Source organism: Lactuca saligna, chromosome 2 (assembly GCF_052625555.1).
Source record: "Lactuca saligna cultivar CGN05327 chromosome 2, ASM5262555v1, whole genome shotgun sequence".
Classification (NCBI taxonomy): Eukaryota; Viridiplantae; Streptophyta; class Magnoliopsida; order Asterales; family Asteraceae; genus Lactuca; species Lactuca saligna.
Window position 1 is genome coordinate 181,085,295 of NC_136418.1, and position 72,089 is coordinate 181,157,383.

At 36.0% G+C, this 72,089-nt stretch overlaps 4 protein-coding genes, 1 long non-coding RNA gene and 1 pseudogene across 9 annotated transcripts in view; 3 read left to right on the top strand and 3 right to left on the bottom strand.

Moving 5' to 3' along the window:
• Positions 1-10,086: 10,086 nt before the first annotated feature.
• LOC145030460 (uncharacterized) lies at positions 10,087-11,929 on the bottom strand. The gene is made up of 4 exons (XM_078978825.1): positions 11,861-11,929; positions 11,086-11,682; positions 10,540-11,006; positions 10,087-10,456 (listed from the first exon to the last, which is right to left on the bottom strand). The coding sequence occupies exons 1-4, from the start codon at positions 11,927-11,929 to the stop codon at positions 10,087-10,089; spliced, it is 1,503 nt and encodes a 500-aa protein (XP_078834951.1).
• A 2,414-nt stretch (positions 11,930-14,343) lies between these two features.
• LOC145028394 (adenine/guanine permease AZG1 pseudogene) lies at positions 14,344-16,191 on the top strand (annotated as a pseudogene).
• Positions 16,192-17,392: 1,201 nt separating this feature from the next.
• On the bottom strand, positions 17,393-18,372 carry LOC145029401 (uncharacterized). Its single transcript, XR_013676515.1, has 2 exons — positions 18,173-18,372; positions 17,393-17,692 (listed from the first exon to the last, which is right to left on the bottom strand). It is a non-coding gene; the product is annotated as an uncharacterized LOC145029401 (long non-coding RNA).
• Positions 18,373-43,013: 24,641 nt separating this feature from the next.
• Positions 43,014-43,466, top strand: LOC145030461 (uncharacterized). Its single transcript, XM_078978827.1, has 2 exons — positions 43,014-43,280; positions 43,392-43,466. The coding sequence occupies exons 1-2, from the start codon at positions 43,014-43,016 to the stop codon at positions 43,464-43,466; spliced, it is 342 nt and encodes a 113-aa protein (XP_078834953.1).
• A 22,699-nt stretch (positions 43,467-66,165) lies between these two features.
• On the top strand, positions 66,166-68,074 carry LSF2 (dual specificity protein phosphatase (DsPTP1) family protein). The gene is made up of 4 exons (XM_078977080.1): positions 66,166-66,543; positions 67,116-67,321; positions 67,441-67,611; positions 67,689-68,074. The coding sequence occupies exons 1-4, from the start codon at positions 66,249-66,251 to the stop codon at positions 67,890-67,892; spliced, it is 876 nt and encodes a 291-aa protein (XP_078833206.1). The 5' UTR covers positions 66,166-66,248; the 3' UTR covers positions 67,893-68,074.
• Positions 68,075-68,107: 33 nt separating this feature from the next.
• The window catches only part of LOC145028395 (potassium transporter 2-like), a 5,189-nt gene continuing 1,207 nt past the window's right edge, over positions 68,108-72,089 (bottom strand). For 3 of the 5 annotated variants that reach the window (XM_078977076.1, XM_078977077.1, XM_078977079.1), the window contains exons 2-10: positions 71,603-71,664; positions 71,279-71,513; positions 70,940-71,185; positions 70,794-70,847; positions 70,099-70,359; positions 69,919-69,971; positions 69,707-69,824; positions 69,364-69,618; positions 68,108-69,259 (exon numbers count right to left, since the gene is read on the bottom strand). In XM_078977076.1, the coding sequence (XP_078833202.1) occupies positions 68,175-69,259; positions 69,364-69,618; positions 69,707-69,824; positions 69,919-69,971; positions 70,099-70,359; positions 70,794-70,847; positions 70,940-71,185; positions 71,279-71,513; positions 71,603-71,641 (2,346 nt within the window). In that variant the 5' untranslated portion in view covers positions 71,642-71,664 and the 3' untranslated portion in view covers positions 68,108-68,174. The other 2 variants (XM_078977078.1, XM_078977074.1) reach the window with 2 other exon arrangements.

Below are 72,089 nucleotides of genomic sequence, written 5' to 3' on the forward strand. Positions count from 1 at the left end.
TGTCTTCTCAAAAATAGACGGTCTTAAGTAGTGGTTTGAGGAGCAAAAAGAAGTTTCTTCCTCAAAAGGGGGAAGTGAGAACACACACCATCAATCTCCTCCAATTTTAACTGCAAATCAATCTCATCAATCTCATCCTCAAGAAGTACCTCCAACCGCGAATCAAGTCAAGATTCCCACTCCTGTGCCATCTCACCATTCTCCACCACAACATCCTTTTTCTCCGCATCAAGATGATCAACATCATTCTTCCCCTCATCAAGAAACGCCGCCTCACTTCAAAAATCTGGAGCCAAGCATGTCATCTGAACACTCATATGACTCTCCCGCAACTAAACAACGGAAATCTGACTGGAAAGAAACTAAATTTGCCGAAATGATATGGAGAGATCATGGATTTTACACTATTATGGATGAAACCCTCATTCATTCCTGGGTTAATCCTACAAGGAGACTACTGGATGAAGACTATAGGCTTGTGTTGACCTATGCAGAACTTCCTTCTAATGGTTATTGTGATATCCCCATCTCACCAAATGCCAAGTTTTTCACTGTGTTTTAACCCTTCGACCACAGCCTCCCTAATGATCAAAGGCTACCTCTTGAATTCGAGTGACTAAACAAATTTCATGACAAGCATGGATTTAAATTTGAGAGTATATGATCTAGTGATAGACCCTCTGTAGTGAAGAGTTACAAGGTCGGGAAATTTACGAAAACAGACTTCATCGAGTTCACGCTAACCAGAAGGGGTATCTACTACATCCGAACCCAAGCAGACTTCCCTTGTATGAACTCGGAAGAAGTATTTATGATAACTAGGGTGTTCCAGATCAAGTCAGAGAAGCATTCAAAGATGAAAATTGCTTATGAGAAAGCGTGTGAATATCTCTCGTCTGTAGTGTGTGACTTTGCAAAAATCGATGCGGACATACATCCAGTCCTTGCTCAAAAGTTCAATCTTCTACCTCTCGATCCCGCTCCGGTCTTCACCGAAGGATACCAAGAAATATCCTTAGGAACAACAAACTTCCCTGAGCTTGGTGTCATTTTCAAATGGATTAACATCGATGTCAAGTACTTCATTCCAATCACAGTCATACATCGCTTGACCCGCAGGCAACTGGATATCACACAGACTTCAGTTCAGAGATAAAAACAACAATGTCAAGTATTTCATCACAATCACAGCCATGCATCGCTTGACCCGCAGGCAGCTGGATATCACACAGACTTCAGTTCAGAGATCAAAACATACAATAGAAGAAGTGAAGTTTGAGATCTCAAGAAGAATCAAATGGCTAGGAGAAGTCAGGAAATTATGGTGGGTGCTCATCAAATTCTTAAAGCTCGATGAATGAAGAAGTTAAAAGGTCACTTAGGGGTATATTGCTAAATAAAGAAAGTGACCCTCTGTAACTTGTCAATCCGAAGTCATCTCAGCAACCGCAATGAACTTCTTAACCACAATCAACTTCTATGATCTGCAATGTGTTCATCAGCAACAAAGACTTAGCTTTTTCTGTTTCTTAACTTATCTGATTACATGGTATTATCCAGTGTGCCTTGCATGGACACTTCATCAGAAATTTAGTCTCTGTTTATTTTCCATGTAATTTCTCGAGACTCTATAAATACTAAATAGAGTTCTCTACTTCTGAATGAAATCACTTCTTACCTCTCAATTACATCTCTATTCTCTCTAAATTCACATCTTCTCACTCTCTAACATCTTACTAAACTTACTCTCAAACATATTAATATCTAACTCTCTTTCGGAGCAAGTCCTTGTGACTTCAATCACTTTAAACTGATCGCATTTACTAACTTGTGTTTGATTGCAAACCTTGTTAAGGATCAGTTTGGTGTTTACTTGTTATATACCTTGCTTTCATTTATATTTCCTTACTTTTCTGCACTTTAATATTCTGCAACTAACTTTCTGACATCTCTAACTTATTATTATTGTTGCGCTTTATGATCCTTTGAGATTAACTTTATTCCGCAATCTATAGCTTGTTCTAACGTTTGTTCAAGTGTGTTTCTCAAGTTTTTCTCTAAACAATAACCAATCATTTCCTTTTCAAAAAAATAGTTGAACTCTTCCTCATTTGGGAACATTGTAATCCATTTCTGATTTATTCACAAGAATACTCTACAAGACGTTTTCTATAGTTTTGTCCACATCTTCTTCATTTATATTTTCAATAAAAATAACACAAATGGAAAAAAAATCATTATATGTTGATATAAGTGGCGAACACCTTGAAATCATATATTTCACATACACTGTTTATGAAAGAAGTCAGAGAACAAGGCACTGATTTCATCCCAATCGACATTTCAAAACCACTCATCAATCAAGCTTCCTTCGATTGACTCCTTCGCAAGGTCCATGATCGTGAATGGAAACTCGATCTCCATGATTTCTCTAACAATAACCCCAACATAAAAATCATCGACCCTCTCTCAGCCTCCTCTATGACAGTGAAATAAACCTAGATCCTGTAATGGGGAATCGCCATTAGATCTTGCAATGGCAAATCTCCATCATGTCCCCTGTTGTTGCTGTAATCGTGGATTCAAATAAATATTTTTTGGAGTTGATGTTTCATTGCTCTTTTTTTTATAAGGGTGGGAGAAATTAGTGTGATTTCCTTTGCTAATAAGGGTGGGATAAATTATGGTGAGATTGGATCCAAGCTTATTAGAGAAACCTCGTCGGTGAAGTAATAAACTAGTACGTATGTTTGTGAAATTCTTAAGCTTCTGATTGAAAATTGAAACTAAGTTTATAGACAATCACAAATATAAAAAACCCAGAACCTAGTATGTATGTGTGTGAAACATACACCAAAGGATGGGATACGTCGAAGATGTTCTAGGCTTTTGGGTTTGATCGCATGTTTTTGTGTCTGTATGATATATATATATATATATATATATATATATATATATATATAGAGAGAGAGAGAGAGAGAGAGAGAGAGAAAGAGAAAGAGAGAGAGAGAGAGAGAGAGAAGACAAAAAGAAAAAAAATAAGGAGAGACATAAGAGAGAGATAAAGAGTTTTACCCATATTATTATTATTACTAAAATGTTAATAAAATGTAAAAGCAAATAAATAAGCGTACAACCGTCTTTTCAAGTTTTTTTCAGAGCAAAATCACAGAAATTTCTTGATTTTGGACCTTCCATGCAAGTTAAATTTTTTTTAGACCTTATCCATAATTTTTTACAAACCATAGGGACTAATTATGCAGTTTTATCTAATCTATATGTAATATTCCTAAACTACCATTATATAATCAAGAGTTATAATTTTTTCATTCATGTAATAGTTAATGTTTTTATCCGTTGTAACCTCAATGTATCTATACTCCAATATAATATGCATAATGTCCGAATTAAAATGATCAACAACACAGTATCCTAATTGAAAAGGGAAATTCTATATGTATCCCCCACCCCTCCCCTCCCCCCCACCCCCCTAAAAAAATAAAAATTGATTTATGTATCCCCATGTGAGTGTAATAGTGCTTGTTTACCCCCATGATGTGATGATTTATGTGAGTGAAGGTGTACATATAATAACACCCATTGGAATATATGGTTTTTTCATGGTCCTCACACTTATAGAATTGATACAGATAATCTGAATCTTCACTATTTTTGATGTTGGGATAATGATTTAAAAGGATATCATATTTTTCAGTTTGTACACATTTAGTCACCAAGTTTTTTTTCCATATTTTCCTATTGAACTTGTTGAACTGTTCAAATAACATCCTTATGACATTTTATAGCAGGTTTATCCGATTTCTAACGTATTTGGCAGATCCGGCGGTACTACGGTTATCTTCTCCGGCGAGACTTCGACCAACATGAGTTTTCTGGCGATTTTAAATCCATCTTGAATTCCTTATTCGAATTTATAGATGTTGCTCTTGAAGATGACCCACCTTTTTCCCCAATCTTGAAATTTGTGACATCCCAAATTAAAAAAAAAACTTGGAGCTTAAAGAAGATGCATTAATCAAGAAACCTACTCCTAAGACCACCATCATGCATTATTTCCATCATGACAACCATATTAAACGTAAGCAACCTCTTCATCAATTCCTTCCGGAGGGTGAAACACGTACAATCGATGAGTTTTTCGAAGGAATCAGAGGTGTTTAGGGATCCCAGACCATTGAGTTTGGTGAGGGTTTCTTATGGATTTGCAGATCTGATGAAGGATTCAAGATTTACAGATTTGATGAAGGATCCACATTTACAGATCTGATAAAAATTATGTGTGAGTGTGTGGGTGTTCGATTTGCAAACTTAAGAGCTCAAACCCATAAATCAATTATTCATATTTATCTTCTTCTATTCAAACTCAAGAAAACATATCATTATTTCTCTCTCTAAAAATGATTTTTGAGTGTCTTTAAGCTGAAGCATGATATGAAGACGAACAAAGTTCATGCTCTTCATCAACTTTGGTTTTCCATTTTGTTCAAGAACATAACTTTGATTTCTAGATTTTGTCTTCATGTTCATCATCAGAGTGTTGTTCCAGATCTATTGTTCATTGCTTTCATCTTCTTTGTTCTTAGAAATCAACAAAGTACAAACAACGCAACATAATGTACAAGTTCGTCAATGCATTATCCTTTGAACGAGCTCACTTAAAATCGATTTCGTCTATGTTCATGGAAATTATTTATGGAAAGAAGATAAACATGATCGAACATCAAATTTGGGGAGAAGATGAAGATCTACAAACCTTGAAGATCATTGTGTGTGTATTCATCTGATACTTCTTCTGTTCAAACTCAAGAACATATATCATTATTTCTCTCTCTAAAAATGATTTGTGAATGTAGGGTGTTTGATCTTCAAGCTGAAGCGCGGTATGAAGACGACCGAAGTTCATGTTCTTGAGTTTATGCTCTTCATCAACTTCGATTTTCCATTTTTGTTCAAGAACACAACTTTGATTTATGGGTTTGTCTTCATGTTCTTCATCTGATTTTTCGATTTATGTTCTTGAGTTCAAGTTTGTTGTAGATTTTGGGTTGGAGATGAAGTATTGTGTGTGTTGTTGATAAAAAATAAAAAAATTCAATTATTTTAGGTTTATGGTCGAAGACTCGTCGGAGAAGACAACCGGAGTGTCGTTGGAGGTGGCAAATATGTCGGAAACCGACTTAACCTCCGATAGCAACTCATAAGGATATATTTTGAACAATTGAACAAGTTCAATGAGAAAATATGAACAAAAAAATTCAATGACTTAATGTGTACAAATCAAAAAAATATATCATAATTTTACATTATTATCCATTTTAATGTTGTTTTGTGTTGTTTCTCCACATTTTTTCTCCAGACCTTCTGTCTTGATTACATCAATTAAATTGATATATTTTTATCCTTTCTCGTTATGTACTTCTAAATTTTAGTCCTATATTTAATAAAATAAATATTAAAATAGTTGTTAGGATAACCCTACATTTAAAATATTAAAAATAAATTATTGAAATTGTTCATGTGGTTTGCTTAAAATTACATATTTTATTTTTAATTTTTTTTTTTGTAATTAGATCAAAACCACACTAAAATCGTACTAACTATAAAGATGATCTGAATGTAAATAATAATTAACACACGCATAATTTTGATCAAACTACGATGTTCTTAATAATTTACTCAAATACTAATATATTAAATAAATTAAAGTATTATTTTAATAATATAAATTTTCAACTCTTGTTAATTAATGTATATCAAATAATCATTAAATATTATCTTTTTCCATCTACAAGTTTTATTTGTTCCTTTTGTAAGAGAAATAATAATATGTTTCTCGATATATATATATATATATATATATATATATATATATATATATATATATATATATATATATATATATATATATATATATATATATATAATATGTTATAACTTTTTTATATTGTATGTATTTTATCATCATGTTTTTAATGTTTGATTGTGTTTATATATAATTGACTTCAACTTTAAATAGATAGTTATGCTATTTTATTTGGTTTTTGTTTAAAACTTTATCCTTTCTTTTTTTTTTTTGTTATATATCAATCTCTAATAAGTTATGATACTTATCATTTTTGGATATTTTTGAAATAAATAATATGCACTTGTCAATTTATGGTTTTTTCAATTTTTAAACTTAAAAAGTCATATAATCTTATATTTATATATGTAAAGTATCAACGGTAATATGTATTATAATAAATTGTAATTAATATGTTTCTTAATTTATTATTTAAAAATTTATTTTAAAAATTACTTATTATTTAAATTTTAATATTTTATTTTTTAATCAAATTGTATGATACAGTTTTACACTAAGTTATTTAGATATGATTACTTATTTATTGTTAGTTTTGGATATTTCGATTGGGAGAAATATTCATAAAAATCTTAAAATTTTAGTTTAATTTATGAAAAAGTTCCGAACTAATTTTTATTTACAGAAAAACACATAATACGGCTAAAACTTCGAAAAAACCCTTTTTGGCCGTTTTCGTAGATTTAGCCGGTATTCTGTCCTTTTTGTTAGTTTGTTCAAAATATTATGACTTCTCTGAAAATTACCGGATAACCAAAATATTATGACTTTTTTGAAAATTACTATGAAATTAATGGATATTATTATTAACAAATCATTTATAAACATAAAAAATATTTATTATTTAAACAAAGAAAATACATTTGTTGTTAATTTCTGTGAATAGAATGATCGACTATGTACTTCTTTATTGTTTGTTGGCCACTTCAAAGTCTCTATGTTCTTCCTATGTATCGTTGTGGGTGTCATAGTAAGAAGTACTCTATTAGGCGTGACCAATACAAGAGTTGATAATATTTATTAATACACAATAAATAAATGTCTATTTGCTATTAGGCATGATGCTATATGATCACATGTTATTAGAAAATATGATTACATGAACATATAGATCTTTCATTATGTTCTATAACCAAACTACCACCTAACCTCCAAACATTATCCGGTAACATCACAAAATTACACACATCTATCGAGAGTAAAAAGTAAACTTTGAATGACAATTTAAATAGATAATCACCCTTCACTTGTTTCCATATACATTATCATTGGTTCACTTTTCATATTTTATAGATGTGTGTTAGCCGATGGTTGTTAACATGTAAGGTATGAATGTTGGTTGGTAGTTAGGTTAAACAACATAAGAGGAACACCAACATTAGAGGAATGCTAACTAAGTTCATTTCACAATCGTACCCATAACAATGCATAGGAAGAACATAGAGAGTCTGATTGGTCAGGAAGCAATAGAGGAATACTTAGACCACCAATTTATTCCTAGAATTTGGCAACAAATGTATTTCCTTTTATATAATAAAAATAATTTTCATGTTTATAAATGATTTGTTAATAATAATATCCATTAAATTCATGGTAATTTTCAAAAAAGTCAAAATATTTTGGTTATTAGATAATTGGGATAACTACAGTAAAGTCCCTATATTTTGGCAAAAGTTTCAAAAAAGTCCTATTTTTTTTTTTTTTGAATGAAAAAGCCCAATAAACCGGATAAACCGGACAATTTAGTCCTTATTATCCGGTGACCCTCATATTACTGGTTAAAGAAGTCTACATGGACTGGGCATGCTTAGGTGGACTTAACGAAACTTAAATATATACATCATTCGTTCCTTTCGTGCCCTAAAATCGGACCAGGCGAAAATCGAAGCAGAAGGAGGAGCCACCAATTTCGTCTTCATCTTCTGTAGGAAGCAGAAGTTCAAATCGAAGAGTGATGAATCGACTGAGAAGCAGGTGCTATTGCGGTGATCCCGTTGGAAAATGGACTTCGTGGACTCCCTTTAACCCAGGAAGAAGGTTTATAGGTTGCCCAAATTACCAGGATGCACTTAAAGACTGCAAGTTCTTCCAATGGGTGGATCCTCCTCTACCAAATCAGTGGTATGCAAATCTCTTACTAGAATTTCACAACAATGTTAATTTGGAGAACAATGCAATTTTCGCGGACTATGGACAACAACAAGTTGAAGGGAACTTTTTTGAGGACATTGTGGAACAACCAGTGGCACAACCACCAGTGGCAAATCAACTCGTGGAAGGAGTGGCCATTCAAGTCCAGAATAGAGAAGAAGGTGGAAAATGGAAATCTTTTTTTTATTTTTATGTGTTCATGGTTTCTTTTGTTTTTGTGTTGGTGATGTTGAAGGATTTGTAGGATAGACAGAAGATGTATGGAAAATAGTGTGTTGGTGTCTTTTATGTGTTTTGATTGTGTTTTGGTGTCTTTTAGGATAGACAGAAGATGTATGGAAATCATGTTGTGTCCTTTTGTCAAGTGAAATGATTTAACAAGTTTATGTTTATGTATGAGTCGTAAGTGCTTCGAATGTAATCATGAGTGAAAAGAATGGAATGAAACAATAAATGGAATGAAACATGAATGGAATCATTAATTAACTGAATCAATAAACAATGGAATGAATATAGAATATAATCAAACATGTTTAATAAACAATGGAATGAATATAGAATATAATCAAACATGTTTAATAAACAATGGAATCAATAATGACCGGAATCAAGTATGGTTGGAATCATGCATGACCGGAATCAATTATGGCAGGAATCAAACATGGTTGTAATCAATTAACATACACAATAGAATCAAATCAATCACAACATAAACATACACAAGTTAATCAAGTTAAAGATGCATTATCCCCCATGTTTATCATAGAACATGTAATATTAACCAAAAGTTTGTACAAAACATAATCAAGGGGCCCAAAGCATATACTTTATATGGCTATAAACAAAAGGAGCTATCAATAAAAGGGGCTATCAACGGTTGCCCAATGTCAAAAAGTTTGTACATGTTCTTCACAAAAGGATGGGTTAGAAACACCCTAATCTAGACTAACTGGTTGGATGAACTCATCCCCTTCCCATGTTTGATAACCACCAATTTCTTCAATTGTATTTTTGTTATCCTCTCTGAAGTCTTCCTCTTTCTCAGTTTTGGCCTCCTACCCATGTCCTCCACAACCAGGCCCTCCTGATCCATAACTTCTTGTTCCATGCCCTCCTCATCTATGCCATTCTCATTGATTCCCTCCTAATCCAACCCGTGTGCACCCATTCCATCCTGATTCATGCCCTCTTGATCCATAACTTCTTGTTCCATGCCCTCCTCACCTATGCCATTCTCATTGATTCCCTCCTGATCCAACCCTTGTGCACCCATTCCATCCTGATTCATGCCCTCTTGATCCATAACTTCTTGTTCTATACCCATATCCTCTTCAATGATTCCCTCTGGACCCATACCATCCTGATTCATACCTTCTTATTCCATGCCCTCCTCATCCATGCCCTCCTCTTCATTCTCATTCAAAGTTTCTACAGTTAATTGGCTAGGAAATTCAAAACCCTGCAACAAGCATATCAATATAGGGTTAGGCATACTAAACACAATAAACTAAAATTCTATTGCTAAACCATACCTGTGATATATTAAGATCCACAGGTACATGTTTTAGACCCTCAAATTCATATAATTCTTCCTCATTGATTCCAAGACAATCCAAAATCTCTTGTGTAGTGTAATTCGACTGTCCCATGAAATCAATATCACACTTTACATCCATTCTTATTTCATCATCAACTTCAGGACTCTCCATATCTCTTGCCTCTTCATTATCACTCTCAACAGTTGGAGTCACCATATTTTCTTCATGAAGATTAGAAGTTCCCTCACCAAATTTTGTATTCCATCTACCTCTCTTGCCTCTTCCTCCAGATCCCCTACCACCACCTCTCTTCCCTCTTCTACCAGATCTAGTACCCCCACCTCTATCACCTCTTCTAGATCCTGTCCAGTTAGTCAAATCAGGATCTAATTTGGGTCTGCCCATTTTCTTTTTAGGTTTTGGCTCAGGTACAACCTTTGGATTTTTGCAAGAAGCTTTATTATGTCCCCTTTGAAGACAATTCTTGCATTGTACAGTTCTTCCCTTGTTAGACACTTAGGGGTACTTGTCTTCATGCTCAGATATATGTCTCCTTCTTTTGACACTGGGTCGTCCTGGCATCCTCCTAGCTGTAGGTGGTAGGGGATTGGTATAGCCAGTTTCTTCCCACAAGTTACTTCCATTGACTGGAAGTATGTTAGACTGATATGCAGCCATGTAATTACTCTTGCTGAACCAAGTGCTAAAGAATTCCTTTGGATCTTGGTTGGTGTATAATATTGCTACCTGGGCATGCACACAAGGTATCCCTGCTATATCCCACAGTCTGCAACTACAGTAATGGTGTTCCAAATCAACTCCATAACTTTGAAAGCCATTCCTAATTTCATATGAATTAACACCACTTGGCACTGCATACCAAGTCCTGCAAATATAAAAATTTATGTTATTATAAATGTAATAACAGTAAATTAAAAAGCTACATGTATATATGAAATACAAATATACCTTATATCCTCAGCAAATTCCTCCATCTTTAGAAGTGTTGCTTCACACACATCACCTTCTAATTTCTGTGCTTCCTCTCTTAAGTTGTAGAACCTTTCCATCATGTAGAGTCTTATTTCTTCAAGCATAGCTAAAAGAGGCTTCTTTCTAGCATCTACAATGACTGCATTAAAACACTCAGCTATCCCATTCTCTACAGACTCACATGCCAAACCACTGCCAAAAAATTCCCTGCACCATGTATGAGGTTCTCTAGCCATAAGATGATCATATGCACCTTCACTTAAAGTCTTGATCCAATCCATGTTTATCTTGAAATCACCTTCGGTTGTAGATTTTGCAGCTGCCCAAAACAAGTTTCTGAATTGTATCCCACTATACACTTTCCTAAAATTGGCATAAATATGCCTAGCACATTGTCTGTGCTCTACATGGGGTAGAATATCCTTTGTTGCTTCAACAAGACCCTAGGAAATGAAAAAATATATTAGTAACTGTTATTAAAAACTATAATAGATGATATAAATTAAATGAACCTGTCATTACCTTGTGTTGATCACTAATGACACATAATCCCCTGCTAGCATCCAATGAAAGATCTTCACTAACTAGTTCCAAGAACCATGTCCAATTAACCTTGTTTCCAACCTCCACAACAGCCCATGCTATAGGGTAAATTTGATTATTTGCATCTCTACCTATTGCAGTTAGTAACTCACCTTTGCATTGTCCCTTTAAAAAACAACCATCCAACCCTATAACCCTAGGACATCCTTTCTTCCACCCATCTTTGATTGCTTTAAAGCACACATAGATTCTATGAAAAGTTGTAGTCTGATCAGGGTTAATATTAACAGAAATCCTAACTGTGCTACATGGATTGGACCTCATCAGTTCATGTCCATAATTCCACACTCTTGCATAATGGTCACTCAAATTGCCATCAATTAAGGACAGTGCCCTACACCTTGATCTATAACATTTTGACCATGACACCTTGCAATGAAATTTACTTTGAATTATTGCCTGCATTTCCTTGCATTTTAACTTTGGCTTCCTTACTAGTTCTTTCACAAACTGCTTTGCTAACCAAGTTGGATTTATAAGCCTTGAACTACTAAAATTCCTAACACTCTTTTTCACCTAGAATGATTTTTCAGTACTCATCCATGAAGCACGAACCATAAATGGGCATTTTTCTGGATCACTAGCACACACAGCCACTAGTCTAACACTATCACACTTCTTGAAACGAATCTTATAGCCCTTATAGATGGAATAATTTGTTAAACATAATTTCAGTTCGTGTCTAGATTCATACCTTTCTCCAATAACCGGTTTCATCACATTCCATTTGACCTTCGATTATGGATGGAGTATATGATTTCATCTTTATCACTAGATTCATCAGTGTTTTCCTCATCATCTAGTTCTACTCAAGCATTTTCTCCTTCAACTTCCACTGGTTCGTTATCACTGTCTTCACAAAGAACATTAAGGAATTCATCTTTGCATCTTGAAACTGATTTGGTTTTTACAAAATCATCAACTTGAACATCAATTGTGTCAGGCTCAAAGACTTCATCCATCGCGAAAGGACACGAGCAGAATGGATTGATCGATTTGTCGGGAATAAAGGAGACGAGAAAAAAGGGTTTTCAAAGAAAACCTAAATTAATGAGGTCAAGGATACAGTCGATGCCATATAGTCTTCTTTAACCGGGAAAATAAGGGTCACCGGATGATAACGACTAAATTGTCCGGTTTATTGGATTTTTTCATTTAAAAAAAATAGGACTTTTTTAAAACTTTTGCCAAAATATAGGGACTTTATTGTAGTTATCCCTAGATAATTTTTGGAAAAATCCCAAAATTTTGAGCAACTAACGAAAAATGATAGAATACCAACAAAATCTGCAAAACCTGTCGGAAAGGGTTTTTTCGAAGTTTTAACTGGTATTATATGCTTTTCTGTAAATAAAATTTTGTTTGGGACTTTTTCATAAATTGTATTAAAATTTTAAGATTTTTCTGGAGATTTTCCTTTCGATTGAATGTAGAAATTTGACAAAACTGTAAATTTGGTCTTTGTGGTTTGCAATTTTTTTTGGATAGGGTCCAAAAAGTTTCCGGTTTGCACAGAAGGTCCAAAATTAAGGTTTTTCTAGGTTTTTAGTCCTAAACTTAGGAATTTTTTGTATTTTTGGTCCATGAGGCACTTGAATTGACTGTTTTGCCCTTTAAATTTCTTTTTTTGTATTTTTTTATATTTTTATTTTATAAATATTAATGCGCTCACCCCATCTCTCTCTACCCACCCCACTGAAGCCCTCCCCCTTCTCTTTCTTCCTCCTCCATCTTCTTCTTCTCCTCCTCCCCCCCCCCCCCCCCCTCTAAACATAAACACACCTGCAACTCCAAATACGCATAGACAAGGAACTCGAACACATACCAACATCAAACCCATCACAAAATCCATAATAAAAATAAAGCATAAACATTTATTACTATAAAAAAATAGCTCCAAATTTTCAAAATTAATACCGACGCTCCATCAAAACTTCATCTCAAATCAGAAACATAATTATTCAACATACTAACTCAATCAAAAAATCGTTTAACATATTTAACCCACAACAATCCAACACAAATATCATCCGAACACGGAATCAACTGAAATCTGGAAAAATACCCTAGAACACTTCAATGGAGAAAATCTTAAAAATTGGAACAAACCATAAAAATTACAGAATCAAAAACTACTTACCTGAAAACATGTCAGAGTTTCAAGATGTCTTAAAAGTATTGTCATAAGTATCATTCTGATTACTTTGAAGAAGAAAATGACGAACCTGTAGGCGAAGAACGCTTAAACATATTTGATTTCAAACTTCAACCCTAAGACAATCAGATTAAAGCGAATTACAAGAGTTCTGATGCTGGATTCGATCGTATTATCATCTAGGGTTTGGGAAATTGGGTTTGTTCTTTGTACTCTAGCATGGGGAGATGGAATTGATCTTGAAATTAGGAAGGTAAGATGAGCAGGAGAAAGATGAGTTGTCACATATTAATTGGGAACTGAGGATGAACAAAGAGCGAGTCGATGTGCTTCTTTCATCAAGTGGGTAAGTGTATGAGGGGTAGAGGGTTCTACCGATGATGGGTATAAAAAGGGGGTGGTAGTGGTGGTGGTGAAATTAGGAAGTTGAACCAGACTCCGGCGAGGCCGTTGTTTCCTCCAGTAAGGTCGTTGTTTACTCCGACGAGACTGTTGTCGAACAAGTAAAGAGTCTTGAGACTCCAGCAGCTCCCAAGCTCACCTGAGATTTTTCCGATGAGTTTGATGGAGTTTAAAATCAAGTTTTGGAGGTTTTCAAGGTTGCCAATGGAAGATGAGATTAGGATGAGAAGTTCTTTGTGTGTGTGTGTGTGTGAGAGAGAGAGAGAGGTAAATGGGTGGGGGATAATTACTTTCTTTTCTTTTTATTTTTAAATTAAAATAGTATTTTAATAATTATAAAAATACAAAAAGGAAAATAAAAGTGTATAACCGTCTTTTCATGTTTTTTGTACAAAAAACCAAGAAAAACCTTGATTTTGGATCAAAAACCTTAATTTTGAACCTTCTATACAAATTGGAAACTTTTTGGATCCTATCCAAAGATTTTTGCAAACTACCAAATTTTTTATCTAAAAATTTCTAATATATTTTTCAATTTTTTTTTTTTTTTGGCATAATGCGACTCACCTGGTATGTATATATATAATTTGAGAAAGATTCATCCAATGGAATCTCAAACCAATCTCCCCTCCATAAAACTCTCTTTTTGGAACAAACACAACACAAGGCAAAAGCCATGATCACCTCCTTAGGTATTTGCTCTTTCTAGTCCCTACCAAACTCGAATGGCGACCGCCGTCCCACCTCCGCCGCTAACTCGTCTCAACACCTTTGTTGCCAGATCCCGAATCGGAAAACGCTTCAAACTCGACGAACGTAACACCACCTTCACCACTGAGCTCCGCGCTGGCACCGCCACCTTTCTCACCATGGCCTATATCCTCGCTGTTAACGCCTCCATCCTCTCAGACTCCGGCGCCACTTGTTCAGTTTCCGACTGCATCCCTCTCTGTTCCGACCCCTCTTTCACCTCCAATTGCACCGGTCGTGATCTCCGTCTCATACAACCCGAAATCTCCTGCAAGTTTCCACCTGTAAACCCCGGTTACACCGCGTGTCTTGAAAGAGTCCGGAAAGACCTCATTGTTGCTACCGTCGCATCATCTCTCATTGGCTGCGTAATCATGGGAACTTTCGCTAATTTACCTTTGGCCTTAGCTCCGGGAATGGGTACGAACGCCTACTTTGCTTACACCGTCGTCGGATTTCACGGCTCCGGTAACATTTCTTATGAAAGCGCGCTTGCCGCCGTTTTCATCGAAGGGGTGATTTTTCTATTAATCTCTGCCGTGGGTTTACGAGCTAAACTCGCCAAGCTAGTTCCCAAACCAGTCCGGATCTCCTCCTCCGCGGGCATCGGATTGTTTTTAGCGTTTATCGGTCTGCAGAACAACGAAGGCATCGGCTTAATCGGCTACAGTGCTTCCACGCTTGTTACGTTAGGCGCGTGTCCAAACTCTTCACGCGCGTCACTAGCTCCGGTTATCACTTTCCCAAACGGCACTATTTCTCTGCTCCCCGGCGGCTCAGTCTCCGGCAATATCATGTGTGTCAATAATCGAATGGAGAGTCCAACGTTGTGGCTTGGTGTGGTCGGCTTCGTAATTATAGGGTATTGTTTGGTTAAAAACATAAAAGGAGCAATGATTTACGGCATCGTATTTGTGACAGCGGTTTCATGGTTCCGTAATACGCAAGTAACTGTCTTTCCAGATACTCCGACCGGTGACTCTTCATTTCAGTACTTCAAAAAGATAGTCGACGTTCATAAAATCCAATCAACCGCCGGAGCATTAAGCTTTTCAAGCATCAACAAAGGCTATTTCTGGGAAGCATTAGTGACCTTCCTTTACGTCGACATCCTGGACACCACCGGAACCCTATATTCCATGGCACGTTTCGCCGGATTTAGCAACGAAGACGGGGATTTCGAAGGACAGTACTTCGCTTTCATGTCCGACGCTTCAGCAATCGTGGTGGGATCTTTACTTGGTACATCACCTGTAACGGCGTACATCGAGTCGTCAACAGGGATAAGGGAAGGGGGGAGGACCGGAATAACGGCGTTGACGGTGGCAGGGTATTTCATGCTGGCATTCTTCTTTACGCCGTTGCTGGCATCGATTCCGGCATGGGCGGTGGGTCCGCCGTTGATTCTAGTGGGTGTGCTGATGATGAAATCAGTGGTGGAGATTGATTGGGACGATATGCGGCAGGCGATACCTGCGTTCATGACGTTGATATTGATGCCATTGACGTACTCCATCGCGTATGGTTTGATCGGCGGGATTGGAACGTACATGGTACTGAATTTGTGGGATTGTGGTGAGGGGTTATTGAGTAAATATGGAATTCTTAAAGGGGTAAAAAGTAATGAATTTATTATTAATGGTACTTTAGGGGAAAATGGTGTAATTAAGGAAAGTAGTGTGGTGGAAAGTAGGAAGGCACTTGAGGTTTAGGTTGAATTTTCCATTTTTTTTTTTTTTTTTTTTTTTTTTTTTTTTTTTCCTTTTTTTAAGATGTAACATGGATTATTTAATATTTATTACTACTATTATTATATTATTTTATAAAAGTGAAAATCATGTGGATTTTAAATTTGGACACAAGTCAATTAGCTTAGGCGCTTAGCTAACAAAAATACAAGTACAAGTACCGGTATATTGGATTACAAAATATTACTATTTTTATACTGTAAAAAAATGTTATTAATTTGCAACTTCAAAGATTACCTTTAAATACTTAACTTAAAAGATTACCTTATATGTACCAACAAATAATTATAAATTGATCTCTTTAAATACTTAACTTACAAGATTACCTTATATGTACCAACAAAATAGATCCATAAAAGATTACTACAATATTCAAAAGAATGTTACCTTAATTGTAACCTTTAATAATAAGATGAACATGATTAAAACAAAATAAACAGTTTTCATAATGTGTCTCTATCATGCTTTATCTCCCATGGTAATGTTTTTCTTGTTGGAAGCAAATTAAGTTTGCGTATCTTAGTCTTTATCATGTTTTATATCCAATTAATTACATTAGAAACCATGCATGAATCTAGAGATGCCAATAGGGTGTAATCGTGGTTATGAAAATATACATCCTACACCCAATCAAATTGTCCTATATATTCCACTTGTGTCCTATTATCTTTACACCACCATTCTTAATCTTCTTAATCTATTTTTATAACGCACAATTTTATATATAAAACACATTTTATATAGTATTAGTGCTAAATATGACTTAATTAAGAATTGAAGACACAAATGAATATCTGACCCTCACGAACAAAGTAAAATAATACCGACACTAGATATCGTTAGAATAAGTGTTGGTAGTAGGCTCAGGGCCTGGCCTGCCTATTGTAGTTGATATGTATAATTGGGTCCAACCTAGTTCTAGCTAGGGTTACGTTATGTATTTTGTCTATATAATACAACTACGACTGATAATTAGGGTTTTATTGTATTATCATTTTTAAGCTCGTGAATAAAAATAACTCATTGTCAATAGATGTAAGGGCTGCTTGGCAAGATCTGAATTTTTAAGATCTAAAATTTTAAAAGGTCTGAATTTCTAAGAGGGTCTGAATTTTTAACATCTGAATTTTGAATTGCTATTTGGTTGGAACCTCTGAATTACAGTGTTAAATTATAAAAATAACCATTTTACCATTTTGTATTATTTTTGCTAAATTCAATGTTTTTGTTTATAAAACAACCAAATCAAACTTAAATGTAAGAATAATTAATTATTAATTTATGTACAATCTATAACTCTTATCTATAATTCCAACTTGAAATGATTTCCTTTTGATGATTCTGTCTTTTCCTGTTGCTTTCGAATAACCATTCATTGTTGCTCGGCTTGATCTTCCACCATTTGGATACTTTCTATCTTGTGGGCTGAAAAAGAACCATTGTCGATCACGTGATTTTAGTTTTGATTGACCTGAATTTGAGAAGACATTAGTTAGTATCAATTGTTGAAAGATTTAAAGATTCTTTCACATGATCACTTTCAAAACAACAATACAACCAAAATTCCTCTACCCAAACAATAGCATACAACAAAAGAATCAAAAGAAGAATATACAACAAGATTCTACATGACAAGATCAAGATAAGTAATAAACAATCATGTAACTAATTCAAGAAACAAGATCCAAATGACCATGCTATACAGAATCAACCTCATCAATCAAATAATCGTAACACTTGAAGAAGTGATAAACCTAATGATTCAACAATCAAAAGAAATCAAAATAAACAAACCCTAATGACCAAATAATCACATAATCAAAACACTTCATGGAATAAGATCATATACTTAATATTCAACAAAAAAACAAAACTCATATCGGTAAACAAATCCAAATACAGTTAATGTTATCAAGAGACCGTAAAATTAAGCGAATGAATGTATACATACCAAGTAACTCTTCTGGATCCCACTTTTAAACATCAACTTCACCGATGATGTCGAGCTTGAGCGATCGACCACAGATCTTCCTCTTCAGGTAATAAAGAACCAATTCTTCATCAGTCGGATGAAATCTAAAACCAAATCAACTTCTCGAAATCGATTGCTCCAGACATCAAATCATGAAATCAATTGCTCCAAGGCAATGGTTGGGGGGGGGGGGGGGGGGGGGGGGGGAGGAGGAGGGGGGAAGACGAAAGCGACGAAGGAAGGAAGAATCAAGGTTCTTAAATCGATTACATAAAATCGACTTGATAAAAATCTTACCTCTTGTTGTTATCTCCGAGTTTTGATAAAGTTGGAGGCAAAGCGGGTTGGCGGCGGTGACCGGACCGGAGGGCAGATGGTGGAGGCGGAAGGTGTGCACGTCGACGAGAGAAGAGGCGAAAGCGGAAGTCTATACGTGAGTAGAAGGAACAGTGGGCAAAAAAGGAACAAAGTCTTTTTTTTTTTTTTTCAGACTTCACTCTATATCTGAAATATTAAGAGGATATTAAAAAATTAAGATGCAAAAATTAATAAGCTACCAAACGGTTTATATCTGAATTTTTAAGAGACCGCCTCTTAAATTTTCAATTAAGAGGTAAACAAACGGGGCCTAAGTCATATACCGAAACACTTTTAAGTTTTGTATCTTTGTGTCATTGTGTGTGTTTAAATATCGTGTATTCGTGACATATAGTTTGAAGCACTAATCTAACTAATACCAACAATAATAAAATTGAAATAACTCGTTATAGATGCACATACGTTCAATTCTCACTTAAACCACTATAACTAGAATATAACATATTTTGATTACGCTCAATAAGGTTGTCCAGAACGATATTTCGTTTTTTATTTGGAAAATTGTGATTGTCGTATCGGGATAAAAATAATTTTACCACAATGAATAGTTTCTTTCTTATTAACTGTAATTTTTATAAAAAAAAAAAAAAAACTATACATCAAATTCACAAAAACCAATTTGAATTTGAAGTTCAGTTCTTAAAGGATTATAGGTCTAAGTTTCAGACATTATAGAAATAAAAGCACAACGAGAAAAGCTCATGTCACAATCTATATTTATATGTTCACAAACATAAAAAATCAAATCATTAATTGATAAAATTCAAACCAAAACTATATATATAAATATATAATCTAAAAGTTCAATAGATAACCATTATTAACCAAGAAACCAAAGAACTCATCCAAAGTTAAGATCTATTTTTTCCAAAGAGATCCATGATTATATATAAAAAACTTTTTTTTTTTTTTGAAAAAAACTAACATCATTTTTTTTGTTGAAAAGTTAATTTCTATTTTTTTTATAGAAAATAATTAATAAATATATCAAAATTCTTGTTTTTTTATACTTTTTAAACATAGATTCATATTTGTGTAAAAAAAACATTATTTCAGTTCATATTCACATTGTGAACTTGTTTAGATTCATATTGTGAACCTGTTCAGATTCACATTGTGAACCTTCTCAGATTCACAATGTGCATAATAGTAAGTAAGATTCACGATGTGAATTTGAAATTATTGAGCTTTTTCACGTTATGAATGTTGAATATTGAATTATTTACAATTTAAATTCACAGTGTCAATCTATACTGATCGGGTGTTTTTTTTTTTTTTTTTTTTTTTAACTTTCTCCAATACACAGTGTGCATAATAGTAAGTCAACTGATCGACTTTTTTCATATTGTCAATGTTGAAAATTGAAATATTTACAGTTTAGATTCACAGTGTGAATCTATACTATTCGAGGTTTTTTTAGTCTGTGTTGATATTTATTAATAGAGTACAAAAAATTAATACTTTTTGTATAATTAGTTTGTTTTTTTTATAATAGTAAACTTAAATATTGAAAAAACTAATAAAATAAAGTGAGTTTTTTTTCAAAAAAAAATTCATTTTTTATATATCAACATTGATATCAATGGAAAAATGACAAAAATCGAGAACAACGATATATTCGGGTTTTTTCTTTTGATAAAAAATATGGCTTAAAAAAATTTTTAAACGAAAAAAAGAGGTGAGTTTTTTGGTAAAGAGGTTGATTTTTTGATATGATCTGGTGTTTGTGCGTCCAATATAAAAGTGCACATCTATTTCCTTGTCCGTTGATCATTATGATTTCCGACGCTCACGATTGGTTCATTGGTTCATTGTTAATTATGGTTCTTTATTGAACCTAACCCTAATCTAGTATTACAAATGATGTATCGACTATCGATACCATTCTTATATTTTAAAATTTCTATATAAATATTTTATTAAAATAATGAAGAGTCACAAAGTTCCAAGATAAACCTAAATATCAATTATATTAGTTCTTTTTAATTTTATATATATATATATATATATATATATATATATATATATATATATATATATATATAGAGAGAGAGAGAGATTAAGTAGAACATCAATAAAATGATAAAAGCTAAGTATAATTTAGAGTAAATTACAGCGATGGTCTCTGTAATTTGGATAACTTGTGTGTTTGGTATCGTGAAATTTTTTTTGGCACGTAGGAAAAAAAAGAGTTGATTTGTTAAAGACTTTAAGGATTTGAGTGTGGATTGCCTTCTTCAATTTAGCAAAGACAGATTTCGACGACAAAAACTTATTAAATGTTGGAGAGTTATAACACCTGTTTTTCAGATCATCCTTTGTGGTAAATTTGAAAATTCATAATTTTGGGTCTACGTTGCACGTAGCTTCAGCTACACCTCACATATGTGTAAGTCGCGTGTAGATCTATGTTGCGCATAGATTAAGCTACAACACGTGTAAATGTTGCTTTCTTGAAAACCATAATTTCAGGGTTTGAGCCCCATTTAATGGCCTTAAATTCTAGGGTTTTATGTCATAATTTTGAACCCTAACCTTTCTCCCATGTGTTCTTGAGTTTTGAAAGTTAAACTCTATTTTTGGTGATGCTTGGAGAAAAAAGAAATACCTTGGTGGTTCTTAGAAGTTTGATTCATTGAAGACCTAACCATTCTTTTATGATTCTCGATCCATGTAAGTCTTCAAGATTGTAACTTTATGCTTCTAGCTTTGCCGATCTTGGGATTTATGCATGTTTTGGTCCTTTTTATGGATTTAAGTTGGAGTTTAGACAGCTCCAGGAATAAAGATTGGATCTTTGGGTATCATGGACCCATTATGGTACAAAGAGCTGGACTTCATCTTCTGTGATATCCCTATTTTCACGGTCAGAAAAGATCGATTTTGTTCATGCTTTATAAAAATCAAAGTATCTCTTTTAATAAAATCGTTGAGGAATTTGTTCCCAGAAAAACATGATAATTTCATTATCAAAGCATTTATGAAGAAATGTATTTTTATTCATTTTAAAAACATTTGGGATGTCATCGTCAATACAGAAACATAAGCATAAACAGAACTTACATTCATTTACACTAGTGAATATATCTCCTTAATCTCTCAGTGGAATGTAAATTTACCTCGTCACCTGTGATACAAGTAAACTGAGTGGGTCAGGTTGGGAAACCTGGTGAATACATAAGGTTTTCAACCCACAATAATATAATTATTATGTTTAATCATCAAACAATTAACCCAATTACCCATCCCCATTATCTTCTTTATTCCTAAGTACCATCCCTAAGCATTTATCCTAAGGATCGTCTCCTACATCATATTTACCTCTCATCTCCTTACATCGCATTTCCTTATATGTTTGTTCCTAAGGACCCTCCCTAAGGATCATCGCCTACATCGCATAGACAATATTGATTCAGGGATTACTCCCTCAATACGTGCCCAACAAGGTTAGGGCATCATCACATGAATACGTAGTTACAACATCACCTAAACTCATAATTCATAGTAAGGGGTTAGAGTATTATCACATGAATACGTAGTTACAACATCGCATGAACTCGTAATTCATCACCTACAGGTTATGGGCCTGTTGGTGTTTCCACGGGGTTGTCTAGAATTGTTTGTGGTCTCCATCTCTACTCTGCTAGATGACTACATCGCCACATTGCCGATTAAGGTTATGGTATCTCATTTCATCCTACATCACCTATTCATCATCGTCTATTTACCTAATTACCATCACCTTTCTATCATCACCTATCTCTCATCATTTTATTTCATCACACACTAACTATTTCATCTACCCATGTTTCATCCGCAACATATTTGTAGATATAAAATAAATATATTGTTGAAATCTTTTAAAACATGTATAAAATCGTTCATCCAACATAGACATCAAGTATTCAAATAATATGCACACATAGCACGTAATTTATATAAAAATACTTTATATTTATGTGTAAGATGAAAGTAACTATGCACTCACTTGAAAAATGTGGTGATTCCGAACTCAGACAGTGCTTCGCTTCTTAAAAATAATTTCCATCGACGAAACCTAGTATTTTTACCACTAGAGTTTAGTCTATTATTCACCGAGATTAATTAATAGTCTAGCTATTATTACTATTATATAAGCATTAAACAATACTTATATAACCCATAATAATAGCCCAAGTACTTATTATAAGTTCCTAATAATGTTACTATAATTAAATAAAAGCTATATTAAAAATAGCATAGGCGTAGCTCACTTACAACGGGTTTTATAGAAAACCGGGATTTACTTGGAGCAGTGTTTCTGAGCCGAAAAGCTCTTCTTCTTGGAGTCGTCGAGCACTCCAGGGCTCCCACCTTGTGCTAGGGAGGTTCCCTAGGCTTTTCGGGGGGTTTCGGGGTTAGAGAGAGGTTATAGAGAGAGAGAGAGTAAAGAGAAGAAAGAATGGGAAATGTGTGAAGAAAATGAGGGCGGGAGAGGTTCTATTTATAGGGTGAAATATGGTTGAACTTGGTGCCACATGTCACCATCTGGTGGCAAGACTTAGGGAGAAAGCAATAGTCAAGATTGTGTCACGTCACCCATTTTCGTACAACACACTTCCAACTTCTAAAATCCGTAATTTTCACATATGAGCTCTGTTTTGACGTTCTTTATATCCATGCATAGGTAAAAATAAGATCTACAACTTTCATTTTGACTCCGTTGGCTAATTCTCGACCTATCTTAAATTTAACAATACGAGAAGATTAGACTGTTAAATGACCGCGAAAAATTCGTAACTCCTTCATACAAATTCCGTTTTCGTCTGTCTTTTTACCGTTGAGTTCCTATTAATGAGATCTCCAACTATCGTTTAGGTCGTGTAAGCCAAAAACCGCTCGAACTAAAATTCGAGTTTCGGGCCTTGCACTACTAAGCCAAATCTTAGAAAAATCATAACTTCCTCATATGAAGTCAAATTTGGGCGTTCTTTTTATGGACCCTCTCAGGTTAACATATTCTATGAATTTCATTTAGATCACTAAGGCTAAAAGTTTCTCTATCATAAATTCACTATTTATGTCTCCCCGGTACCGTGCCGGTTCCGTCGCGAAACTTCGACGGGTCATAACTTCTTCGTTATAACTCGGATTTCGACGCTCTTTATATGTACGGAACCCTTTTGTCGAAAAGTCGTTTTTGACCCCTATTATCTCTAAATTGACAAGCCCGGATCTATGGGCGTTACAATTATCTCCCCCTTAGGATGATTACGTCCTGGAATCATCAACGAAACAGTGCTTACATGATGACTCCATACGTTATCTCTTCATCCTAAGTAATAACCGTAACTTTTACATTTCTTTGAACGAGTATCTAACTCTAATACTTCTTAACTGCATGTGGTGCCCGATCTTGGACCTCCTCTCTATCTCATGTTAGATTTCCAATCATAATCTTTATGTTGCAATCTCGATGTTTATTGGAGACTCTTTCTTTAACAAACTTGAGATAAGTTTCTTCCTTCGATTATCATAATAGACCGATGGGTCATGTTCTACTGACCTCTTATTGTATGATGCATTGCTTGGAATCAGGTCTTTTAGAGTCAAATTCCAAAATAGACTATATATTCCTTCATGTTCTAATCACATTTTAAAGGTAGTGTTTCTAGATACAAGCAACTATCGCGATACCTCTACCAATCGCTTTGATTATCTTTTATTTCATTCTTCCGACTTAAGTTTGATGCTACATCAAACTTGATTCTGTAAACCATGTAACATACTCATCTTAGTCGGACTCAATTAGATATGATACTAGGTCGGAATAACAATCATCTTCTTAGTCGTTACCGAAACGATGGTAACAACATACTTGAATAAAACGAAATCAATTACTAGCTTCTTGGTAACCGTGTGACTTTCCCTGATCCAAGCGTGAGTCTTGTGCTTCCGGTAGTATATGCATCTACTACCTTTCACACCTACTCATACTCGTCCCAAGTATTGTCTCGCAGTTTTCTAATTAACCATAAAAAATCACATAACAATTTGACACATCAGATAACAAAACGAAGGTTTTATATTATTCCTTGAAACGATTACATAGGTGTTCAAATTTAACCTATACTATGCCTCTAATAGGCTACACCTACTGATACTATCCGCATGGCTTCTTCATAACTTGATCCTCGGATATCCATCCTCACTCCTGATTCCTTGCATTGCCATCTTGTAACGCCTCGATTCTCAGGTATTGCTTAAATAAGATTTATTGGGTTCAGCTCTACTCGACGAGTTGGTTGACCTACTCGTCGAGTAGCAGCGGGGTGGGATCGCGTTTTAAGTGACCTACTCGACGAGTCCATGTTAGGACTCGGTGAGTAGGAGCTGGCAGTGGAAACCCTAAATCTCGGGGTTTGCACCTCTATTTAAAGGAGCCTTAGCCTCCTTTGGCCTCTTTACAGTCTTTGAGAGCCCCCTTAAAACCCTAATTCGTGTGTGTGTGCCTTGGTGTGGTGTTGAAGCTTGGAAAAGACGATCTAGGAGGAAGAAAGCTAAGAGTGCAAAGGAAATTGAAGCAAGGAAGGAGTGGGAAGCTGTATTTACCTCAGCTAACATCCTTTGGAGGTATCAAAGTGCCATTTTTACTTCCCTTTTTCCCTTTTGTTGGGTTTCTAGGGCTTTTATGGATTTTCAAGTTGGTATGATGAGCTATGGGCTAGATCTGAAGTTGTAACTTCAGATGTGGACCCTCCTTGGATTCTAGAAGCATAAAGTCACAATCTTGGTTGTGATTAAGGTCCCTCTTGAGCATGAAGTTCCATTAAGAACTTAGAATAGACATTTAGAGCCTTTATGGTCATGCATGCATGTAAAGTTTGCAACTTTATGTGATAAGCATGCCCTAGAAGCTTGGATCTATGAGTTAGAGCCGTTACATGGCTCAAAACAAGTCTGTATGGAAAAAACGACTGAATGGACTTGGCGAGTCGCAAGGTTAACTCGGCGAGGCACATGAAGATGGTCGTGAACTCGACGAGTTGATGAACAACTCGGTGAGTCCGATGAAGATCGCCATAAGACTCGACGAGTTTAAGAACAACTCAGAGAGTCGAATGAGTTTTCTCTGGGATATGTAGGAGTGTGTATCCGTCGAGTTGCAAGGATGGAACTTGACGGGTGACCATAAGTTTGATCGAGAATCAAAGGAACTCGACGACTCACTCTGATGATTCGGCGAGTTGGAATGTACTTCAGAGAACTCAGCAAGTACCCAAGGGTACTTGGCGAGTTAAGGTCAACATGGACTGTTGACCTAGACTGAGGACTTTGAATTTGACTAGGGATTGACTATTGGGTTATGGAGCACCTTATAATATTAAGGACTTATGAGTATGTTGTGCTATGACGATAGGTGGTGGGGCATGTGTCAAGTGATCCGAGAGTTTGAGTTTGCCTTTCGAGTCGACATCTGCAAGGTGAGTTATCATCACTATATCGATAGGGTCTACGACACCAAGGCTGGCCCCTTTAGTTTTTATTGTTATGGTATGTTGCATGTGGTTATGATATGTTAGTTCGGAATCGAGGTAGACATTATGTTATGCTCTTATGATCCGTAGGGATTGGTGTGTTAGTGACCTGCTAAGTCGGTACTCTAGTTACAGGAGAATTCTATGATTGATGATCAGTGTGATAGATATGTTTGATGTTTATATATGCATGTATATGATAGTATGCGCACATGGTTATTTGCTTGTGGTTGGGTTGAGGCAGTCCTGCTTTGTCCTAAAGGCCAATATACCCTATGAGCGGTCCAGGGAGACTGTAGGCCCATGTGGCGGACCAGTCATACCAAAGGCTCGGGATGGATTCAGACAGACTGTAGGTCCGGTAGGGCGGTCCAGTCAGGCCGATGGCCCAGTATGCATGTTGATTGAATTGATTATTACTGTTGTGGTATTGTCAGTGTGGTCGGTATTTTGGGGGTAGCTCACTAAGCCCTCGGGCTTACAGTTTTCAGTTTATTGTTTCAGGTACTTCAGGAGATCGTGGAAAGGAGAAGGCGTACCCGTATTGCTCCTCATCCTTATGTTATGATTTTTGCGACATTCTGATGGAAAATGATTTGAAAACATTTTGTAAACAATGCTATGTGGTTTTTATTTATGATTGAAAAAGTTTAAATTTGGCGTAAAATTTATGGTTGTTACAAGTTGGTATCAGAGCCTTGGTTTGAGTGAATTGGAGGAACACTCGTGTGAATCCAGTCTCAAATCAAGGAGATTTTCGGAAATAAGTTTTAAAATGGTTTTCAAAATAAAAGATGGAGGATGCAGAGGGTACGATCAGCCGGAGCCTGTAAGTAAACCCCAAAATACCATGCAGTTATTTGATATTTTGATATGTTAGAACAACATGCTAGTGCTAGGCTAGGGATCTTCAGGAATCACATGATAGGTTTGCCTGATTGCATGATGCCTATTAGCCTAGGGTTTCTTGTATGTGGAATTGACATCATAATTGTAGATTTTTAGTGCATGCATCACGACTGTGCATAATAAAGACCTTATAGCCTGAGAATGTTGATTCGGCCTTCGGGTAGCATCGGATATTCAAAAGTCTATTGGGTCCAACGTTATGTGCAGCTAGCATGCATTAGCGCTGCAGGGGATGATGGAAGTTTCATGGATGTGTGAGTCGGGATAAGTGGTGAGTTTAGATGCGAGGTATTTGGTATTCCCCTAGAATGAGGGTTGAGCGCATTTCCTATGTTGATGATATTGTTAAGGCATTGTGGTGATACTTGAGACAAATATGGGTAGGTGTGGAAGGTAGTATGGACCCGTACTACTGAAAGCATAGGACCCATACGCGTAGCAAGGAAATCACAACCCCTAGGGTTTTTGGGTTTTGGTCTCCCGACATTATGTTATTTATCTGATGACTTGCATATATATGTCAATATGGTGGTGATGAGACGTGTTGCTTCGGGATCCGGATCAGGATCAGGATTGGGGTCGGGAGACAGAGGGTTGGATGCCAGGATCCAGGAGACCATGCACGACGAGATCGCTGCTGCGTTCTTGAGTGCAACTGCCAGAGATGTTTGGGTCGATTAAGACTATGATGGTTAAGTATTTTGATGAGTGATATGCAGCTCTAGCAGAGACAGCTACCGCTGCAGCCACTTCGGCTGTAACTACGACTAGGGTTGGAGGAGGAGCCTGCAGGGCTTTCTAGTACCGGGACTTCGATAATATGAAGCCCCCGACATTTGATGTTACACAGGATGCGATTAGGGCTATGAGGTGGTTGTCTGATATGGAGGGTTGTTTCTTCACGTGTTCATGTCCTGCTGACCAAAAGGTCAGGTGTTCCCTGAACCTGCTGAGGCTTGGGGCAAAGGATTGGTGGAGGCTGACGACTAGGTTGTATACTAATGATTAGCGGGATGATGTTACTTGGGAGCAGTTCAGAGATATGTCCTTCACCCGCTACGTTCCACGCGTTGAGCGGGAGCGGCTTGCGTAGGAGTTTCTGACCTTGAGACAGGATGGGGAGTCTGTGATGGAGATTACTCGTATGTTCACGAAGAGGGATATGTTTTGCTCGGAGTTTGCTTCAGAGTAGTCTCAGATGACTCGTTATCTGAGTATGCTCAAGACTGATATTCAACAGTTTGTGTCTACACAATGATGTGATACCCTCCTGGACCTTCAGGAAGTCACGAGGCGGCGTGAGATGGAAATAGAGTTGTAGCTAAAGGAGCAGCGTCAGGAACCGGCATAGTCACAGCCGGCACCTAAGTGATCTAAGACCGCTGATACACGGTCTGGGGGTCAGCAGAGCCGCAATTGTGGAAAGTGTGGCATGGTTCATTCGGGAGTTTGTAGAGTAGGAGGTGGGTGCCACAAATGTGGCAAGGAGAGGCACTATGCCAGGGATTGCCGTCATTCCGCCCCTCCTGCAGATATGAGGATTTGTTACCATTGTCATCAGGTTGGTCATGTGAAGACCAACTGTCCGCAGCTAGCCGCCAAGCCGGTGCAGGGTTCCGCACCAGCTGCTGCGAGGATTGGAGATGGGAGGCCAGTCAAGGTGGAGCCTCCGAACGCTCAGGGTTGTGCCTTCCAGCTCACAGCCGAGGAGGCCAAGTCAGCACCAGATGTGGTTGCTGGTACATTTCTATTTTCTGTCTAAGTTATTGTATTTGAGTTATGCTTATTGATTGTACTTGTGATTAGGTACGTTTTTAGTAAATTCTTTGCCTATCTTGGTATTATTTGACTCGGGGGCGAGTTGGTCATTTGTATCTCAGTCCTTCTCTAGAGGGTTCAGTGTGTCGATAGATGATCTTGAGTGTCAGTTGCGAGTTTCGATCGCCAACGAGCATGGGGTTTCTGCTTCTTCGGTCTACTGGGGATGCGAGTTAAAGATTCTCGGGGTGTCCTTCCCAATAGATTTGATTCCTATCCCCATAGGGGATGTATGCGTGATTGTAGGGATGGATTGGCTTAGCCGTTTTGGCGCCATGATCGACTGTGAGGGACAGTGGGTGGTGGTTCGAACCCAAAGTGGGGGAGAACTTATAGTATATGGTGAGGGCACCAGGTTGGGATCAGGGTTTTGTTAGGAAACCAAGGCTCGATAGTGTATTCAGCACGGGTGTGCCAGTTATTTGGCGTATGTGGTAGATACGCGGGTTAGAGAGCAGCTCTCAGTTTCTGAGGTCCCGGTGGTGAGGGAATTTGTTGATGTGTTTCCGGAGGAGTTACCCGGAGTGCCTCCGGAGAGGCAGGTTGAGTTTAGGATCGACTTAGTGCCAGGTGCGGCCCCTATCGCCAAGGCACCGTACCGACTGGCACCGCCTGAGATGTAGGAGCTATCATCACAGTTGTAGGAGCTGTTGGGCAAGCAATTTATTCGTCTGAGTAGTTCACCCTGGGGAGCATCGATCCTTTTCGTCAGGAAGAAGGACGGTTCGCACAGGATGTGCATTGACTATAGGGAGCTGAACAAGTTAACAGTGAAGAACCGTTATCCACTCTCGAGGATAGATGATCCTTTTGATTAGCTGCAGGGTGCGTCTTGGTTTTCCACGATTGATTTGAGATCAGGATATCACCAGGTCAGGGTGAGGGAGGAGGACATGGAGAAGACTGTGTTTCAAACTCGTTATGGTCATTACGAGTTCGTGGTGATGCCATTTGGGCTCACCAACGCGCCAGCGGTGTTCATGGATCTGATGAACCGAGTCTACAGACCGATGCTCGATCGCTCGGTCATCGTGTTCATAGATGATATCTTGGTGTATTCCAAGACTCGAGAGCAACATGAGGAGCATCTTACGGAGTTGTTGGGGGTTCTAAGGTGAGAACGGTTGTATGCCAAGTTCTCGAAATGCGAGTTTGGGTTACGAGAGGTCCTGTTCCTCGGACATCTCGTTAACCGGGAGGGGATTTTGGTCGATCCGGCCAAGATGGAGGCGGTAAAGCAGTGGGAGACTCCGAAATCTCCCTCAGATATCAGGAGTTTCTTAGGTTTAGTAGGGTATTATCGGAGATTCATTCTTGATTTCTCCAAGATTATCGTACCCCTCACTCGTCTAATAAGGAAGAGGGTGGATTTTAGGTGGGGCCCTAAGCAGCAGAGGGCGTTTGAGACCTTCCTACAGTGTTTATGCGAGGCACCGATGTTGACACTCCCCGAGGGAGTGGAGGATTTTGTGGTATTTTTTTATGCATCCATCACCGGCTTGGGGACAGTCCTCATGTAGAGAGGACGGGTGGTAGCCTACACATCACGGTAGCTGAAGCCGCAAGAGACGAGGTACCCCATGCACGATCTTGAGTTGGGAGCAGTGGTTTTCGCTCTCAAGATTTGGAGGAACTATCTATACGAGGTCCGTTGCACTATATACACGGATCACAAGAGTTTGAGACACATCATGGATCAGCCGAACCTGAACATGAGGCAGCGCAGGTGGCTGGATGTGGTCAAGGACTATGATTGCGAGATCCTTTACCATCCTGGTAAAGCGAATGTGGTTGCGGATGCTCTGAGCCGCAAGTCAGCTGGGTCCTCGACCCCAGCCAGGTGTATGAGGATAGCGGTGGATTCCCTACTGGTGGGTTTGATCAGGGATGCTCAGATTGAGGGCATAAGGCCAGAGAACTGGAAGTTAGAGAGGATTAAGGGCGAAAGCGCCTGGTTTGTTCAGGATAGTTGCAGATTGTTGACCCGTTATGGTCGGGTTTGGGTTCCGATGTACGGAGGGGTCCGGCAGACAGTGATGGAGGAGGCTCATAAGTCTTGCTTTCGATTCACCCGGGAGCCACCAAGATGTATCGTGATTTGAGTTCGAGTTATTGGTGGCCTGGTATGAAGCGAGATATCGCTTGGTTTGTTGAGAGGTGCTTAACCTGTAGGATGGTCAAGGCCGAGCATCAGAGGCCGCATGGTAAGTTACAGCCTCTGGAGATTCCCATGTGGAAATGGGAACGGATCGTGATGGATTTCATCACGAAATTTCCGAAGACGTCAAGGGGGTTCGATGCTATATGGGTCATCATGGATTGATTGACCAAGAGTGCCCATTTCCTAGCCATACGGGAGAGTTTGTCGGCAGAGAAGTTGGCTGACCTGTATGTTAGAGAAGCTATCTCTCGTCATGGGGTTCCAATTTCTATCATTTCCGATCGAGATGTTAGGTTCACTTCCCATTTTTGGCAGAAGTTCCATGAGGAACTGGGTACACGACTGCATTTTAGTACGCCGTTCCATCCGTAGACTGATGGGCAGAGTGAGTGGACCATTTAGACCCTCAAGGATATGTTGAGGGCGTACGTTATTGATTTCGGTGGGAGTTGGGATTCCCACCTACCGCTTGCAGAGTTCGCCTACAACAACAACTATCATTCCAGTATTGGTGCCCCGCCTTTCGAGCTGTTGTATGGGCGGAAGTGTAGGACCCCAGTCTGCTGGGGAGAGGTTGGGCACAGAGTGATGGGTCGGGCAGAGGTAGTTTTGAAAACTACCGAGATGATATAGGAAAGTAGACAATGACTACAGACCGCTTAGAGTCGGCAGAAAAGTTATGTCGGCCGACACCGATCTAAGCTGGAATTTCAAGTGGGTGACATGGTTCTCATGAAGGTCTCACCCTGGAAGGGTGTGATCCGCTTCAGGAAGAGGGAAAAATTAGGTCCCCGTTATGTTGGACCACTCAGGATTATTGCCAGTGTTGGCAGGGTGGATTACAAGCTAGAGCTTTCGGAGAAGCTTAGCCGGATCCACAGGACATTTCATGTTTCGCAATTGCGAAAATACATTATGGATCTGGAGGAAGTGGTATCGTTGGATGGCATTCAGGTCGATGAGCACCTGAACTATGTGGAGAGACCTGTGGCTATCTTGGAAAGGAAAAAGAAGATTCTACAGAACAAGGAAATACCTTTAGTAAGGGTACAGTAGGAACATCGGAAGGGATCCGAGTGGACATGGGAGCTGGAGGCGAAGATGCGCGAGCATTACCCAACATTGTTTACTACAACTGACTTCAAGGACGAAGTCTAGTTCAAGTAGGAAGACTTGTAACGCCCCGATTCTCAGGTATTGCTTAAATAAGATTTATTGGGTTCAGCTCTACTCAACGAGTTGGTTGACCTACTCGTCGAGTAGCAGCGGGGTGGGATCGTCTTTTAAGTGACACACTCGACGAGTCCATGGCGGGACTCAGCGAGTAGGAGCTGGCAGTGGAAACCCTAAATCCCAGGGTTTGCACCTCTATTTAATGGAGCCTTAGCCTCTTTTGGCCTCTTTTGGGCTCTTTATAGTCTTTAAGAGCCCTCTTAAAACCCTAATTCGTGTGTGTGTGCCTTGGTGTGGTGTTGAAGCTTGGAAAAGAGGATCTTGGAGGAAGAAAGCTAAGAGTGCAAAGGAAATTGAATCAAGGAAGGAGTGGGAAGCCGGATTTACCTCAGCTAACATCCTTTGGAGGTATCAAAGTGCCATTTTTACTTCCCTTTTCCCCTTTTGTTGAGTTTCTAGGACTTTTATGGATTTTCAAGTTGGTATGACGACTATGGGCTAGATCTGAAGTTGTAACTTCAGATTTGGACCTTCCTTGGATTCTAGAAGCATAAAGTCACAATCTTGGTTGTGATTAAGGTCCCTCTTGGGCATGAAGTTCCATTAAGAACTTAAAATAGACATTTAGAGCCTTTATGGTCATGCATGCACATAAAGTTTGCAACTTTACGTGATAAGCATGCCCTAGAAGCTTGGATCTATGAGTTAGAGCCGTTGCATGGATCAAAACAAGTCTGTATGGGAAAAGGACTGAATGGAATCGGTGAGTCACAAGGTTAACTCGACGAGTCACATGAAGATGGCCATGAACTCGATGAGTTAATGAACAACTCGGCGAGTCCGATGAAGATCGCCATAAGACTCGACGAGTTGAAGAACAACTCGGCGAGTCGGATGAGTTTTCTCTGGTATATGTAGGAGTGTTTATCCATCATTTGCAAGGAGGGAACTCGACGGGTGACCTTAATTTTGATCGAGAATCAAAGGAACTCGACGACTCATTCCGATGACTCGGCGAGTTGGAATGTACATCAGAGAACTCGGCGAGTACCCAAGGGTACTCAGTGAGTTAAGGTCAACATGGACAGTTGACCTGGACTGAGGGCTTTTATTTTGACCAGGGGTTGACTAGTGGGTTAAGGAGCACCTTATAAGATTAAGGACTTATGAGTATGTTGTGCTAAGACGATAGGTGGTGGGGCCCCTGTATCAAGTGAACCGAGAGTTGGAGTTTGCCTTTCGAGTCGACATCTGCAAGGTCGGCCCCTTTAGCTGTTATTGTTATGGTATGTTGCATGTGGTTATGATCTGTTATTTCGGAATCGAGGTAATGATCCATAGGGATTGGTGTGTTAGTGACCTGCTAGGTCGGTACTCTAGTTACAGGAGAATTCTATGATTGATGATCAGTGTGACATATATGTTTGATGTTTATATATGCATGTATATGATAGTATGCACACATGGTTATTTGCTTGTGGCTGGGTTGAGGCGGTCCTGCTTTGTGTTGAAGGCCAATATACCCTATGAGCAGTCCAGGGAGACTGTAGGCCCACGTGGTGGACCAATCATACCGAAGGCTCGGGATGGATTCAGATAGACTGTAGGCCCGGTAAGGTGGTCCAGTCAAGTCGATGGCCTAGTATGCATGTTGATTGAATTGATTATCACTGTTGTGGTATTGTCGGTGTGGTATCAGTATTTTGGGGGTAGCTCACTAAGCCCTCCGACTTACAGTTTTCAGGTTATTGTTTCAAGTACTTTAGGAGATCGTGGAAAGGCGAAGGTGTGACCGTATCGCTCCTCATCCTTATGTTATGATTTTTGGGACACTCTGATGGAAAATGATTTGAAAACATTTTGTAAACAATGCTATGTGGTTTTTATTTATGATTGAAAAAGATTAAATTTGGCGTAAAATTTATGGTTGTTACACATCTACTTCATCAAGGATCATTTGGAATGCTCTTGCTTTTGGCTTTAGCGGTACATTTTTCCTTGTAGCTTCGTTCTTCTTAGGACAGTTCTTCGAAGTATGCCCATCATTTCCACATTTGTAGCACTTCTTGTTGTCAAATGTATAATCTCTGGAATAGTGACTGTCCTACCACACTTATAGCATGTCACTTTTCCAGCGCATCTTCCGAAGTGCTTCTTCTTGCACTTCTCACACCATCTTGCTTCACCACCTCCTCCTCTAGACTTCGGGAATTTTCTCTCCTTGTTGGACCTGTAAGATCCTTCATGCTTCCTTTTCTTTCCAACTTCAGCTCTCTCTATACCCTTCTCTTTTATCTGGGTCTCCACCTTCTTAGCAGCCCAGATGGTGGCTTTCAGAGTGGTTGCTTGCTTGACCATTGGACCAAAGTCCGCTGGTAATCCGTGGGCAAACTTGTTGACCTTGGAGAGCTCAGTTGGAACTAGATAAGGAACGAGCTTCATCTTCTCCATAAAACTTGCAGCATACTCAGTGACACTCATCCTCCCCTTCTTAAGATTATGGAATTCATTGTTGATCTCCAGAAGATCCTGCTCAGAGTAGTACTGCATCTTTAATTGCACTAGGAAATCTTCCCAAGACATCTTGTTGGCTTCTCCCTTGGGCATCGTGTTAGCTAGTAGCTTCCACCAGCTCAGTACTCCAGACTTTAACAAAGGGACTGCACGGGCGGTCTTTTATTTGTTGCTACACTAGCAACTCTCAAACATTGTCTCCATCTCGGAGATCCAATCCATAACTTCCACCGGTGATAGGCTTCCAGAAAGACTCGGGGGTTTGGATGCCATGAAATCCTTGTACTTGCATCCACGTTCGTCATTTCTTCCATCATGATTGTATCGTCTAACTATCGGTGGATTGTCTTGACCAACCGTCCCACTGTAGTTCCCTCCTTCTGACTGCCCATCATTCAGCTTGGGCTATTCAATAGGCATCGTAAGTTCCTCTCGATTGTGTTGAATTAAATTCCTTGTTTCCTCCATTTGACGATCCAACATCATTTGGATAATCGCTTGTACCCCGACCATGGTGATTGGCTCGGGTGCGGTTACTACAACATGTATTTGTTCAATCACTTGGGGTTGTTGATTCCTATTTCCATTCGCATTTCCGAATCCACTTCGGGTTCTTGTCATATTGATCTATACACCAAATCATACGATCGGTGTGTAATGACGAGAATTAAGATAGGAAAGATTTTATCTATGATTGACGTATAATCTCCTTATCTCCCCGAAAAGTTATATGCCAGTTCTAATACCGTAATTAAACATTTAGAAACCTAAACACATAAAGTTTCCAGATCCGATCGGCAATAGACCATAGATCCGAACAAACAACAGCATATCAGGCACAAAACATTTAGCACATAAAAGCATTTTTAGGCACAATTCATAAAATAAGCTAGTGCTCACATCTCACAGTCATTGCTTAGCATTCTGATACCAAATGTTACATCCCCATTTTCACGGTCAGAAAAGACTGATTTTGTTTATGCTTTATAAAAATCAGAGTATCTCTTTTAATAAAAACGTTGTGGAATTTGTTCCTAGAAAAACATGATAATTTAATTATCAAAGCATTTCCGAAGAAATGTATTTTTATTCATTTTGAAAATTTTGGGATGTCATCGTCAATAAAAAAACATAAGCATAAACAGAACATACATTCATTTACACTAGTGATTTATATCTCCTTAATCTCTCAGTGTAATGTAACTTCACCTCGTCACCTGTGATACAAGTAAGCTAAGTGGGTAAGGTTGGAAAACCTGGGGAGTACATAGGGTTTTCAACCCACAATAATATAATTATTATGTTTAATCATCAAACAATTAACCCAATTACCCATCCCCATTATCTTCTTTATTCTTAAGTACCATCCCCAAGCATTTATCCTAAGGATCATCTCCTACATCATATTTACCTCTCATCTCCTTACATCGCATTTCCTTATATGTTTGTTCCTAAGGACCCTCCCTAAGGATCATCGCCTACATTGTATAGATAGTATTGATTTAGGGATAACTCCCTCAATACATGCCCAAAAAGGTTAGGGCATCATAGCATGAATACGTAGTTACAACATCGCCTGAACTCGTAATTCATCACCTACAGGTTATGGTCCTGCTGGTGTTTCCACGGGGTTGTCTAGAATAGTTTGTGGTCGCCATCTATACTCTGGTAGATAACTACATCGCCACATTGCCAGTTAGGTTATGGAATCTCCTTTCATCCTACATCACCTATTCATCGTCATCTATTTACCTAGTTATCATCACCTTTCTATCATCACCTATCTCTCATCATTTTATTTCATTACACACCAACTATTTCATCTACCCATGTTTCATCCGCAACATATTTGTAGATATAAAATAAATATACCGTTTAAATCTTTTAAAACATGTATAAAATTGTTCATCCATCACAGACATCAAGTATTCAAATAATATGCACACATAGCACGTAATTTATATAAAATACTTCATATCTATGTGTAAGATGAAAGTAACTATACACTCACTTGAAAAGCTGGTGATTCCGAACTCAGACAGTGCTTCGCTTCTTAAAAATAATTTCCATCGACGAAACTTAGTATTATTATCACTAGAGTTTAGTCTATTATTCGCCGAGACTAATTAATAGTCTAGCTATTATAACTATTATATAAGCGTTAAACAATACTTATATAACTCATAGTAATAGCCCAAGTACTTATTATAAGTTCCTAATAAAGTTACTATAATTAAATAAAAGTTATATTAAAAATAGCGTAGGTGTAGCTCACTTACAACGGGTTTGATTGAAAACCGGGATTTGCTTGGAGCAGCGTTCCCGAGCTAAAAAGCTCTTCCTCTCAGAGCTGTCGAGCATTCCGGGGCTCCCACCTCGTGCTAGGGATGTTCCCTAGGCTTTTCGGGGGGTTTCGGGGCTAGAGAGAGGTTCTAGAGAGAGAGAGAGAGAGTAAAGAGAAGAAAGAATGGAAAATGTGTAAAGAAAATAAAGGAGGGAGAGGTTCTTTTTATAGGGTGAAATATGGTTGAACTTGGTGCCACATGTCACCATCTAATGGCAAGACTTGGGGAGAAAGCAATGGCCAAGATTGTGCCACGTCACCCATTTTCGCTCAACACACTTCTGACTTCTAAAATCCGTAACCTTCATATACGAGCTCCATTTTTGATGTTCTTCATATCCACACGTAGGTAAAAATAATATCTACAAATTTCATTTTGACTTCATCGGCTAATTCTCGACCGATATTAAATTTAACAGTATGAGAAGATTAGACTGTTAAGTGACCGCGAAAAATTCGTAACTCCTTCATACTGACTCCGTTTTCATCTGTCTTTTTACCGTTGAGTTCCTATTAATGAGATATTAAACTCTCATTAGGTCGCGTAAGCCAAAAACCACTCGAACTAAAATTCGAGTTTCGGGTCGTGCACTATTAAGCCAAATCTAAGAAAAATCATAACTTCCTCATACGAAGTCAGATTTGTGCATTCTTTTTATGGATGTTCTTAGGTTAACATATTCTATGACTTTCATTTAGATCACTAAGGCTAAAAGTCGATCTATCATAAATTCACTATTTACGTCCCCCCGGTGTCGTTCCGGTTCCGTCGCAAAACTTCGACGGGTCATAACTTCTTCGTTATAATTCGGATTTTGGCGCTCTTTATTTGTACAGAACCCTGGAGACATTTTCTACAGCTTGGTTAAGATTATTTATTCTAAATAATCTTTTGTCGAAAAGTCGTTTTCCACCCCTATTATCTCTAAATTGACTAGCCTTGATCTACGGGCGTTACATCTTCCATTTAGTGTCGTGCATCTTTTTGGTTGTATTTTCTTTTACCTTATTGACCTAGCTTTGAGAAATCATGTTTAGAGCCATGCAAATGAATAATGTTGCAAAGGTTATTCATTAAAGTGTTGTTTTAATGTTATCTGGAAGTTTAAAATGTTGGACTTAAGGTATTAAGCACTTAATGGAAAGTATGTTCTAAATAGTGCTATGTCGTGTGTAACAAGTGTGAATCATAACCTGGATACCTCTACGCTGCGTGTAGGAAGTTTGACCTAGACTGTTGACTTTGACTATTTGACCATGTTTGACTTTTGGTTAAATTTGTTGGAATTAAGCTTTAGGATGAGTTAGAGCCTCTACATGATTTCTATGTGGTCTTTTGGTTATGGTTAGGCAGGATAAGGATGATTATGGTATTTGTTTGGGCCCAAGTGGCCATGGTGAATTGGTTTAGAAAGGTGCAAACCCGCGTGATTTGGTTGATTTTAAGCTCTTGAGGTCCTTATTTGAGGTAGTGCTAGTTTGAGCTGCGAGACTCATTAGGAAGCAAGTGTGATGATCCTTGTGAGGATTGCAGCCTTTTTCAAGATGGGTTGTCAATGGCTTGTGTTGTTGTTTGCTATGATAGGGTTATATGTTGGATTAGGTGTCTAAGCCACTAACTAAATTATTATAAAATTGAATTATTACCAAAGTCCTTTTGGTTGCCCTTAAACCTAGTAATTGACTGGAATGCCATTTGGAGAGAAAGGATGATTTGTTAATTTACTATATGATTAATAAATTAATTAGAAATTGTAACATCCCAAAATCCAAATTAAAAATTTTCATTTTCACAAAGGAAAATATATCCATAAATTGTTTCCAACATACATTACACCACAAACATGTTCAATTATCAAAGTAACAATATCAATAAGTGCGAAAAACAGTGGAGAGTGAATGTTACACCATCAAGCCATGCTCTTCCCCTTAGTACCAGAGGTACCTAAAATCACAATACAAACTGTAAGCAAAATATTAGTAAGTTTCCCAAATACCATATAACATACAATCGCAAAGTGCCACACAACATACATATGATTGTCATAGGCTACCTCCACGGTCTTTTCCCTGAAATGCCATGGGCTACCCCATGATCTGACATCTAAGTGCCAAGGGCTACCCCCATGGTCTTCCATACAAGTGCCACGGGCTACCCCCGAGGTATTTCAATCAAACAAACACATAGACAGCTATCAATCCAAATGTCAAATAATGGGCCGACATTGGTGCCTTCGACTCGTTGATATAGTGAGAAGACTCACCTCGGTCTGCTGGTAAATACTAACTGCTTGACTACCAATCCGAAAATCTCACAATTAATAAACACAAATCACCCTAATTAAATTAGGTGACAGACTCAACACATGATCCAAAACCCTAAGTCCAACTCCTAAACTATGACCTATTTTATCTATCCCATAATGGGCCTAACCATATTCAGCCTATCCTCCATAACGGGCTCCATGACCCAAAGGCCCAAACCATAACGTGCAAGGCCCACAACAGAAAACTGGGACCACCTATCCAAAACAGGCTAAGGCCTAAAACAAGTTATGGCCCAAAAGTCCAAAACTTGTCCAATAGCCCATTGGCATACACACAACATACATCATCAATACGCTTAGCATACTTGGTCTTCAGGCAGTACGCACAGTGTACATCTTAGTACACCCATCATACTAAGTTGTTAAGCATACTTAGCCATTAAGTGCTTAATCCATGCACCCACTTTGTTAACTTCCAGATCTTGGTCATTTAAGGGGTCCAAGGGCATAAAGTTGGCAAATTTATGCCTTTGCATGCCTTATGGGAGCCCAACATCCCATTTTGTCCATTAAGACTCACTTTAAGGACCTAAACCCTTGCATGGTGCCATCGCAACCATCAAGATAGACTTTTTATGCTTCTAACATGCCAAAGGGACTAAGATCTAACACTACAAGCTTCTGGAGTTGCCTAAACTCAAAAAAGATAATCCATGGAAAAAAAAGCTTATGAACAAACCCCAACTCAATTTATCAAAAGGATCAACAAGGTATGAGCTTTTTACCTCCAAAAGCTTCCAAAGATGATGTAGATTTAGGATCTTGAAGCTCAACCACGTCCAAGGCTTGCACACCAAGGTCTTCTTATTGCAAACACATCAAAAAGGGCCACAAGGTCACTTTCAAGCTCAAAGATCACACTCCAAGGCAAACTAGGGTTTTAGGGATGTTTAGAGGTGTGGAGGTTGATAGTGGATAAGGTCCAAAGGTCATAAATAAGCTTAAATATGGCTCATGCTTGAATATTAGGGTTTTACCTCATGGCCACGTACACCCCGCGTACATCTTCATACTCCTCGTGTATGTGGTTCAAGTCCGCGATCCTTCCAGTTATGTACGCAAAGCATAAATATATGTACGCCTAACGTACGGAGGACGTCTTTGCAAAGAAAATTATGATCCAAGGACTAAAGTTGACATACCCGAATCCGAGTCTTACATAAATCAAAATAAATAATTTAGTAATACGTTTTGAGAAAAATATATTAATTAGAAATTATATTATTTAATTAAGAACTAATCAAAAATTAATTGGATTAATTTTAGGCTTAATTGGATTAATTAAAAGTAAAATGACTAAAAGTGTCAATGTATAAAAGTTGAACATTGACTTATTCTAGAACATCCCTAGCAGAGGGGATGGTTCTAGAGGAGTTTATGGAGCTTTTCTAGGAGTTCTAGGAAGCTTAGGGTTGCTTGGAGGAAAAGAAAAGGGTTAGAGTTATCCAAAAGGAATCTGTCTTTTATACACCTTATTAAGCCCTATAAATACTTCGTGGCTTAGGGATTTTAGAATTCACTCTTCCAATGAACCCTTAGAGCCAAAAATTATACGTTCTACTCCTCTCTCTCTCTCTCTCTTTCTCTCTCTTCAATAGCCTCGTACTACAAGGGATTTCATGTGAGCCATTAGAGGTACAAGATTTTTGGTGTTGGCTTTCTAAAGTTCTATAAAGAAGGATTACTAGTTTATTTAAAAAAGTAAACTAAAAGGTATTATTTTATTATCCCTTCTTCTAAATAAAAATATCAATATACTTTAGGGTTCTTAAATTCAAATTGTTTTTTGCATATCATAATGAGAACATAGATCCTTTAGGGTGTATGTGAACTTAGGGTTTTATGTTTTCTGCCAAAAATATGATTTTTGTTACCTATAAAACCCATTAGTGGTATTAGAGAAATTGTTCTCTATGATCTTTCAAAATTTTGAACAAGATCAAAACCCCTTGATGGTTTTCGATTTGGGCAAGGGTTTTTAGAAACCCTAGCCTCCTTCTTTATTTTCAAAATTGTTGGGGTTTTGGCAAGGTTTCCTTGTTTTGATAATTATTAGTTTTAAATGACTTGAAATTGGATTATTATTATTTGGTAAAACCCAAACTCTAATTTCGAAATTAGAAGGTATTGGATTAGGATTAAAATTTATTTGATTAATTGTTTAATGGTAAATAAATTGTTTAATCCTTATTGGTTTAATTTGTATTCAATTTTAAAATTTCGAATTTGTAACTAAACCTAGTATTTTAGAAAAGGTTTTAAAATACACCTTATATATATATATATATATATATATATATATATATATATATATATATATATATATATATATGTTAAAACTTAATTCCTATATGTATAAGATTAAGCCAGTCGGATCGCTAGTATGCCTCATTCACGAAGCTGAACTATAAGGGGGTATAAGGAAACTGCATATAAAATGGTAGCTGAATGGACATTAACTTAATTAAAGGTATAATGTTATTAAAGTAACTAAACCATTTTAATAAAAATTCTCACTGTTAATTACTTCAGGAAAAAATGCAAAAAGTATGCTAATCCATGAAAATGGACAATAAGCTTTATATATTGTTAGTGGAGCGTGTGTGGTTAACCAACACAATAATAGACTATAAAGAGTATTAATGGGCATCTCAAAAATTATCATTGTTAATGGAGCATGTGTGGTTAACCGACACATTAATCGGAAATGATAAATGACATCGAGATTAAACATGTGTCAAGCATATTTGTATGGTTATTCATATCTTGTTTGTGATCCTTGGTATCCCAGTCACAAATAGAAGAGCATAATTTGAGATTAAACATGCCATTAATAGATTCAATGTATCTCAAAAGATCTAGGAATTTCATTTTGATCGAAATTGGTAAATGGCTTTTACATACCTTTATAAACTTTACAATTAGATTACGACATCCCTCATCTAGATTGTGAATTGCATAGTTGGGCCCTAGCCTCATATATTTATTATGGGTTAAATATTAAGGATTATATTATCATCTAGCTAAAGTCTCTCCTTTTCTCTATAGATGTCTATTCCTGGTGATGATTCTGCTCCTTCATCGTCTACCCATTACTCGGGTTTCTCCCTACTCTCTATCATGTCCAAGGTAACCTTTGATGGAACCAATTACAATGATTGGATGCATAATATCAAGATGGACCATCAATTCGAGGTAAAAGAATATGTCCTTGAAGAAAGACTTGTTGAAATCGATGAAGCTACTGCTACTCCAGAAAAAAAATAGCTTCCTAAAAGAAACATTATGATGGTGCAACAAAAGTTGCTTGCACCATGGTCAATAATATGGCCCCTTAATTGCAAAGGTTCCATGAGGAATATTAGCCCTATGAGATGAACAATTACCTTATGAAAAGTACCACAAGAGAGCTCGTCAAGAGAAATATGAAGTGTTCAAAGCTCTCATGGCTTGCAAAATGAAAGAGGGAGAGCCTGTGTGCAACCACGTGCAGAGAATGTAAAGGTATGTGGAACACCTTGTTAGGCTCAATGTGCAGTTCGATGAGGACTTAGCCATTGACATGGTCTTGAACTTCTTACCAAGTTTTTATGATTAGTTCATTTTGGCCTATCATTTGAACAACACAGAAACCATATTGGACCAAATCCACAACTTGCTACAAATTGATGAGTTGAGAATGAAAGGAAAGAACCCAGCCCCTTCTACTAATGCTTTTGTTCTCACCATTAGTCAAAGCAAAGGGAAGAAAAGAAAGGCTACTACCAAAGCTAACTGGAATGGAAAGGACCATGTTGAGTCCTGTAGCAATGGCCCAAAGGCAAAGTCCCGTTCAGACATTTCAACTTTTAGTGACCCTAAAGAGGCCACTTGTTACTATTGCAATGACAATGTCCATTGGAAGAGGAACTGCCCCAAGTACCTGCAAGACATCAAGGATGGAAAGGTGAAGTTAACGTCAACATGTATATACACTATTCAAACTAATAACTCACCATCTACTCATTCCTAGGTCCTTGATACAGGATGTAGTTTTCACATTTGTTCTGATTTGTAGGGACTAAGAGAAAGTGAAGACGTGGAGCATGGAAGGATGAATATGTCTTGGGCAATAGGCGATCATCTCATGTAACCAAGATTGGGACTTATCATCTTACGCTTATTAGTGATGTTAGTTTAGATTTGATTAATTGTTACTATTCGTTAGAAATGACACGAAACATTATTTTATTTCATGCGTTGTTTAGAAAAGGTTTTTGTTACTCGTTTAATGATTTGACTGGTTCAATTTTAGTTTATAAAAATGGTGTTTTTTATATTTGAAGCTTTACCTTGCAATAGTGTGTATGAAATAGTGACTCGTGTTAATAACTTAGGCAATAGTGTATTTCATATTGATTTTTCTAATGGTTTAGACAAGGCATGCGTGTAGCATTGACGTCTTGGGCACATTAAAAACAAACACATTGCCCAACTCCAAAAGGATGGAGTTTAGTCTAACGTTAACTGCGACTAATTAATAGTCTAGATATTATTATTATTATTATTATATAAGCGTTAAGTAACACTCTTATATAACTCATAATAATATCCCAAATACTCATTTTAATTTCCTAATAACATTACTATATTAAAACATAAGCTATACAAAAGATAGGGTAGGCATAGCTCACTTACAGCGGGTTTTTTTTCGCAAAAACTGGGCTTCGCTGGAGCAGCGTTTCCGAGCTGAAAGGCTCCTCCTCTTGGAGCTTCCCGATGCTCCAGGACTTGCTTCTAACACCTTGGAGGTGCTAGGGAAAAACCTTGAAGGTTTGGGGGTATTTGGGAGGAAAGAAGTGGAGAGTTGTGAAGAAAATGGGAGATTTTCGCCTCTATTTATAAGCTGCCAGCGCCGAGTACGCCGAGCGTACTCAAAAATTACGCTAAGCGTAATGGTTACACTGAGCATACTCAAAATTATGCTGGGCGTAATGTGCCACGTGTCACCATCTTGTGGCTAGCCTTGGGGAGGAAGCAACGGCTGTGATCGCGCCACGTCACCCAAACTCGCACAACACCCTCCCGACTTAGAAAAATCATAACTTTTGCATACGAGCTCCGTTTTCAACTTTATTTATATCCACGCGAAGGTGGGAACGTACTCTACAACTTTCGTTTAGACTCCGTCGGCTAATTTTGGCTCGATTTTAAATTTTATATTATTAACAGACCGGGACAGGATTGGTCTGTCAAATTCTCATAATTTCTTCATCCGATGTCCGTTTTCGTCCATCTTTTTCTCGTTACGCTACTCTTAACGAGATCTTTGATTCTCGTTTAGGTTGTGTCGGCTAAAACCGCTCGATCTAATATTCAAATTTCGGACTGTACACTGCTAATCCGAAACTTCGAAAAATCATAACTTCTTCATACGAAGTCAGATTTGGGCGTTATTTTTATCGATGCTCTTAGTTTAACATAATCTACTACGTTCATTTATATTGCTAAGGCTAAAACTCGATCTATCGTAAATTCACTATTTACGCTTCCCGGTGTCGTGCCGGTTCCGTCGCAAAACTTCGACGGGTCATAACTTCTTCGTTATAACTTGGATTTCGGTGTTCTTTATATGTACGGAAACCTTGTAACATATTATACAACTTGGTTAAGATTATTTATTCTAAATAATCTTTTGTCAAAAAGTCATTTTCGACCCCTATTACCTCTAAATTGACTAGCCTGGATCTACGGGCGTAACACAGAAAAATCGCGAATTTTATCGGCTCTAAACCTCCTCGTCCAGTCGTTGTCATGCTAATCCCACACATAAGTGCACCATTGTGATAAGAACCAACTACAAAATAGAACCCCTGACTATTTACTGTTGTTGAAACCTTCATTCAAAAACAAGGCGAATCCCAATGCGAGGACTCTCTGATCTACAATCACCGAATCAAATCTATCAATATGTTTCTCAATACTAGGAACCCATCATGTCTAGACTTCAGAACCCATATTCCAGGACTGATATTCATCCATTCGATGAACCCACCCCTTGTCTTTGACTAAGAACACCACCAAACATGCGGAATGAGGTACTCAAAACACATGGATCACAAATTTCAACCAATTACAAATTCATAAGATGTACCAAAAACCTTAAATAAACCCTTGACTCCCTGACACTTCATTGCCAACCACTGATCCTACAAGCAAAGATGATCAATCCAAGAATTTTCACATTGTATCCAAACTTTATCAGCTCAGGTGTACCCCCACTTTGCAAATCACTCGAGACATTCACAATGAACTTCATGATTCGAGACTCCATAACCGATACCCAACCTTGGTAACAAAACCCCTAATAACAACTCACGAACAAAGGGGGTTTATAATGCAAATAGCCGGCAAGAGACTTTCTGATACACAAGTAATACTCCCAACAAACCTTAACTACTTACTTTATCCAAACCAGCTGGTTCGTGAGTCTCCCGACTTCCAAAAATGCACCAACACCGTAAGTACCACAAACAGAAGAAATAAACAATCGTGATCATTAGGCCCACATCCTAGTTTTGGAATGCTCCTGGTATTACACCAATCTTGTTGACTTTCCATCATTCGCCTGGAAACTCACGGCCAACACTATGAGGCCTAAAGATACTCAACCTCATTCCACCATCTTGCAGTAACCCAATCAACAACCCTCTAAACGTTTACTGAGAGCAACAATTTCATGCGTTTTTTCCACACACAATTTCGTTCATAGTACAAGTTGCTACCAACGCAAAGTCTGACGAAATCATGGTTGCACACGACCCGAGAATGGGATAAACGATCGTACTCTTGTTCCAATTCAAATGCTATAACCCAAATAAGAAACATACATATAATTCGAACAAAGTGCTCCATCAATATCTTGTCCAACCCACATACACCACTTACGATAATATATAATGATCTTACCACAATACACACCCTTAGGGAACCCATAACCTTACCTAAAAAGGGCAAAGTACCAATTCTAACAAAATGAAGAACCTCCATTATTAATAGAAGAAATCCTCATGAACGATCGGAACAAGATCCCATACCTTGATTGAGACTAAACATACCCCATCAATATGTAACTATCTCGATAAAACCTTTAAGTTATCTAGAAATGTTGCTAAGACTCTAGTCGGATCCATCTAAATACCAAACCTTCCAGCACAACATACTAAAAATTAGATTCCGCGCATATCTAATGTCCCATTTGGAAAACTGAGCAACATTGTCCCAAATTCTAGACTCATAATAACCAAGGAGATCTTCCAAACTCGATCCGAACTTGACGTTAAGTTGATGACCATTGAACTTCAACTGATACAACTCAAAACTTCCCAAGAATCTCCACTTTGATGATGTATGAAATGACCAATGATCGAGAATGCATTGACACCTAATTAGGTGAATCAAAACCCATGCGGAGCTGAACATACCCATATCTGAAACTGATTTACCGATCGACAACTATCCAATCTAGACTGTAAATAGCAATCCATACAACAAGTTGACAAGTTTCCCAACAATCAATACTCAACCTGAGCGATCCTAGAACATTCTTATTTATTTATTGGCATCCCAAATAGGAACCAATGGTTATAATGAGCTCCTTGACCAAATACTTCCTGCTACAAGACAACTCGTGTATTTCCTTGACACATACATTCAATAGCCACTTGCTCTACACCCGTGAGTTGACCAAGTCTTAAACTAAAATCCTGCATACCCGCACATCGGATCCCTATGAACCATTTTTTCGACAACACAAACTCGAATAGATTGATGATCCTCCAAGTCCCCCACTTAGGGTTTGAACTACACTGATTGGTGTTGTAACCAAACCATATCTCAAACCGGCTCAACCAGGTACAAACCATCCATGACACTTGGAATGTATAATGTAATGCCCATGTTTCTAGGCTAAGCATTATTATAATTATGTAATAGTTAGGGTCAACAATTGTAACCTATTTTGAAGTCATGAAGAATAATTTTTTAGTATTATATGATATATGTGCAATATACATGCTTATAATGATGTAATATAATAATAACAAAAATATGCATAAAAAATAAAATAATTAATAGAACCATTTATCTATGAAGAAAGTTGAAGTGGTCGCAACAAGGATTTTGGACTAGAGACTGAGAATGGAATGAGTTTGGGGGAGTTAAGGAGCTTAAATAAGGATCAAACAATGAGTAGGATTCGGTCACTAATCGTGTATGCCTGACATACTCAATTTACACCCAACGTTCTAGGGATGCCCTAGTACGCCCATAGTACATGTTGAGTACGCCTAGCGTGCGCGGCTCAACCCAAAACCGCCCTAACTTCAAAAAGTCATAACTTCTTCGTTCGAAATCCATTTTCGATGTTATTTATATCCATGGAAAGGTGTTGAAGAGCTATGCAATATTATCTAAATATCATGGACTAAAAAAATTCTCGAACAAAAATCTAGATTTCATGCAAGGACCCGACCTATGACTTTTCCTTTTCTACCCTTCGAATCATAACACAATTCAAGGCTAAAATCTCTTAAATATTATTACCTCTACAAGAAATAAACTTTGTCTTCTTAAGGACCAAAACGTTACAGAATCGACTTCCATTCCATGGATCAGAAATGGCAGGAAACATGATGTTACAGTTGCAAGGGAAGTAATGTCACTATAAGAGCATCAAAGTTATTAGTAAGGAAATTAGGAATTTTCTTCAGTTGTCAAGGGGTTATGCAAAATTAAATTACATAGGCTTAGAATTTTGACTTAGCTGCACTTCCTATTCTTGTATGATAGGGTTTTAAGGTGAATTCGACTATTCGAAGGACTATGGGATCCGTATTAAGCATAGCCATTTTAAATCAAGGGTGGTATGTTTGTCTGGGTAATTTTAGGGCCCCAGATTTGAGGATGAAAAATGAAGGAAGTTCGAACCATAAGTGGGATATATCTAAGTATTCAGATTAGGGGATCAAAGGACAGTTGGACTTTTGGTTTCAGCATAATGGGTCAAATAATTTGTTGTTCTAGTATACACAGTTTTAGTTGAGGCTTATTCTTATTAGAAGGGTGGGAATCAGCCTATCACTGGAGTACTCATGATTATGATGTTTTCACAGTGTGCCTCTCATAGATTCGTCGGATTCTCAACAAAGCACCAGAAGTAATTTTGGAGTCAACCAGATCGTGGTTATATTTGGGGAAGTCGAATGGGTTATGTTTTCAGGGATGCATGAGTTGTCCTCACATCATAGGAACTGGTGGACAAGAGACTCATTCTAGTCAATAGTTTCTTTATGAAGCGCAAGTATTTTTCATGTAGAAATTAGACTAATCACTCAGGTCGTGTATTGGATTGAGAGAGTTTGGTTAGCTCGCAACAATGATCGGTTATATGTTGTCAAGGATTAGGATTTATGCATGTTTTGGTCCCTTTTTTGCATTTGAGTTGGAGTTTAGACACCTCCAAGATTAAGGGTGTGTTTAGTTGGTAGGATAGTAATGGAATTCGAGGGAAAATAATTCCAATTCTCTCGAATTCATGCGTTTGGTTGGACTTAGAAGGGGACACTGATTCCTAAATGAAATAAGCTTCCTGCCATATGGTGCAAAGTGAATTCCTACCAAAGTTGGATGTAAAATCTCCTTCTCATCAAGGAAAAGTGGCGGATTACAAAAATAACCCCCCCCCCCCCTTCACTTATCAAAAAACCAACACCCACCACTAGCTCTACCGACCACTAACCGCCATTGTCACCGCCACCTACCACTATCATCACCACCACCACCAACGGTACCACCATTGCTGCCACCATCCACCGCCATCACCACCACCACTACCATCACCCATCACCGCCACCACTACCATCACCCACCACCAAGAGCCACCACCACCACCACCATCACCCACCACCAATAACCACTACCACCGCCTCCACCACTACTATTATTGCCTCTACCACTACCATCACCCACCATTATTACCATTATCACCACCACTACCATCACCCACCACTATTACCATCGTCACCACCACTACCACCTCCACCGCCACTGCCATCGCCATCACCACCACCACTACTACTGTTAACACCACTACCACTACCACCGTCGATACTAACTCCACCAAAACCAACACCATTGTTGTCGTCACCACCATTACCATCACCCACCACCACTACCACCACTGCCACCACTACTACCACTACTGTTGCCACCATCACCTAACACCGCCGCCACTATCACCACTTCCACCACCACCACCAACATTGCTACCGCCGCCACTGCCTATATTTTACTATTTTTATAATTTATTTAATATAGGGAACTGGATTCAGTTTCTTTACAGAATCATTTTCCAATTTCAATTACAGTTCCTTTAAAAACATTTTGCGATCCAAACAGTGCCTAAATATTAGATATTTGGATCTTCTGGACCCATTGTGGTACACAGAGATGGAATATATCTTCCATTTAGTGTCATGCATGGTTTCGGTTGTATTTTTAACCATTTTTTACATAGATTTGAGATCTCATGTTTAGAGATATGCAAATGAATAAAGTTGCAAACTTTATTCATTAAAGTGTTGTTTTAATGCTATCCGGAAGTTTAGAACATTGGACTTAAGGTATTAAGCACTTAATGGAATGTATGTTGTGAATAGTGGTATGTTGTGCTTAGCAAGTACGAATTGCGACTTAGACTCATCTACGTTGTACGTAAACCTACATCATGCGTAGGAAATTTAACCTAGACCGCTAACTTTGACTTGTTAACCAAGTTTGATTTTTGGTTAAACTTGTTGGAATTGAGCTTTAGGATGAGTAGAACCTCCATGTGATTTCTAGACGGTTCATAGTAGCTTATTAGACTTCTGGAATATTGAAATTGTAGTTGTTACTTTAGGTGAGTCTTTTCACTATATTACATATGATATATTTGCTATAATATTACAATATAAGTAACTAGACTAGTTGGGTTTTGTTTGTTGCTTGTATGCTTACATGTTTCATTTGGTTGAAACAAACTTGTTGGGTTGAAACATACATGTTCAGTTGAAACAGGCATATTGGGTTGAAACATACTCTTTCAGTTGCAACATACCCTTTGGGTTGAAACATACCTATTCAGTTGAAACAAACTTGTGTGTTGACGCAGACATGTTACTGTTATGAATAGTTATTTGTGATGTATGTAATAACTTGGGGAACTCACTAAACTTTGGGTTATAGTTGTGGATTAAATGTTTTCAGGTACTTCATCATATCGTGGGAAGATGAATGTGTGACTACACACACTCATCAAACCTTTCGTGTTTTGAGATTTCGCATTTATTTTTCTATATATTCTAATTTTGGGATTATGACTTATTAAACAAACGACTTTTATTGATATTATGATTTATGGGAATATACTATGTATCTTATTTAAAAATGAATAATTTATTGTGAAAATATGGATGTTACAAACGCTCACGAAATCATAATCATGTTTTATACAAAGGAGTGGATCATAATCATCATATAATCATGTTGGAAAAATAATTAGTGAATTGAAACTAATCACAAAAGTAGAGGGGTTAAATGATGTATAATTGAAAATTGTTGTTTAATTCTCGATTACAATTGGTAATTAAGAACAAATTTAAATATAATGTCGATTATGAATTGTGTTTTAATGACAATTTAATTGTTTTGTTGGTTCTGGGTTTAGTATAAATACTATCATCCTACAACCATTTAGAAGACACCAAAGTGTGCAATGAAATGCTCTTCTTCTCCACCTCGTCTTCTTTCTCTTGTTGTATCTTGAGGGTTCGGGTGGTCTAGAAGTGTCACACCCTCGAACCTGACGGCAGAAACGTCCGAGGGCTTGCGTGACGAACAATTGAATATCATTACAATGAATATACATGAAACAAACACATACATCACCAACATTACACAGTACAACTTACATAGTTCATATCAAGTACATTGAACAAATATTACATAATTAAAACGTATATTCGTTTGAGAGTTCACAAAACATGAAAGCCTAATACGCTTGACAATTATCTTTTGCTTATTTGTTACCTAAGAATACAAGTTATTTGAAAACGAGTCACATATATAATGTTGGTGAGTTCATAAGCGTGTTTGACAAAAAAAAAAAATGATTTGTATCGTTGTATAACCTAGAAAATACGATATTTTCTTAAATTAAATCTGTTTACGATATGATGTGATGATCCAATATAGGTAAATGTATACATGATTTCAAAACATGTATAATTGTATGACTTTCCCAAAAGTGATCATTTTATTGTATTTGATGTGTTAAATAAATGATATAAATTCCCCGGAAAATCTGATATTTTCCGATTCAAAAAAGTAGTATGAATTTGTATTATCGCATAAACCACATTGAATAGCCACCATGTATGAAGTTAATTTCCCATGATTGATGAAATGGTAATGGATCTCTATGTGAGTCGATATAACCATGCATGATAATGACTATTTCGCATGTATTGGTATTTTTACAAATGCCGATTTTGATCAAGATTTTGTCACCCTAGACTGGCCGAGTCTAACTATGGCGAACAACTCAGGTGTGGGGGAGTCACCCCCATATAGATCTATACACAAACTCTCGCTCTCCCTCCAGGAGACTCCGGTTACAACTTACAGACTACGGCCGACACTTATTGGTGTCGACCAACATTTTCTCACTAAGTCCCTAATATTACCCTATGAATTTGAATGATATTGATTACAACCCGTTTGATGTTTACATAGTATAGAATAAAGCCTAACAAACACGAAAAAGGATGTTGTGGCCCACTAATTATGTGTGTTATTTATAGGTTGTCGAGTATGCTTATGGACACGTTAGCCCATCAAGCATATGTTTGATTTGGACCATACTAGCAATGCAAATGGGCCACTAAGGCCCAATAGTATGTAAAATCCCGTAGGCATGTAATTGTGTCACCGAAAGCCCAATAAACATGTTTTGATTATAGTGGTCCAAATAATTGTGAAATTTGACCATGAAGGCCCAATAGACACAATGAGTAACATTAGGCCCAATCATTGTATCATTTCTCCGTTCTTCAATATATATAGACTTCGTTTTACACTTAGTATTTATTTTCAATAGTAATACACTTGATGCTGGATTGTAACGACACTTTGGTTATATATATATATATATATATATATATATATATATATATATATATATATATATATATATATATATATATATATATATATATATATATATATATATTTAAATCCATGTGTTATAAACTTAATGTATTTGGCCCAATTGTTTTAATATTAACATATTTGACCCCAAAACATTTATTCGACCATATTAGCCCATTTTTCAATTAAAGTTACATGTTTGGTCCTTTCTTAATAAAAATGATATTTTTAGTCCCTTTTGATGAAAAATAATATTTTTGGTCCTTAAATTACTTTTCTTGACGTTTTCGGCCCAAACATAATTTATATTACAATTTCAACCCAAAAATATATTACTTGATATCTCCAGCCCTTATCTGTAAAAAAGTTTACACTTTTGGCCCCAAATTTCGTAAGTTTTACATTTTTATCCAAATTCTAAAAACTTTGTATTTTAGTCTAATTCTTGCAATAAAGATCATTTTCAGCCCCTAAATAGTTTGTTTGTGTTTTTGACTAAGACTTTACATGAATTTACAATTTCAATCCCAAAACTTCTCATTTTTACAATTTTAGGCCCAAAACCCCGTAAGGCCCAAATGTAAGCCCAATAGACTAAATTTTATGTTTTTGACATTGTTTCCCTAAAAATCATATTTTATATAAATAAATACCATATAACCCTTATAAAACCGAAAATGGTCATATTTTACCCATAACTTTGTTATTTTTGCAAAAATGATACTTATACAATCTTTTGCTTTGTTTTTCCTTTCTTATACATAAAAACACTTAGATCCTTGAAGTATGTTGTTTAATATGCTTTTGTTTAAGAGTCTTTCTCATTTATACTAGAGATTTCAAAATATATCAAGCATTATCACATTTTTCACAACAATAACCAAAGAAATCACACATAACATGCATACACACCTAGATCAACACATAACACTTGTATTCTCCCCCTCCCCCCCCCCCCCCCAAAAAAAAAAACAAAAAAAAACAAAAAAAAAAAAAAACAAGTAAAACCCGAAAACAAGGGGGTATGAACTCACCTTGGGTTTGTAGTTTCGGTTTTTGAAGAAAAGATGAAGGTGGTGGTGTGGTTTTCGGCCTTAACAAGCTTCTAGAAGGGACCTTCAAACTTTAATGAGTTCTAGGGAGTATGATCAAAAGATTTCGGTTGTAAGAGGGGTGAATAAGTGTATAGAGAGAGTATGTTTATAAAATTCTTACCACTAGTATATACTTGAAGTGATTTTTGGATGAAATCCTCCTTCAAGCTATTGTGATTCTCGAAATTTTTTAGAGGAAATAAGAGATTGTTGTTGTGAGTTCTTGAGAGAAATTCAAGTGAGTTGTGTGTGTGTGTGTGATCCTCGGCCGAAACAAGAAGAAGAGGGGAAAAGGGAAAATCTTGAAGTGATAGTTACATGGAAATATGATAATGGTGCATGGTTATCCTACATACAATTTTAAGGTGTCACCCCCTAATCACCCATTATTCTCATTTCTTTTGTTTTTTTTTATATTGGGCTGAAATGGGTTAATAAAGGAAAAACGTGGATTTATTTGGCCTATATCTTTCTTTAGTTTGAAATTATGAAGCCCATTAAGAATGTTTTCGACCTATTGGGCCTTTAGGGGTGTTTACGGCCCAAATAGAATGAAAGAATGGGTTCCACAGCCTATTGAAGTTTATTATGTTTGTTATGGCCCAATAAGGGTAATTCATTTCATTTTAGGCCCAAAATGTCAAGTCTCATGAAAGTGGGTCCAATTAGGGCCCATTTAAGGGTTCTAAGCCCAAAAATCAAATTAGAAGTTTATTGGCCCATTGGGCCCATAAGAAAATCCGAGTCTAAAATGGACTTAAGCCGGGATTCTTAGAGTTTCCAAACCTTAATTTGACCTTTGTAGTGTTTTGCATGAAGTTAGGGCTTTATAATTTGATTTTGATGAAAGTTTGTTATCATTGAATAAATCATATGCATTATCAGGTCAAGGTTAAAATTTGTTGTCATTGATATTGTTTACAAAAGGATAGAATTTCCTAGCCTAATTTGTTACAAGGAGAACCACTTCTAGTTGTATTTTGGAAAACAACCACTTAGTAGCGGACGAATTTATATTAAGGATAATGTGTTAAACACATGCCTCAACCTTGTCTATTTTTTTGTTTGTTTTTAGATATTTTCGTTATATTATTACTACAATCTTTAAGCAAACTCGTTTGTATGAAACACACTAGAAATCAGAAACAAATTTACTTGCATTATGTTTGATATTTTATGATTTCACGACACAAACGGGAAAAAAAACATTTTGTTTTTGAGTTTTTCTTTATTGTTTTTGGTAAAAAAAAACAACTTAATATTATGCTAAAACAACTTTAAAGCATATTTGTTTTGTTAAAAACAACATTTGTTTTTTGAAGAAAAAAACAGGTTCATTATATCTGTTTAGTAGTTTTTTCTAAAAAAAACAACTTTAATTGCTAAAAAAATTACTTCAGCTTTGTTGGAAAACATCATAAATCAAGTTTTAGAATTTCTGCATCAGTTTTGTATCAGAAATCAAGTTTCAAAGATGTTGAAATATAGATTTGGAATTTTGTTGAGTTTTGTACAAGAAAGAGGCAGAAATATTTTCTAGGAAACTGTAATTCTAAACCATTACATTTAGTGTCTAAATGACTTGAGAAATGTCACCATCAGAGTGGAATGATTTCCAAAGTGAACTTTATCGATGTTTACTCCAATGAGTGGTGGATTGATACGATTGTAATATGTCATGTGTGCTCAAAGAGGAAGTGGTTCAAGAACCTCAGAGTTATGTATATCTTATGTTTTGTCCATGTTGGGGCAGAAAGTTATTTGAAAATTATGATTTTAAAAACTTAAACATAGTGTTTAAAATATTCCAGAATGGTATCACTCAGAAAAAAGCTAACACCTAATGATGTGTTGTATGTCTTAGAGATTAGGAATAACTTAGTCTTTGTATGGTTGTTGGACAACCATGGATTTTGCTTGGTGTTTGAGTGTAATAAGTTTTTATTACCCAAAAAGGGTATGTTTTCGGTCAAGGTCTATGTGGATGGTGGAATGATTAAATTCCATGTACTGGATAATAAGCCTAATATTAATAACATGAATAACCCTTCCACTTATTTGTTTGATTCTTCTAATGTGTGACATGTTAGACTTAGACATATTAATTTTGATATATTAAGGTGGTTAATCTAACTTGAAGACATTCATTACATTCATATAGACTCAAAATATAAACGAAACACTTGTGCTAAATCAAAGTTAACACAACAGTCATTCAAGTCTATTACAAGGACAATAGTATCACTTGGATTAATTCACATATATGTGTGTATGTTTGACATGAAGTTAAATCTATTAAAAAGTGAAATAAGTACTTAATCACTTTATTGATGATTGCACTAAACTTTGTTATGTTAGTTTACTTAAAAGTAAAGATGAAACGATAGACAAGTTTAAAGTGTATAAAAGTGAATTTGAGAATTAACTCAATGAAAGTATTAAAGTACTAAGAAATGATTGTAAAGATTAATATACATCACCATTTAAAGATTTTTTTTTTTTGCAAATCATGGTATAAGACATAAGTTGATTGCATCTTATTCTCCACAACAAAATGGCATCACATAAAAGAAAAAATGTACCTTAAAGTAAATGATCAATGTCATGTTGTTAAGTTTTGGGTTGCCACCCTTAGTGTGGGGGGAAGTTGTGTTATGAACTAATTACCTTTTAAATAAGGTACCCCAAAAGAAAAAATGATAAAACACCATATAATTTATGATCAAGTATAAAACCATCTTAAAAATACATTCGAATATAGGGGTGTCTCGCAAAGGTTGTTATACCTAGCCCCAAGGTTGTAAGTATTGGACACTAGATTGTTAGTTGTGTCTTACTGATTATGCACAAAACAATAGTGCTTATTATTTTCTTGTACACGACTCTAATCAAATATTCATAAAGGCACAATAATGGAATCAATAAATGAATCATGCTTTAAAAATGTGGTTCCATGTCTTGATAAATCAAAAACAAGTACTACAAAAACAATTGGGTACAAAGAATTTTCTCATGAATAAGAAATAGATCATGATGGAGTCAAAGGGTACAAAATGAGAAATCATTTGGAGATGATTTCTACACGTATATGGTTGAAAGAGAGTCTCAAACTTTCAAAAATAAATTCATTGCCTCTAAAAGACATTAACGAAAAGAGGTAATTAAAAGTGAAATGTATTTTATCTTGCAAAATCACACATGAGAGCTAGTGGATATACCTTTAGTATGTAAACCACAAGGATATAAATGGATTTTCAAGAGGAAAATAAAAGCAGATAGATCCAAAGAACATGAGAATAGGTTTGAACACAATTACACATGGTTTCAATAGAAATATGTACCAATTTCATGTCTGGAAATTTCGAATCAAATACTACTTTATAATCTGAGAGCTATTTCCATATCCAATAATATTGGTTTGGACTCATCAATATACGATAAAGGTTTTGATGTACATTAAGATATTCTACATGAAGTTGAAAGGAATATGAATGGAAATATGAGTATTCTAAATTTGGAATTATATGATCGTTTCTTAGAAGATCATATTGGATTAAGTTGTAAAAACTAATAATGGTTCTATCATTTGAACTATTAAGTTTGAGAAATCACTGTGGTTTAGTGAATTTCCAAATGAGAAGTAAGAGTTAATGACATGTTTGAAAAAAAAAAATTGGATTACAAACATAAGAATACATTGATTAATTTCATTTGTATGCTCTTATAATTATATGTGGGTGTAACTTCTCAAAATTTGGAAGTATGTCATTTTGATATGAAACTAAAAATTCTAAACATATATTTAGAATTATAAATCTACATGGAGCTGCAAAGCAGTTATCTTACCCAAGGGAAAGCAACACAATGTGTAAATAGTAAAATCATTATACGACTTAAAGCAATCTTTGGAGTAATGGGTATCAAAATTTTGAATATGTCATTTAACATCAATGGATGTCATAAAATAGATCCATATAAATGCACTTTAAAGTGTTATTCTATTTTATGACAAAGTAGGATCATTGACATAGGACGCCTTACGAAATTTACATGTATATAATTAAAGTAAGAAATTGCATGGAAAATACGATATTTGTCAGGAAACTCATGTATGATATATTCATAATTACATATGGATGATGTTATTGTGAATTCACAAATACATGTAGTGCATATGCTTATTATATTATGTTGACACGATTATGCATATTCAATAGTAATTATGGTGTAGTAATAACCATATTGATAATGATCAACATTTGTTGGAAAATATAGGAGAGCAAGTTTATAAGTTTATCCAAGGTTGGACAAAAAACTACTGGGCTTTGTAAGTTCTTAGGAGACGTCCCATAATGAGCCAATATCTCTTATATGTGTACATGATGGTGAGGCTAGATGTCTTTGACAAATACATAACACCATTTAACAATAACTCTAAAGATGAATTATCTTTAATGATTACATAAAGCAAAATAAGATTGTGGATCCGCTAATGAAATGTTTGAAATGAGAGTTTGTTACGATGAATGAGACTAAAACCCACGAAGTAATAAGTTATTGCGAAGGAAACCCAACCTGGTTGACTGGAGATCCCAAGATCTAGGTTCAATGGGAGAACCGACTTGCAATAACACTTGTGAATCATTGTAAGGGCTATCTTCAACCCATTTCTAAAAGAAACAATGATGCATGTTAAGCATATAGTCCTGAATAATAAATTGGAAATTATCATGAATTAGCTTTTAATGATTATTATAGAATCACCTATGTGAGAGATAAGTGGGGTCACTTCAAACAGAATTGTATATACACATTCCTAAGAGCTCTTACAGAACCATGCAAGTGTCCATGACCATAATGAACACATTAATGAGAACTAACTAGGTCATGGAGAATCATGTAAGAAACATATTGATTATTTACACAAACAGTAGAACAGTTCAAGGACATTAAGTCTATTGGTCGCTAGTAAAATAAATATGTATCTTAAGGGAATGTTCAAAGGGTAGCACCTACTTATCCTATGCATGATTCAATTGCATGATTTTATCTAAGTAGCTTGAAAATGTTTGATCAATTTCAATTCACGTCGGGGATTGCTAAAAAAATAATTGGTGAATTGAAACTAATCATCAAAATGAGGGGTTAAATGGTGTATCATCGAAAATTGTTGTTTAATTTTCGGTTACAATTTGTAATTAAAAACGATATTAAATATAATGTCTGTTACAAATTGTGTTTTAATGACAATTTAATTTTTTTTTTGTTGTGGTATAAATACAACCATTTGGAAGACACCAAAAAGTGCACTGAAACTCTCTTCTTCTCCACTTCATATTCTTTTTTTCTTCTTGTATCTAAGTAAAATTCAAGCTTATTGAGAGTTCGAGTGGTCTAGAATAACCACTTTTAGTTGTTGTATCCTAATTATTGAAAGTTCAGGTGGTTTAGAAGAACCACTTCTAGTTGTGGTATACTGGGAAACAAACACTCAATAACGGACAAACTTGCTTTAAAGACAATGTATTAAACACATGTTTCAACATTTTCTATTTTCTTATTTGTTTTTGTACATTTCCATAATACAATTCCTACAAATCAAACATATATAATTGTTGGCAATAGATGGGCAAACACGTCTTGCGTATCTATCTCCATTGTCGGCCAATTCATTACTGTCAACGGGATCATTAAATAGGAATAAATCCAAGTATAATTTGAAAGTTAGTCTATCATAAACTAAAATGTATCTAATGTTTGATTTGAATAACATGTAGAATTAGAATTGCATGTTTATTGGATATAATCTTATTGGCATTCATAAAGTTAACAATGTCATAAAATCTTAGGACCGTACCACACAAATCAATGTCGATCTTAACAATGATAAGATCGTAAGACCATCAGTAGAATCATAATACGAAGTAGGATCATTATTAATATTTATATATTAGAAAAAATTTTAAAAATCAATAAAATAATGTTTAACTTTATTCTTTAATTGAACTCGTATTTAATCTAAAAGAACATATTAAATATACTCATAATAGAAATAGAAAAAGGATAATATAACTAATATTTGGGTTTTATTCTTTCCACTATGGCTTTTTTATTTTTATGTTAATCAAAACTTTATATTTTTTTCACTCTAATATATAAATATGATATTTAAGTATCATTTTGTAATATATATTTTTAACTAGCAAATCTAATGACTTAATTCCACATATGTTTATGAACTTTTCTTGTTTTGAATATTTTTATTCTTTAATGGAAAATCTTCATGTCCATTTGGTTTCCAAAAAAATAAAGTTCAATCCCTAATTTTTTTTTCTTCACGGGATGATCCCTATAATTTGATAACTTTTAATAGATTGTCCTTTTAAAAGAATTCGTCAAATTGGAGTCGTTAACTGCCCTTAATTTGATCTAGGGGTGTGCAAAAAAACCGCAAAACCGAAAAACCGAACCGAACCGGCCACTCCGAAACCGAAAAAACCGAAACCGAAAAAAACCGTAACCGAAAAAAACCGAAACCGAAAAAACCGGATATCAACGGGTCGGTTTTTGGTTTTCATATCTAGGTATCCGCGGTTACCCGAACCGAACCGTTTGATTATATATATATATATATATATATATAAAGCAAAAAAAGTATTATTTCATTAGTATTGTTTTGATTGATCTACGAGTCCAATAACCTAAACAAAAATCCATATCGACAACTCCAATTTTGTTATTCTATGTTCATTTGATTTTCTTGTTATTTTTATTATTGTATTTATTATACAAATTATAATATATGATATTTGAACTCATTACGTTTTTTAAACTTCATTATGTTTTTTGTAAACTCTTTGACTTACTAATTTTAAGAAAGAGATAACTAAAATGGAGTTTGTAGTTTCAATTGAATTTAATTTTTTATATTTTAGCGGGTACCCGTGAACCGAACCGTGGTTACCCGCTTTCATACGGTTCGGTTCGGTTCGGTTTTTTTGTCAATACGGTTCGGTTTCGGTTAGTGCGCATGAGGTACCCGCCCCGTGGTCATGGTTAATAATTTTATTACTATCCGAACCGAACCGCCCCGTGAACACCCCTAATTTGATCGACTCATCTAAAAGGATCATCCATTAAAACTTTCAAACCGTAAGGATCATCAATGAAGACAAAAATAATTAATGATTGAAGTCAATTTTTTTTAAAAACCACATGGACCATTTTTGAAGATTTTTCTTCTTTAATATTGGAAATTTTGATTTATGATCGTTTAAATTTGAAGTTTGAAGTTTAAATCTTTTTTGTGAGTTTGACATATAGTTAATATCTGATTACAACTAATACACAAAAAACAAACAAACTAGTCATTGTAGTAAAAAGTATTTATTCCCGATCACATCTTGTGATCGTGATCTAGAAAAGTAAAAATGTTTATTAAATAAAAAAGCCAAAAAGGATAAAACCTAAATATCAATTATATTAGGTTTTCTTATTAAGATATGAATATTTAAAAAGTTTTCTTATATTAAATACAATTTTATGATATTAGTTCCGATCTTAAGAACGATCGCACTTACTTTTTGGGGTCCTTTTTTTATTGTACAATCGTAAAACCATACAATCCATCACGATCTTAACAATATTAACATAAATGAGTAAGGTCGTATTACATTTAAATATATATAATATTGTTAAATTAGGACCATTTTGAGCTAACTTCCCCACCGAAAATAAATGGTGAAGACTTTATCATACCACCACACACCTGTCTTTTTTGTGCCTTTATTATTGCTATTATTATACATTTATTTAAAAAATTCCGTTACTGATTGGGGCATATAATATAATACCACAATGTTTTTAATTTTCCTTTCTTTCTACCAACTTTTAACTTTCCAAAATCTTGATATTCTTCATTTGATTAGTAACGTGTCGACGTCGCATTACTTTGCAAATTGCAACTACACGTCCGGTTTATATAGTAATATCAGGCCCGGTCTGGTCGTAAGTAAGTTTGGTTAGTGTAACCGGTGGAACTGGGCCCAAAAATCATAGATGGCCCAAAAAAAATCCATCGGAGGTGGGAAGAAATCGCAAAAAATATACATGAAACAAAATTTCAGAAAAACAAATCAGAATTTTAAAGAAAAAAAATATATAAAACGGTTAAACAAATGAAAAAAATCGCCTTGCAAAAATGTCATGGATGTAGCACTTTAAACAACATGGAATCTTTTGCTTTTTTTCACTAATAGATTTATTTAATATAATTGAGCATGTGTTTTGCCTCTCTAACAGAGGTTCCAAACTAATTTTGAAATGGCCAATAAACTACGAAAATTATTAATCATAAAGAAAGAGTTCATTAAGAACCATATTAAATTACAAAATTTACTTTCAGAAAAAGATAAAAGAGTTGTAGAACAATATATATTAAACTACCTGATGTTTAGTTGTTCATTATTTGTGTCGTACTTTCTTTATAACTGGATAACTTGATATGAATTATACAAATATTGTGCTTTACTGTTTTGTACTTGATACTAATACTGTAGCTAATTGTTTTTCTTTGTCAGATAACTTAGTAATTGTTCATCATTTGTTTTCAATATTTGAGTTTTCAGAACTACAATCATAACTTGGTATTATATTATGTATCAGGACCGATCCTGAAAAATAAAATATTCTTAAAGGTTCAGGACGAACAAGAAAAAAATGATCCTTATCTTTATTATAATTTTGTATTTCTAAATAAAAATATATAATGAAAAAAATTAAGCTCTGTGCAGCTGCCCACTTTGCCCTCCCTCTAAGCCCCCCATGTTATGTATTTCACTTGCCAAGCTAGGTTGATTTTGGTATACATTTGTCTATTTTTTGAATTTAACGATTTTTAAGCCAAAAGTTTATAAATTGTACATGGCCTTTAAATGTAATATTACACCACTCTTAATCTGTTTCTAAAGTTTTTTAAATGTGAATTCGATTGTGAAAGAGAAATTAAATATCCTTCTACTTTTGTTTCTACAAATCCTCCTACCAATTAAATAATGATATGTGTCATATTAATGTTTAAAAGATCATTAAATGAGCATTAGATAATACACATGTCACTATTTAATTGAAGGATTTGTACGAAGAAATAGTAAGAAGATATTTAATTTCTCATTATGAAATTGGTTTTAGTAGCTTCCTTTCTTCAGTCACCGGTCTTACTAGTGGTCACCCAGTTTCCACCGCCACTTCTTGGCCCTCTTGGTGCGACATGTTTCAATTTAATCGCCCCCAAGACCAACGTAACCTAAGTCTGGTTTGGTAACTTTTAAAAGCCTTGAATAAAAGGTTTACTGTCTATTGTCTATAGCTATTGGTGACCATTGATTAATGAGTGAGATAATGTTGATGATTGGTGAAGAAGAAAGTTTTTTGTGATCTTGGACATTCTTATTCTTAATAAGTTTGTATGAATACGGTGTATGTTAAAATAAAAGGGTTGTATTGCATATTTGTTTCGAGAAACTATAGTTTTACGACATAATAAATGGTTTTTTTTGTAGTTGTATAATATAAACATGCATGGAGCATTTATTTTGTTTTTTCACCTTGGGCATGAATTACCTCGGGATCGGCCATGGTTCTAGATCAATCTCGTCTAGCCATCTATTCGTTTATTTTTCCGTTTCGATTTTTTTTTTCTTTTTTATTTGTTCGGATTCATAAAGAGTTGTGTTAGTTAAGTTGTAAGAGGGAGTTGGTTGATTTGATAAATAACCGAGTTAGTTGGAGTTAGGTGATTTATAAATGGTGGGCGAAAAGCGGGAGACCAATATGGGGTCGACCCAGACCGCAATAGGTTTTTTGGGGAGGCCGATCGGGGACTGGCCCGTGACTGGTTGTTCAGCAAAATGGAAGAACTTGCTTGGATCGATGGTTTTGGACCGATTCAATTTTGAGATTGTTTGTAACCAAACATACTACATGCCTATTATCATTGACGGGGTTGCATATAACAAGTGGGATGCATGGCCCCATCCTAATTTTTATTAGAAAAATATATTTTTTTATAGGATTACGTACTTGACAACCCACTTAAAAACATTGCACACCATTGCTTTTCCTCAAAAAACCTTAACAAGAGCTCAAAGTTTAGATTTTATTTTTATTTTTATTATTTTCAATATCTTTAACGTTATGGACCCCAATTAATGTTTGATCTGGATCAGCCACTATATATAATATCTATTATATATGTTTGATTGTGTAAATTTTGGGACCTATCCAAAATTGATTTAATCTTGATGGGTGTATTGTTCTTTTTCTAATGAAACTTTGAAGAACAAAAAAAGTTTTAATTTTTATATCATGTGCATGGCATACATATATTCCGTAAACTTTAAATATTATCTATTGGCGTCTATCATAATCATGAAATATTAATAATATTGGTTCTGATCTATAAAGTAATATAACCTTTTCTCATAACCATCAAGCGAGTATGTACGAATTATCAAAAGTTATTGTACGAAATTTCTTTAGTAATTATCAAACTAATATATCAAAACATATGTTCTGAATATATATTAAACAAATGTAAGTTGCTGTGGATTGTTTCATTTCTTTCTAACAATCACGTGCCTATAACGTGCCTACCACGTGCCCTTAACATAGGTTACAAGAATTTGTTTTCATACAAAAATGAAAAAGATAATAAAACGCAACGTTGTCAAGATCGGAATTCTATTTAGGATCGTTTTTGGGTTTGTAAGATCGGGATCGAGATCCTAAGATCCTACCAAATATAATATAATTTTAATTTATAATATTTAATCATGAAAAAATATTTCAAACCTTTAATTTTTCGTTCAAAAATTATAAAAACTTCAAAATATTAGTCATAAGTCAGAATAAAAAATGATAAATGATAAATTTGTAAAAGATAAAAGACATAAAGTGGTAAAAAAAATCAAAGGAATGTAGGATCGGATCAGATTTCGATCCTACGATCCTACCTGCGATCCTACCCCAAATACGTTCCTTTTACGATCCGGATCGTTTTTCATACCTAGGATCGTACGATCCTACGATCAGGATCATGATTTTGATAACCATAATAAAATGCATATTTTCTTTTGAGATTTATAGGCAGCTCATGAAATTTTAGTGTTATTTGCAATTTTTGTTTATTTTTTTCAATAAAAGTTTAAACCTCTCAATTTTTGTGAAGAAAGATACATAAAAGTTGTAGTTCTAAAAAAAAAAAATCACGTCGTCATGTATAGTCCGTGTCTCATAATTGAAAAGAAAAAAAAAAAAAAAAAAAAAAAAAAAAAAAAAAAAAATTGTTGCTAAAAATATCTTAGAAACCAGTGTACCCAATTGTGATTTTGGTTCCAACATTTCAAAAACCAATTGTTTCAATTACGGTTCTAGGAAATTAGGGTGGGCATTTCCTCCAGGCATTTACATGGTTTTTATATAAATTATGCGATATCATTATCCTCACATACAAAAGTATAGGGCTATAATTTAAATATATTTCAACATTTGAAATTAACTTAAGGGGATAATAATACAAAAGTCATTAATTATCACTTTTCTTCAATTTAGAAACTTATTACTTTTTAAATTGAATATTATATTTTTTCAATTTCGTTTAATGTTTGATCATTTCATCGGGACATCAGTTACCCGGTTGTCATGTTGAGTTGCAGTATGATGTTGGCCTAGCATAACAACATGATATGAAAGCCACAATATTATTTAAAAAAATCGATTTTTGACATTTGTTTTTTTTTTTTTTCAAATCAAGCATTTTCATCACAAAAACTCTTTAATGTTATTCAGTTTGTTAATTCGGTAACATGGATGATTTTTGTGTTTCAAATCATACATATTCATCCCGAAGATGATCTATTTATTAGGTTACATGGAGTTCTTCGGGTGTAAAGCTCTCCAACTTGGACATGGTATCCCATTGCTTTTGTGTCCCCTTTAATGTAGCTTGGATCCTATCAAAATCTTTGTTAATACAACGAAGGAAGTGATCCGAAGGGTTTCTTCAACTTGGACATGTTATCTCGACGTTTGTAAAGAACTAAATTCCCAACATGAAGTAAAACGATAACTTGGTAAAGATAATATTAAAACAAATGCAGTTAATAAACCTCTACAGCCAATTTGGCTTCACCAATTAAGATGATATTAGGATAAAGATGTTTGATTTGAAATACCCAGAATCATCTTTGTTATTGAATTAACAAATTGAATAGAAGAAAATGATCTTTGGGATAAAGATGTTTAATTTGAATATTTTTCGAAACTTTTTGAATAGTCATATATATTCCAGCAGTATATGAATTTTTTTTAGTAAAAAAATAAGATTTTTTGTGATTGTATTTTGTTCCCATTACAAAATATGTGATGTTTTATATAAAAAATCACTTGGTCAAAAACTTCTACCCATTTTAGTTATGTTTATGAAATTCATATTTTATAGGTTGTTTGCGTAAAGAAGCGTTTTACAGGAATTGAAATTGCCACAAACCATAAAAACAGGAGGAACACATGACAGTGGAGGAGATAGTGTGAAAATGAAATCTCTTGCTCCCTCTCCCTTTTCTTCTTCATCTTTCATGTTTGCATCTTCACCACTCGAAATCAAACTTCTGCTCTCAAATCCAAACAATAGGAAACCCCAATTCAATCTCAATCTCACTCCTACGAACCTCAAACCAGACACAATTTCCTGTAAAGCAACACAAAATGAAATCGATGAAACCCCACCAAGCAAGAGTCGTCAAAGCTCAACAACACACAAAGTGGAGGATTACAACATTGCCATGAAGAGAATGATGAGAAACCCTTACGAGTATCACCATGATCTTGGTCAGTCTCTCTCTTGTCTCTATTTTTTATTTGGATTCGAATGAAATAGTTATGTTACCGATGAATATTTACATGGGTTTGGACGAATTCATGTAATGGTTTGTGGGTTTTATTGAATCCCTCTTGTGATCTTGGACTTACTTCATTAATCTGGCTAAACTAATTTGTTTCAATTTGATTGATATCTGTGATGAATACTTCAATTACTGTAGTGACTATTAACAATTGACGAATTTAAATTCTTCTACTTTCGGGAATTGTTTATTTCATTTAGCTAGGGTATCAAATCAATTGATAAGGTGTTCTTTGTGTTATTAATATGGGTTTTTTATATGTGTTTGCCTTTTGCAAGTCTTTAACATAAACCTACGAATCTACGATATGCATTTTACCTTTATTCCTTTGACTATCAAAAGTCAAAGTCAATTACAGAAAGATGAAAGAGAAGATACATAAATGTAGAGTACCTATAAAAAGCTTTACTTTTTATGGTGTTAAAAAGAAAGATTAAAAAAAGGTTATATCTTTGATTCTTGATAGTATCTATAACAATATTTGACGTGCCTTTTCAGGCATGAATTATAATCTGATAACGGAAAATCTTATCGTTGGATCTCAACCTCAAAAAGCCGAAGATATCGACCACCTTAAAAACGAACAAAATGTGGCATACATTCTTAACTTACAACAGGACAGCGATATTGCTTATTGGGGAATAGATTTGGAATCGATAGTCAAAAGATGTAAACAAAATGGAATTCGCCATATGAGAAGACCCGTAAGCACAACAACTTATCTAATCTCCAACAAATCAAATCAAATCAAATCAAATTACAAGAATTTAACAAATCCTGTTTCTTTTTTCCCCATTAAGTCTTGTGTTTTCTTAAAGTGCAGGCAAGAGATTTTGATCCAGATTCTTTAAGGAGCATGTTACCAAAAGCTGTTTCTTCACTAGAATGGGCCATTTCTGAAGGAAAAGGAAAGGTGTATGTACATTGTACAGCTGGTTTAGGTCGCGCTCCTGCTGTTTCCATTGCTTACATGTTCTGGTTCCTTGACATGGATGTAAGTTAACCTTTTTCTCAACATGACATAACACAGTTTTACATTTTTATATTGATTGGATTTGTATTTGCGTGTAGTTGAATACAGCATATGATAAGCTTACTACAATAAGACCATGTGGACCGAATAAAAAGGCGATACGAGGTGCTACTTATGATTTGGCTAAAAATGATCCCGGGAAAGAGCCTTTCGAGAATCTTCCGGAAGATGCGTTTGGGAATGTGGCAGAGTGGGAGAGGAAATTGATTCAGAATCGTGTTCGTGATCTTCGTGGAACTTGAACAAGATTATAGTTAGAAATAAAAGAGGTTAGTTTATTTCACTAATAATGGGGTTCAATAAACAAACTGACTTTTTGTATTAAGTCATTTTTTCTGTAAGTTTGTTTTTCTATGAAGTGTTTGTTATCGATATAAACTTGTGTTTGGATAAATGGTATTTGAAAAAACAACATTTAAGTGAATTCTATTAAGTGAAAAGTAAACATTTTACCCAATTTGGGAACTCCATTTCTTCCATATTTTGATATTATCAACATAAACTAGTTATTACACAAACTAAGTTTATACAACATAAACCATGCCAACTTCCAACAAAGACGCCGGAGGCACTTTCAACACCACATCCGGTCCCCGACAATTCCTTCTTAAAAAATTATACCCGAAATTAATCGCTAATCTTTTAAAAACAGACGATCCTTGTTTTGCTTTCACATGCGAATGCCCGAGAATAAACGCGGTCCCGCTTTGTTGAGCCGCCAACAAATCTTCAAGCTCACGCCTCATTTGCACATCCGGTGAACTCGAATTTTCCGACTCATCATTATCATCAACCGTGAATCGCACCCGTCTCTCCTTCGGTGAACTCATCTCAATTATATCCCCTATGCTCTCAACCGTTTGGAACCCTAGTGACACACTTTCTTGTTGCATATTTTCATCCACCTCAAAGTTTCCAATCACCGCGAGTCGGTGCTCCCCGGAGGACCGATCGGAAGCCCCCGCGTGATCACCCGCACTGCTCGCCCGCGGGCGGCACCAGTCATAATGAATGAAATCGGCTAACCGTTTAACAAGATCGGACTCGAACGAATCCACATCTTGATGCACGTCGCGGTACCCGTACCGCACGATGCACCGATAAGCTCGAAGGGATGCAGGACCCACACGGCCCAATAGGTACCTTTCGGCCGGAGGGACGAACGGGACGGGTACCGATTTCACGCAGACGAACACTAGAATACGGTGGAACGCCGGAAGGTTTGTGACAAACCGCGAAAAGTTTGCGGGGATCCCCGAGGTTAAATCGGTGAACACGAGCCCGATCCCGGGTACACGACACATGCCTAAAGTGGGACCCAAGGCTAGGAGCCATTCTAATGAGACCTTATTGTGAAGGTCGTATTCGTATTTTTTGACACTCGCGTAATGCCAAACGAACATTATGGTGACTAGGAAGAGGGCGAGTAGGATTGGTAGCCACGCACCTTCGCGGAATTTGACTAGGGAAGCCGAGAAGTATAGTAACTCGATTGAACCGAAGAATAAAAGGAAAAATAACGCAACAATTGGCGGTTTGTGCCAACATAAAATGATTACTAACGATGTGAGGCACGTCGTCACGAGCATCACCGCCATTACCGCCAATCCTGCAATCACATCAAAAACGAACATTTAGATAAAACAGACCCTACTGTGTTTGGCATTTGGCATTGACTGATGATATGATATGACATGACATGACAGGATGTACCTGATGCATTTCCCATGTGTTTGATATCACGAAAACCGATGGTGACAGCGATACATAGGATCATGAGTATCCAATTGATCTCCGGTATGTAGATTTGACCATGAATTTTATCGGACGTATGCACGACTTTGACTCTTGGAAAGCAACCGAGTGATTGACTTTGGTTGATGATCGAGAATGTCCCGCTGATGATCGCTTGGCTTCCCACAACAGAAGCAAGAATCGCAATTGCAAGCACCGGCCACCTCAAACTTTCTGAAATCAAATGGGAATATGGGATCACGTAAAACCACTTGCTAATTTACGATTTTGCCCTTTAATCAACAAACAAAATTGAAAATACCTGGAACCGAAACGTAATAACTGATGTTGTCGTTCATCTCGTGATGCTTTGATAAGTAAGCCGCTTGACCCATGTAACCAAGTATGAGCGCCGGGTAAACCAGAAAAGTGAACGCGATCTGCAAGGGCAAAATGGGAAAAATACAAAATACCCGTAAATATCAAACACGTAGTTTCAAAATATAGATAACCTTTGTAACAGTCTAAATTTACCTGAATTGCAGCATAAGAGAAGTGACCAAGGTCGGCAAACATAGCTTCGGAGCCTACATTGATTCAATTTTGACTTTTGGGGTCATCAAAAAAGTTTCAATCAATTTTAAAGGTAAAACATGTAATAATAAAGACAGTTGATTTGACACCAAATGGTGAAAAGACTTGTACTTTTTTTACCTGTTATGCATAGTAAAATCCCTCCTAAAGACATCCAGCCTTGTTTTTTGGTCTTCCTGAAGAACTTTAGCATGTAATAAGGTGAAAGAGCTTGATAGACTTTTGGATTCCAATGAATGATATTGTATACTCCAAGGGCACTTATGCAAATAAGCCATAATAACACAATGGGCGCGAAAAAGAACCCAACTCGATGTGTCCCGTAGTGTTGTAGTGCAAACAGGCACACTAATATGAAGCAAGTAATGGGTATTACTGCATCTGCAAATAACAAAACAATATTTTATTATTAATTCTTATAAGAAAACATTTCGAGCATAAAAAACAAATAGTTTTTTCCATCCAATTAAAATTTACAACACTTTTAGAAAGAAAGAACATGTATAAGTTTAAAGAAGGGACCATGAGACCACGGTTTTAACAAAATCAAGGGTCCCCCAACCTACAATCATGCAAAATGATGAAAAAAGCTGCATTGATAATAAAGTTGGGTGTGGAGATGTCTGTTTTGAAAATATTGAATTTATCTCAATAAATTTTTTTTACTCAGCTTCTTCATATTTTAACATTAAATAATCTGACAATCAGAAATTCAGAATAATAATAACTTGTACTCAAACACTCAAAAAAAAATTAATTATCAACGTACAGACAAACTGAAACACCCCCTAAAAGACGGAAAGCTTTAAACTCACATTGATGGTGATCTTTGGACATAGATAACTCAAGCCCAGAAACTGCAGAAAAAACTGCAAAACAAACAAATATACAGTACGATAGTTGTTAATAAACTTAAAAACGAGGGGGCGAAATGTAAATTAGACAAGCTTTTATATTTTACCAGATATCGCCGGAGTAAGGAGTCCATCTCCGATCACCATACAGGTGCCGAGAAGAACCAAAATTAGCAAAGCAGTATGCAAAAACTTGTATTTTTCAAGCAACATTTTCACTTTCGTGTTGTTTTTTCTCTCGGGAGTTTGCTCAAGTTTATATGTAGATAACGATTCATCAGCCACTTGTCGGTTTGGTAACAGGCTCACTTTAGCATTCCGGCAAATCGACGAATAAAGAGCAAAAGTACCACCTAAAAGATCAATCGATTAGAATTTTTAACTTTTAAATTGATCTTAATTGGGTTGAAATCAAATCAAATAATGAGAAATTATATGAAGTTTACCTTCGCCATTATCATCAGCTCGGAGGACTATGAACACGTATTTGAAAAGAGGGACGAGGGTTAATGTCCAGAAAACAAAAGAAAGAACTCCGAAAATCTCTTCGTTTGTTTCAGAGTGATGAATGTCTTCTGCAAATGTACTTTTGTAAACGTAAAGTGGAGAAATGCTGAGGTCACCATAGACGACACCGAGACTTTGATAAGCTAACAGCAAAGTTGTCCTCCATGAATCCTTCTAAACAAATTTAAACAAAAACATATTTTTATATATAGAAAGAAATTGAAAACCGGAAAAAAGATTTCTTCAATGTTCTTGATTGATACCTTGGAATTGGCCCAACAATTTCCGTATTCAAGATCCATGCTTCAGAATTGCAAGATTCCAGCTGAAAGAAAAACAATAAACTTAGACTTCTACTTCACAGTTGTATTTTGAGAATGAATAAAGAGTAACCCACTTGCTAAAAGAACTCTAATGGTGCCCCATACTCATTGAAAGTGAAAAGGCGAAGGATATGAAGCAAAAGACACCATGTTTATGCAGAATAGATGATAAGTATCAAGGGAATTGAAAAAGATAAAAGACTTATTAGAGAACTTTTTCATAACCCAAGAAGATATTCTTTTTTCTTGTGAGAAATGGAATGGAACCCATACCTCACTCAATCCCAATGTGCACCTACTTTTAGCAACAAAACTTTACCAGAACAGTGAATTTAAATAAATGAAATTTAACCCCTAAATAATCAAGTGTGATTTATAAATGAGATTACGATGTAGAGGCAGGAATGTAACATGAGTTTAAAAAGTT

What these genes read in the sequence shown, in the direction of transcription:
- LOC145030460 (XM_078978825.1), bottom strand. Translation starts at nt 11,929, where the DNA reads ATGAAATCATATACTCCATCCATAATCGAAGGTCAAATGGAATGTGAT. An exon ending in TCATTAGTGATCAACACAAG is followed by an intron (nt 11,007 to 11,085) that starts GTAATGACAGGT and finishes TTCATTTCCTAG; the next exon opens with GGTCTTGTTGAAGCAACAAA. An exon ending in GAATTTGCTGAGGATATAAG is followed by an intron (nt 10,457 to 10,539) that starts GTATATTTGTAT and finishes TTATATTTGCAG; the next exon opens with GACTTGGTATGCAGTGCCAA.
- LOC145030461 (XM_078978827.1), top strand. Translation starts at nt 43,014, where the DNA reads ATGAAAGGAAAGAACCCAGCCCCTTCTACTAATGCTTTTGTTCTCACC. An exon ending in AAGACATCAAGGATGGAAAG is followed by an intron (nt 43,281 to 43,391) that starts GTGAAGTTAACG and finishes TCTGATTTGTAG; the next exon opens with GGACTAAGAGAAAGTGAAGA.
- LSF2 (XM_078977080.1), top strand. Translation starts at nt 66,249, where the DNA reads ATGAAATCTCTTGCTCCCTCTCCCTTTTCTTCTTCATCTTTCATGTTT. An exon ending in TTCGCCATATGAGAAGACCC is followed by an intron (nt 67,322 to 67,440) that starts GTAAGCACAACA and finishes CTTAAAGTGCAG; the next exon opens with GCAAGAGATTTTGATCCAGA. An exon ending in TCTGGTTCCTTGACATGGAT is followed by an intron (nt 67,612 to 67,688) that starts GTAAGTTAACCT and finishes ATTTGCGTGTAG; the next exon opens with TTGAATACAGCATATGATAA.